The sequence below is a fragment of the Bufo bufo genome, chromosome 1 (assembly GCF_905171765.1).
Source record: "Bufo bufo chromosome 1, aBufBuf1.1, whole genome shotgun sequence".
NCBI lineage: Eukaryota > Metazoa > Chordata > Amphibia > Anura > Bufonidae > Bufo > Bufo bufo.
The window spans coordinates 773,024,285-773,086,405 of NC_053389.1; the positions used below are offsets into that span (position 1 = coordinate 773,024,285).

General features: G+C 48.8%; 2 protein-coding genes across 6 annotated transcripts; one reads left to right on the forward strand and one right to left on the reverse strand.

Annotated features, from left to right (window-relative positions):
- The first annotated feature begins 10,095 nt into the window (after positions 1–10,095).
- Positions 10,096–15,688, forward strand: NUDT18 (nudix hydrolase 18). Of its 5 annotated transcripts, XM_040414840.1 has the most exons (5): positions 10,496–10,613; positions 12,074–12,231; positions 13,135–13,348; positions 14,614–15,232; positions 15,270–15,688. In XM_040414840.1, the coding sequence occupies exons 1-4, from the start codon at positions 10,550–10,552 to the stop codon at positions 15,147–15,149; spliced, it is 972 nt and encodes a 323-aa protein (XP_040270774.1). In that variant the 5' UTR covers positions 10,496–10,549; the 3' UTR covers positions 15,150–15,232; positions 15,270–15,688. The 5 variants fall into 5 exon arrangements, with proteins under 5 accessions (XP_040270775.1, XP_040270774.1, XP_040270778.1 ...); XM_040414841.1 differs by lacking the exons at positions 10,496–10,613; positions 15,270–15,688 and adding an exon at positions 10,096–10,354 and having other exon boundaries at positions 14,614–15,149; XM_040414844.1 differs by lacking the exons at positions 10,496–10,613; positions 15,270–15,688 and adding an exon at positions 10,616–10,683 and having other exon boundaries at positions 14,614–15,149.
- A 1,872-nt stretch (positions 15,689–17,560) lies between these two features.
- On the reverse strand, positions 17,561–53,773 carry FHIP2B (FHF complex subunit HOOK interacting protein 2B). Its single transcript, XM_040414846.1, has 17 exons — positions 53,557–53,773; positions 45,948–46,026; positions 42,830–43,038; positions 42,301–42,405; positions 39,771–39,893; positions 39,567–39,686; positions 35,842–36,044; positions 35,650–35,761; positions 35,491–35,567; positions 35,182–35,371; positions 34,381–34,541; positions 34,107–34,223; positions 32,887–32,965; positions 32,559–32,705; positions 30,993–31,133; positions 18,774–18,874; positions 17,561–18,604 (listed from the first exon to the last, which is right to left on the reverse strand). Exons 1-17 carry the CDS (start codon positions 53,599–53,601, stop codon positions 18,502–18,504), a joined length of 2,112 nt encoding a protein of 703 aa, XP_040270780.1. The 5' UTR covers positions 53,602–53,773; the 3' UTR covers positions 17,561–18,501.
- Between the last annotated feature and the right edge of the window lie 8,348 nt (positions 53,774–62,121).

Sequence of the window (62,121 nt, forward strand, 5' to 3'; positions counted from 1 at the left end):
CCATGGGCCTAGGGGTAAACCCTTGGGTGGACCGTACTGGTCCCGGCATGATAATTGTGGGATGTAAGACAGTTGGTACCGCCGCCGCAAGCGGTCCGGTGGGCTCAGTGTAGCAACTCACAGGGATAACGGGTCTTCCTTGGGGCCTTGACGGAGCAACATTAGCAGACGGTGGTTTACGGGTGGTGACAGGCACCCTTACCTCGTCCTTCTTTGGCGGCGTCTGGATCCTGGCGGTCGCGATCTTGCGCAGCTCCCGCAACTTCTCCTCCAGCCGGACAATCTGTTCACCGATGCTCCCCGTGTCAGAGTCGCTGTCATCTGCTGGCGCCGCCGGCGCAGGTACAGTCAACGATGGCGCGGACTCGGCCTCTGCAGGTTCTGGTGATGCATCGGGTCTCCGACCCTTCCGGATGTTCTCAAAGGTATTGCGAAGTCCTTTTAAGTTTTCCATATCTTGTATGGTCTTCTCCCGACGAGGCAGCTCGGGGGAAGGATAGGGGCTCACCCATTTTTCCAACACGGTTGGCTGCCAGAAGACGTTAGGCCCAATGAAGGAGCTCCGCTCCTGGAAGGCGTGATGGGCCGGCTCTGGAGAGCGTTCCGGTTCCCGCTCGCAGCCAGAGTAGTCTTCTTCTTCTGCCTCCCAGTCCTCAGGTTCTCGCTTGGAACGGGTCACAGCAGTTGCATAAGGGCCTCTCAGGCTCTCGGCAGGGGTGAACTCCACTTCCTCTCCCTCGCGGAGGCTGTGCTGATAGGAAGGGAGGTAGTCTCTCTTGACAGATCTTCTGTTAACATATAGGTCTCTGCCAGTCAGGTAATCTTGTATGAACCCGTAGCCACGGGCTTTGTCAAAGGACACCACCAACCCCTTTCTCCTTTCCAGGCGGGGTTGGGTGTTGGTGTGTCGTTCATGGATAGTCTTGGTCAGTTCCTCATAATAGATTTTGGTCTTTGTATTCCGCTTTATAGCGGCCTCCCGGATCTCTGCCATTAGTGAAGACCACTTGAAAGAGGGCTGAAAGAAGTCTCTCCAGGAGCCATAGCAGGGCTCCGGTTCTTTCTCCCGTGGCGGGCAGGCGGGTTTCTCCGGTCCCGGAGAGTAGGCCGGTGGAGCCTCTTCTGGCTCTACACCAATATCATTCATTTTTGGTATTTCAGGCGCGGACGTTGCAGCAAAGCGGTGCTCACTCTCCAACATGCTCGATCCTTCTCCGGAGAGCGATAGGGTGGCGCCCACAAGTTTAGCCAGCTCCTCCCATTGCACTGGGAGGTCGCCCCCCAGGTATTCCAGTATATGTAAGGCGGAGTCCATGCTGGCAGACATGCAAATGTCCAGATAAGCGGTGGCGCCTGACCTTGAACCTTTTCCCGCTTTTTCAGTAAGAAGGCGCCAACTTTTCCCGCATTTTCGGGATGAAGATGACGCAGCAGTAAATTCAGCAAGCTCAGCGGCCATCTTTGGGTATAAACGCTGTCTATTCACTGACAGCAAGCAGGATGATGAAAAGTCCATAAAACCACACTACAATGTGGCGATTTTCTTCCTCTTGATAGCGCAACACTGCATAGCGCTTTTTAGAGGTTTTAGGCACACTTTGGGTAGGATTTTCAGTCCACAAAGTCCACTTTAAATAAACAGGCAATTTGTCACTTTGGTCACAGGGCAACTGTATAAGGCACAAAGTTCACGCTTCTTGCACTATAAAGCGTGCGTATCCTGTTCGTGACGCCAAAAGAGAGGTGCAGCGTACTCAAGTTAGGTTTAGAAATGTTCCTGGGTGTTGTAGTGCAATAGACACTAACCTGAGACGGCTGACTCTCTGCAAGGGCAGGTGATGATGAGAAATGTTCGTGACGCCAGTGCCAATTAAACGGTGGCACGCCGTTTGCTGATAGCAGGAATAACTGAGGAACCACGTGATGTTAAAGCAGAACTCAAACTTTAGTAGTCATCATATAGGGACATTAACGGAAACGCAGTTCCTTTGCAGACAGTTGATTTCAGTACATTTGATGCAGGCAATATATGTATAGCAAGGTGACTTCAGAGTGTTAAACACAGGACTTGCAGTACAGGCAGCTTGCACTCTATTCCTGACTGATCCTGGAACATAGAAAATCTTCTCCAAGGCCCAATACCCTAGCTCTGGCGTATATCCTTGGTTTTATCTTTATCAAGTACCTCCTCTGTTGTCTTGAGTACCTCTTGCTTTTCTGAGCTTTGCCTCTGTCTCTCTCTCAGCTTCCTCAGGCTCTAGAAACTTCTGAACACCGGTGTTCCTGCTTCTGCATAGATGAACTCAGGAGGGGAACCTTCTCTTTGAATCTGGAACCCGGTTACAGGGACTGCAATACCCTCTCCTGGTCTGCAGGCTTCCGGCCTGGACTGGACTCTGACATTGTCTAGTCTCCAACTACAACTCTAGACTCTAGACTCTAGACTGACCTTCCTTTCCCTGACTGGGCCTTATATAAACTAGGGCTCCCTAGCTCCCTCTAGTGACTAAGAGCTGGAATGACACCCCTAGCAGGCCTGTACATGCAAGTTTCACAGTAACAGGGAAATACATAGCATTACATTACATTACATTTTATAAAGATGACTTATACCAACTTCCCCATGAATAAGGGGGACGACAGCACACAAGTGACCCTTCTGTAGTGACGGGCATTACAGTCCCCGTACACTACACATGCCTTCAGTTCTATGAAGCAGTCCTCAAGGACCTGATCTTTTCTGACCGGGAAAGAGCAGGCCGGAGTACCTCGGGAACTGGAGATGCCCGGATCGTCCCTGGTCAACACTTTCCAGGTGTGGTCCCCCATACTGGAAAGAAGGGACGGACTCAAAAAAGGTGCAGAGTGTGTCACAGGAAGGGGATACGGAAGGACACCACTACTCAGTGTGACATGTGCCCCGATCATCCGGGCCTCTGCATTATTGGTTGCTTCAGGGAGTACCACACTTCCATGGAGTACAAAATGTATGTTCCCCTTCCCCAATTTAGCCACTGACAATCGGATAAAAAACTATGGTTCTCCTCAGCCGAGAACATCCGGCGGGCCATAGGGGAGTGTGTGTGTGCGTGATAAACTTTATTTGGTGTGTGTGTGTGTGTGTGGGGATGGGTGTTCGCGAACTTATCCTGAACCTAACACACAAAAAAAAATTCTAACTCGCTGATCAACCGTCCGAAATTGATCAGCGGTGGGGTGTGCGATGCGCTAACAGTGGCCGGATGCTAAGGCCTCTTTCACACGGGCGTTGCGGAAAAATGTGCGTGTGCGTTGCGGGAACACCCGCGATTTTTCCGCGCGAGTGCAAAACATTGTAATGTGTTTTGCACGCGCGTGAGAAAAATCGCGCATGTTTGGTACCCAAACCGGAACTTCTTCACAGAAGTTCGGGCTTGGGATCGGTGTTCTGTAAATAGTATTATTTTCCCTTATAACATGGTTATAAGGGAAAATAATAGCATTCTGAATACAGAATGCAAAGTAAAATAGCACTGGAGGGGTTAAAAAAAAAAAAAGAAAATCATTTAACTCACCTTAATCCACTTGCTCGCGTAGCCCGGCATCTCCTTGTGTCTGCTTTGTTGAAGGACCTGTGATGACGTCACTCCGGTCATCACATGGTACGTCACATGATCTTTTACCATGGTGAATCACCATGGTTATAACCATGTTATAAGGGAAAATAATACAGATCGGGTCTCCATCCCGATTGTCTCCTAGCAACCGTGCGTGAAAATCGCACCGCATCTGCACTTGCTTGCGGATGCTTGCGATTTTCACGCAACCCCATTCATTTCTATGGGGCCTGCGTTACGTGAAAAACGCACAAAGAGGAGCATGCTGCGATTTTCACGCAACGCACAAGTGATGCGTGAAAATCACCGCTCATGTGCACAGCCCCATAGAAATGAATGGGTCCGGATTCAGTGCGGGTGCAATGCGTTCACCTCCCGCATTGCACCCGCGCGGAAAACTCGCCCGTGTGAAAGGGGCCTAAGAGTCCCGGCCACAGTCAGCGTACGAAGAAAAAAATAAAATAATATGCTTGTGCCCCAAAAATAGTTGTGGAGGGGGAGGGGGGCAAGCCGCAGCACACCTGGGGGGTCTAGGGTCAGGGTTAAAAACATGGTGTGGAAAGTGGGCGGGGTTTCAGCAAATCAAGCGCGCAATATCTCGGAAACCAAAGCGGCGCAAACGTTAATTTTTGCGGCACAAACCAGCACAAACGCAGCACAAACGAATGGTGTATTTCTTTTTTAAATTTAAAAACATGGGGTGCCAACTTCACACAGGTCCCATAGTGCCGTTCTCCCCTATAGTTCCCCCCATAATGTGTAAAATAAAAAGCCCCTTTAGAGCTCCCAGATGCCCCCTTAGTGCTCCTCTCCCCCATGGTGCCCCCCCCCCCCATAAGATAATGTGCCAGTAAGAAGTGCCACCCCAAAAAAAATTGGGCTGTAAGAATTCTCAGATGCCCCTATAGTGCCAGCTCCCCACCTCCAAAAAAAAACACTTACCTCCATCAGCAGCGATGTGAAGCAGGCCTCTTCCGTCCTATGTCGCTGCTGTGTGCTGCCCGGCTCAGGCGGTGCGATGATGTATCTGAAGAACAGGGGAGGGACACACCTCTCCCTCCCCTGCCCGGCCGCAGCACAGTCATTTGTATCGCTGTCCTGAGGACGGCGATACAGATGGATATGGAGATGAGCGCTTCCACAGTGGAAGCGCTCATCTCCTACTGCCCCCCCACCGCTGCCGCAATTACATCCAGGGCCGCGCCGCCTGTGGTGAGCGGCGGTGCGGCCCTGAAGGATAAAAAAATATATATTGGCTGGTTGTTCTAGGGGGGGTCCAGACCCGCTGGACCCCCCCTGTAGGTGCGCCACTGTTCACAGTAGTAACATCCACATTGTGCCTCTCTTACAGCAGAAATGCCCACATTGTGCCGCCTCACTGCAGTTTTGTCCACATTATGTCACCTCACAGTATTTATGCCCACCTTTGTGCCCCCTCACAGTAGTTATCTCCTCTTTTGTGCCCCTTTACAGTATCACAGTAGTTATGTTCTTCTTGTGGCCCGTTCACAGTAGTTATGCCCACCTTTGTGCCCCTCAGAGTAGTTATGTGCTCCTTGTGGCCCCTTAATGTTACTAAAGCCCACCTTTGTGCCCCATCACTGTAGTTATGTCCTCATTGTGCACCCATTTGGCACCTAGTGCCCTCTCCAGCTCCATAAAAAAAAAAAACAACAACATTGCTACACCCCTACTAGACAGCTCTTTCGGGTCTCCAGCAGCTCCCCCGGCCAGCTCCATCATCCGAGTTAACCCCCATCAAAAATATCTGGGACTGGATGGTGTGACAGACCTCCCATGTACAGCAGTAAAGAACCACCCTGTCTGAACGGAGTTTGGAATGACTTCCCACAGGAGAAGATCCAGCATCTGTATGACAACTACCATACCTGAGGGGCCGACTGTATGGCAGCAAGGCGAGATGCCACCCAGTATTAAGGTGACCCTGCATCAACATATACCTGCTACAGAACCCAAAATAAAGGGGGCACCACCTTGGTTGTGTGATCATTGACCAAGCACCTCTAGCAGTTTATACTTTGCCAGTCTCGGCTCCATCGTGTTCAGTTTTTAAGGTGGTCTTTTTCCGCTAGTGTTACAGTGGGACCGGATCAGGATGTGCTGCGCGCACTGCTCTACTGAGGAGCAGCAAGTTCTGACAATGTTACTTGCACAAGGAACCGATTGGGAACTTAAAGTGGCCATGGAAAAAAAACTAAAAATGGTCCCAGGTTGTAGGTGGGTCCAAATTGACAGAAAACGGGACTAAACAAGTAGGTGGGGACAAATGAAGTAGGCGGGGCAAGCAATACCGTAGTGCAGCACAATATACTGCCCCAGCAGAACCAAATACCACAGGGCAGCACAAAATACTGCCCCAGCAGAACCAAATACCACAGTGCAGCACAAAATACTGCCCCAGCAGAACCAAATACCACAGTGCAGCACAAAATACTGCCCCAGCAGAACCAGATACCACAGTGCAGCACAAAATACTGCCCCAGCAGAACCAAATACCACAGTGCAGCACAAAATACTGCCTCAGCAGAACAAAATACCACAGGGCAGCAAAAAATACTGTGGCTGTTGAGCATCAGATCATTATGTACCTGGGCATTGGCCCACCGTTAAAATTCCCTGTAGGGTCTATGGCCAATCCACCATTGAACTGCACATCCCATTTGTCCAACTATAATGGAGGGGATTGCTACCACTGGGGGCATTCCAGGGGAGCATTACCAGGAATAGTGATTCCCTATACCCGGAGGCTGTCCCTTTAACAATCATGGCAGCCCTAGCTGCGGATGACGTTACAACGACATGTAGAGATGTTGTGCGTTGAACGCAGAGGCCAGTGGGAAGGCCGGTTCCGAGCGCGGAGCTGTGCACTCACCCGGTGGTTTGGCAGACGTCTGCTTTGTATGTCCTAAGGTCTGTGTGAATGTCAAGAGACAATGGGGGAGATTTCTCAAACTGGTGTAAAGTAGAACTGGCTCAGTTGCCCATAGCAACCAATCAGATCCCACCTTTCATTTTCCAAAGGAGCTGTCCAAAATGAAAGGTGCAATCTGATTGGTTACTAACGGCAATTAAGCCAGTTCTACTTTACACCAGTTTGAGAAATCTCCTCCAATGTTTTCCTTGCTTGTGTGGCTGGTCTACTGCTGTCAAATATCAAGGGGGTTTGGATGTGTATGTCCTTAATATGGAGAGCGGGCATGGTAATATGGCCTGCAGTTATATTTAGGATTTGTATACGTCTCCGATATACGTAGTGTCTTCTGATATTCATAGTAGTGACTAGTAGAAGTCTCTGAAGTCTACGTATACAGCATTTAAATGTATGGGCTATGCCGAGGTGAAATTCTCTATCTCCGAATAACTTCGGGATTCGATTAATCAACTTGAAAACCATTTTAAAACTGGGATCCAAAATCAGCTTCGGTACCCAGGTACCAGTAGGTACGTAAGCCGCCTTCCAATCACGCAGATATGTTTCGCCCTTCCCCCTGTGCTGAACCCCTAGCTACACCTCAGGCTAGTTTATATAGAAGTCAGTAAGAGCGTGCACCAATATTTCCTTAATGGTCAACTCAGCTTTCCTAGGGTCCTGAATGGCAGTATGAAAACATCTAGGGGGTCATTTACACACATCCCAACCTGCAAAAACTCATTTCAGGGAGGTTTTCTTTTTTTTTCTTTCACAAACTTTTTATTACATTTTCCAGACATATGCAGTATCTGCACACTTTGCTCTATGGTGTGGAGGACTGGGCTCAATACCCTGCCCCAAATTATCATATTTATGTATATGATTAAAGGGACTCTGTCACCACCTATAAGCCCCGTGAGCTAAACATATGCTCATGTCCAGGGTAGCATTCTGATTTCTAAGGTGGCCTTATAAAAGCTATTTGTGGCTTTATTCTGCGGAAAAACAGGTTTTACTAACCTGTCAATCATTGAATTAAGGTGCCCAAGCAGGGGAGGTCTGTGGATGCATGGTGCCCGGCCGTTCGTGCCCAGCGCCGCCTTCTACTCCTCGGTGCCGCCTCTCCCTCCCGCTTCGAGATCCCGCGCGTGCGCACAGGCTCAGCCTGATGCGCCGTTGCGAACTGCTGGCATCGGCTTCTTCTTGCACTGTGCGCACGCGCCGAGAAGGGGACACTGCTACAGGTTGCCGGAAAGGTTTACTGCGAGTAAACTAGAGATGGGAAGTTCGGATCTTTCACATGAATCGGTTCATTCTCTGAGCTGACAAGAAGCAAGTGAACCGAAGCTTAGGTTGCGCAATGCGCATGCGCGGATGCTTCAATTCACTTGCTGACTCGCTGAGTCGGCTCTTGGTCTGAGTCAGGAAATTTATTCTTTAAAACCCTTTGTGTAATTATCTACCCCACTGTAGGAAAAAAACAAGCATCCAGGGGGGTGAATTTAACACTGGGGTAAATAATATAATTAAAATGGAGGGTTAAAAGTGTAAATGTATTTAAAAAAAACACATCTCTCTCAATAGTTCTATAGCTACTGAATGAGACAGAAGAAGGGATGCCTTTACCATATAGATCTCCTTGAGAAGCCAATTTGACCCTAAAGGGTTAATTCAACCTGTAATCAAAACTCTGTGTCCTGTCACTTCTCTTATCTCTCTGCTCTGCTATCAGTAAACCTTTCCGGGAGATATTGTCTCACATGCGGGTGTCAGGGAGCTGCTATCTAATAGCGGGAGACTCCCTGAACCTCCGGGAGACTTGAGATCCCTGCATTTATCAAACTGGTGTAAAGTAGAAATGGCCTAGTTGCTCATAGTAACCAATCAAATTCCACCTTTCATTTTACAAAGGATCAGTCCAAAATAAAAGGAGGAATCTGATTGGTTGCTTTGGGCAACTAGGCCAGTTCTACTTTACACCAGTTTGATAAATGACCCCCATACTTACTAACTGTCCCGAATTTGCCAGGACTGTCTTTGATTTTTAGAGTCTTGGCAAATGGGCTGAAAATGGGTGTGGTTAACACAAACCGCACCCATACGTGGGCATTCCTGGGTTGGTCCAAGGCGTTCCTGGGACGGGGCTTATATGCCCCAATTTTACCAAAAGAGATGTTGGTAAGTATGAAAACAGGGAATGGATCAGGGTTCGCTACACCGCAACGTGTGTCACGTGACAAGAAAATTGCACGACATTTAGTGTAATGTATGTCAACAGTGTCGCAATGCAACGAGACACATCGGATTTTGTGTCGCACATCACAAGTAGGGTTGCCAACCGGCCGGTATTTTAGTGGCCCTGCCAGTGCCGGGAATTTTTTTCTACAAGGACTGCTACTAATGAAAGCGTCCATTGTGGAGCGCTCATTAGTGCAGCCTTTACCCCCCACCCCCACACTCACCTCCTCCATTTGCTCGCGCTGCTAACTGCAAGCTCAGGACAGGACCTGCGAGACGTCATCACGCTGGAGCGCGGGTCCTGTCCTGAGCTTCCAGTCAGCAGGGAGTGTTCACAGTGGCGCGAGCAAGGAGGAGGTGAGTGTTTTTTTAGGGGGCACTAATGGGGGGTATTATTCTTCCTGGGGGGCATTATTCTTCCTGGGGGCACTAATGGGGGCATTACTATTACTGAGGGGCACTAATGGTGGTAGTATTAATAAGGGGGCGCTAATAGGAGCATTACGATTACTGGGGGCACTAATGATGGCAATATTAATTCTGGGGGGCACTAATTGGGGGCATTATTAATTCTGGGAGACACTAATGGGGGCATTAAAATTACTGGGAAGCAATAATATTATTGGGAGCCACAGTATGACAGCGACTTAACACCCTGTGTTAAGCTACGCCCCACAACCACACCCCCTTTAGGGTGTGGCTTAACTTGACTGGTATTTTTTGTTCGGAAAATTGCAGGGGTGCAATTTCTGCTACCTGAGGCGAAAACTGAAACGGCGACCCCCCCCCCCCCCCACCTTCCCTCATGCCAATTTCATAATCCAACCCCTTTGCCACAATGAAAGCGCTCATTGCCCATGGCCCTTCCGCTGCCCCCCTTTTGCCCCTACCTGAAGCTGCCTGAGGCCTGGCCTCATTGGTGGTGCACCCCTGGAAAGGTGGCTACCCTAATCACAAGTTGTGCATGACTATTAGTGCTGAGCGAACTTGTGGTTTAAGTTCTGCGTCCAAAGTTCGGGTTCGGGTTATCGAAGAATCCCGTTATGGATTCCAAATTCCGTTATGATCCGTGGTAGCGGAATCTATAACGGGATTCTTCGATAACCTGAACCCGAACTTTGGACGCAGAACTTAAAACACGCTCAAAGTTCGCTCAACACTAATGACTATTCCTCCATTGATTTTAATGTAAGTCGTGCTGCGTTTTCACAGCCAAATCCCAGCTCTAAAATAGTCGTACGACAGCAAATAGCAGACAAGTCGCATGTATTTTGGTGCCGTGTAGCTGAACCCTGACTGCGTCCCCAGGAGTCTAAAAGCAGGATAATACACGCTGTAATGATGGCCTTTTAGTGATCACCCAGCTTTCCCAGAAACAGATGTTACTTTTTTTATGCTGTTTCTCCTGGTGTTTTTTTTTTTTCTATTGGGTCTTCTGAAGTAGAAAAGTTTCAAAATTTGCAGAAGCCGCTCCCAGCTGGCGTAGATTTCAGTTACTGATGCGTTAACCTCCGGAGATTCGCTAAAATTATGAAGAGGCGCAATGACACCACCGCAACATCAGCCTGGGCCTGTCATACCTCTTGTGGTTTGTTTGGGGTGTGTTCCCATAGGTTTTTCCTTAGTACTTAAAGACGACTACAAAGTTGTCTGAATGAAAAAAGTCTGCCTTTTTACAAACATTTTTTTCCCATTCAGTTATGCAGTTTCTAGACTAGGGTCATGTCTCTTTAAACTAAGCCACTCCCTAATCTCACATCAGCCAATCAGAAGAGAAGGCTAGATGAGCAGTGACCAATGTGTGCAGGGAGCAGCTTGCCCAGTGTTTCCGGGTTTGAAGAGACGAGGTGAGAGAGACAGCTGAGATGTGAATGAGACGGTCGGGATGTGACTGCTGCTGAGAGCCGTCTGCTACTGGTGAATCTCCTGCTGCTGGGAAACTACAACTCCCAGCATGGACACAGGTTGCACATATGTGCTTAAAGGGAACCTGTCACCAGGATTTTGTGTATAGAGCTGAGGACATGGGTTGCTAGATGGCCGCTAGCACATCCGCAATACCCAGTCCCCATAGCTCTGTGTGCTTTTATTGTGTAAAAAAACAGATTTGATACATATGCAAATTAACATAAAAGAGTCATATCTTACTTGTGTGACCAGAGAAGAGTCATATTTCAAGCTCTGACTCATCTCAGGTTAATTTGCATATGTATCAAATCGGTTTTTATACACAATAAAAGCACACAGAGCTATGGGGACTGGATATTGCGGATCTGCTAGCGGTGATCTAGCAACCCATGTCCTCATCTCTATACCCAAAATCCAGGTGACAGGTTCCCTTTAAAGGGGTTGTCCAGGCTACAGATGTAGGATAGGTCATCAATATCAGATCGGTGGATGTCTGTCTGACCCTTCCACCCCATAGTTTCCAGCACCGCGGCGTGCCAGTGTTCTGGCAGATTCCTATACCTGGAAGTGACGCGGCCGCACCGGAATCAGCTGGAGGAGGGGGGGTGTGGATCTGCGCAAGCGTAGATCCACTGGATTCATAAAAATAATTGCACCGCCGCAGTAGAAGCACATACTTCATTTGCATGCGCGAAACCGTACACCGCGCGTGCGCGCTCAGGGGTAGGTAGATTTTTCAGTGCAAAATATTCCATCAGATCTTCCTACCCCTGAGTGCGCACGCGCGGACACATCATCTGGAGCAGTTCAGCCTCACCACATAGCAGAGCTGAGTGAGGTCCCTGAGCGCGCACGCGCGGTGTACGGTTTGGCGCATGCAAATGAAGTAGGTGCTTCTCCCGCGGCGGTGCAATTATTATTATTACGAATCCAGTGGATCTGCGCTTGCAGTGCGGCCGCGTCACTTCCGGGTATAGCATTCTGCCAAGGTATAGTAATCTGGCAGAACACCGGGAGTCAGACCCCTCCGGTCTGACCCTGAGGATAGGTCATCAATTTCTGTGCCTAGACAACCCCTTTAAGTCTTAAGTGACAACCATTATAGTGCTGGGTGATAAAAAGCGTGATCGCCCTATCAGGCGCTACCCAGCTTTTCCGGACACGGATTAAGAATGACAGAAGACCATTCAAGAGCCAGAAAACTAAACCAATGTCTAAAAGCTGGCGATGTGTATGGGCTGTGTGCGTCCGATCAGTGCAGGGGCCTCGCGGTCAATGCTGATTCCAGCGGATTAACCCCCTATATGCTGACCACATGGGGAGGGGGCTCCCTCTTTCCCGCACTGTGATGACGGGGGCCCATGGTGTAAGTAATGAACGTGTTCTTTCCGTGTTTCAGACATGTCTTCCAGTCCGGAGGAGGAGCTGAGAACCGTCCTAGACGGAGGAGCTGTCCCGCTTACAGATAAATACGATGTGGCCCCCGAGAGCCCGCAACCAATGAAACTGAGGCACAACGTATGTTATATTGTCATGGGCATCTTAGTGAATGAACAGGTGAGGATAAGGCGCCTGGGGCGGTATAGCGCCCATTAGAGGGATAGTCCCATCTGGGAGAACCATATCTACTGATAAAACTGGGGCAGGTGCTGTGCCCATTGTATTCAATGGAATATGCTGCCAAAGGGGACGCCCAATCCTGTCTCACATTTAGGGTCCATTCACACGTTCGCAAAATGGGTCCGCATCTGTTCCGCAATTTTGGACCCATTCATTTTCAATGGGGCCGGAATGTGCTGTCCGCATTTGCGGATCCGCGCTTCCACATCCGTGCTTTCATTCCCGCAAAAAAATTGCGGACAAGATTAGGCATTTTCTATTATGGTGCCGGCGATGTGCGGTCTGCAAATTGCGGAATGCACGATGCCAGTGTCCATGTTTTGCGTATACGCAATTTGCGGATCCGCAGAACACTTACGGACGAGTGAATGGACCCTTAAGGTCCTTTCACATGTCCGCATTTTGCGGAACGGAATTGCGGACCCATTCATTTCTATGGGGCCGCACGATGGGCTGCCCGGATCCGGAATTGCGGATCCGCAATTCCGTTTCCGAAAAAAATAGAACATGTCCTATTCTTGTCCGCAATTGCGGACAAGAATAGGCATTTTCTATTAAGTGCCGGCGATGTGCGGTCCGCAAAATGCAGAAAGCACATCGCCAATGTCCGTGTTTTTCAGATCCGCAAAACACACACGGACGTGTGAATGGACCCTTAAGGATTGTCCTGTGGAAGTGGGAGATTTCCCTTAAAGGGATTTTTGCACCATATCAAATTATAACCCATCCACAGAATAATTGACCATTGGGACCCCCCGTCAATAACAATTGGGGGTCCCCTAAGCGAGTGTATGCTCTGCAGGACACGGACCCCCTTTGAACCTGTGATTTCGTCTCCAGAATGAGGTGCTGATGATGCAGGAGGCCAAGGCGGAGTGCTGGGGGAGCTGGTACCTCCCTGCTGGGCGGCTGAAGAGAGGGGAAAGCCTGGTGGAGGGTCTGTGCCGGGAGGTGACGGAGGAGACCGGGCTCCTGTGCCAGCCCCTCACCCTGCTGGTGGTAGAAGAGAGGGGCGGCTCCTGGGTTCGATTTGTATTCCTCGCTCAGGAAACAGGTATGGAGAATTACAGGAAATAATTGTTAAAGGGGTTTTCCAACTTTTTTTTATACTGATCGGTGGGGGTCTGACCCCCGGGACCCCTGCCAATAACCTGGGCTGAACTGTGCCTAGGCCTGATAAATGTGATGTCACCCGCCTAGGGTAAGCGCCTCCTACAGATGGATCAGTGGGGGTCCTGGAGTGTTTAAACCCCACCAATTAAAGTCTGAACCCCCCTTTAATAGGCACATACCTGGTCAATAATTGTGTCACATTTCATGCAGTCCGCGTGCCGGAACTGAAATCTGTGCCATCTAGGAGCTGGCATGGAGTTCGGGTATCATTTTCGCCCGTAGGTAATAAATGTGTCGGGGTGCCTCGCGTTTCCCACTCCCACCTTTTTTTAACCCCTTGAGTCCCAGCACCATACACGTACCGCAGGAAGGAGGGGCTCACGTCAGTATTCTGTAATGGAGCGATAGCCATTACAGAATACAAGAGGGTTGCAGGTTGTAGTCACCGAATTGAAAAAAAAGTTTAAAAGTAAGTTTTTAAAAATCTAAATAAAATAATTAAAATTACGCTCCTTTCCCTAGAATAAAAAAAATAAATAAAAATTAAACACCATAGTCATCACCGCGTCTGAAAACGCCCGCACTATTAAAATATAAAAATATTTATCCCATACGGTGAGTGGCGTAACAAAAAAAATATAAAAAATGGCCGGTTTGCTTTTGCAGCTCCCACAAAAAAATAGACTAAAAAGTGATGGAAAGTCATACACACCTCAAAATGGTATCAATGAAAAGTACAGATCGCATCGCTAAGAATCAAAACCAGTTCACTACTTGTGCAATTCTAGCTGCCTGCAGCTGCCACTAGGGGGAGCCTAGGAGCTTGTAGACAGATGGCTGCTTCTAATCCTACCCCTTTCCCTAAGGGCTCATGCACAAGACCGTATGTATTTTGACGTCCATGTGCATTCTGTATTTTGCGGAACGGAACAGCCGGCCCCTAATAGAACAGTCCTATCCTTGTCCTTAATGAGGACAATAATAGGACATGTTCTATTTTTTTTTTTGCGGCACGGAAATGCGGAAACGGAATGCACACGGAGTAACTTCCGTTTTTTTTTGGGTTTTTTTTGCGGACCCATCCAAATAAATGGTTCCGCATGCGGTCCGCAAAAAAACTGAACAGACACGGAAAGAAAATACGCTCATGTGCATGAGCCCTAAACGTGTGGACGATCCTGATGAATAACACTGCTTTCCCTGCAGGGGGCGTTCTAAAACCTTCTGCCGCAGCAGACAAGGAATCTCTCCAGGCGTCGTGGTGGGACACAGAGTCGCCCTTGCCCCTGCGCAGCAGAGACATTCTTCCTCTCATCAAGCTGGCCTTGGAGTATCGCCGCCTGCCCTCACATCCGTCTGTCCTACCACAGTTGTGCCCGTCTCCCTTTCTCGTCCTCCGGCTGCTTCTTGTGTGGACGAGTCCCGGAGGAATCCAGATCCTGCAGAGCTCCAGCGGCCATCTCCCCACCATTGTGTGCGCTGCGCGTTGCGGCAGCCTCCTCGCTCCGTTGCTCTACCTGCTGCAAGATCGTCCTGAGACATACGGCATCTTAGGCGTCCAGCACCAAGGTGGGGACAATGCAGATGGAGTGTGCTTTAATATCATGGGGTTGTTCCAGGGGCCTGAACCGCCCGTGGTCAGAACAGGGGGTCTCAGCTGGGCTACAGTTGAGGATGAAGGACTGAAAGAACGACTGGAGCAAGCGTTGCAGAAGAACACCCTGCTGCCTTTACATAGCTGAATCCTTGTTCCTCTGTAATTCCTCCTGGCACTGTATACCTAAATGGGAGTTCCCCTGGTAGATAGGGAGTGTCCATACAGTGTATAACACGGTCATCAACATGGTGTTATTCCCCACTGACAACCAGTAGTTGACTAAAAGGGGCCTTCCAATGAGAAGAAGTATCCGATCAATGGAGCGGTGGTCACACGTGCTCTATGGGACAGCGTGCATGCATGACCGTTGCTCTATTCACTCCGGCACCTCATTCTTGTGATTTGTGAGGGTCCCGATCTTATGGATAACATCTTGTGGTGGGACAACCCCCATTAGGGATACATTTCCAGGAGGAATAACAGGGGGGGGGATGGTCTGAAAACGTATTAAGGGCAATATAAGTCCAGAGAATGGAGAGCTCCTCTTTAATATCACTATAGCGTTTGGATTTGTTATCTTGCACCCCTCTCTTAGTAGGATTCTTAAAGGGCCGTCCCTAAATCCTGTCACAATCCGCTAGCATTCTGACATCAGTGCATGTGAATAGGATGTTTTATGCCCTGCGCAGCATGCCGACTGTGTGAATACGGCCTAGTGCTATCCTATGTTCTCTGCCGTGGAGCTGCTGGGAGTCGCAACATGCCGTATGTCGCTTCAATATACCGACATGTATGTCCATGTTATAAAACACGGTCACGAGCATGCGTGCAGACATGATGTCAGGCTTATATTCTTCTATAGACTTGTATGGGTGTGAGGTATATAACCAAGCATGTTCACGAGATCTGGGTAGATGTGTAAACTACATATATGACATGTGGACTCATCAGTTATGCAGCGTTCCCTCCGCACCTAGTTTAACTGGGTAAATTCAAGAGTCTGGGAAAGCTGGGTGACAACCAATATGGCCGCCGCCGCACCCAGCTTCCAGACATACGCTCGTGTGCCGGGCGATCAGGCCTTTGATGGTTTGTCGGCAGCACATCGCCCCGTGTGGGCTCATGAATAAACGGTGTCATGGTACAGATGGGCCTGTCCTTACCACCTCCACGCTGATCATCCTTTACAACGGGAACCCTCTCTAGAAGAGGACATTCACACACGGCAGCAGATTTATGGCAGAAATGCCTTAGACTGAAAACCACTTCCCTACATGTGAAAAGGGTTATTTCTGCAGAATGTGTATAACAATTATTATTACTTATGTGTGTGGATTTTCCGCAAGCCTCATTTAGAAAAGTCTGCATGAGGGCATACCAGGTGTGAACATGCACTAACCGTCCGCCAACTGTCTAATGCCTTGCGGAGGTCAGGATCAGGCATGTTGGATTTCGACTGCCCGATCCTTTTGTTCTCTGGGAGGTAAGTCGCCACTGGAGGAGTCCAGCAGCGACTTACCTTTCTGTTCCTACTGAGAAGACATGAATACTTGACTGGGGATTAATCTTAAAGGGGCTTGTCCAACAATGATGACCTTTCTGCCAACCCCGCTTCCCCCAGACCTGCATAGGGAAGCATACCTACGTTCTCCGCACCACTCCCTCGGTCCCTCGCTGTCACTGACATGCTCTGGTCACCGGCCGCTCATAAACCTGCGATTTGATGGGGGTCATGTTTGGTGCTGCAGCTGATGCCTGACCACATGCGTGGTCTCAAATACATTGTGTGATCACCGAAATCCCCGGCACTTGAACTTAGGCCGTGGTCACATCTGCAGCAGCAGATCCAGCATTTCTGGACTCTATAGTTCACCACTGGATCCCCATGGACTGTGATGATCCGGTCACTTTGCGGCAAAGACAGGTTTCGGTCGGACAAAAAAACGTTGTATGCAATGGTTTTTGGTCGGTCCAACAGTCGGCGTTTGTGGCGGATCAGCTTGCCGCAGATGTGACAGTGGCCTTACTCAGAGCAGAGCAACTCTCCCAACAGCCACGTTGGTGCATTACACAGATGGTCCATTCCTCTCAATGGGCTGATTGTGGGGGTCCTATGTTACTGTCCGGGGGGGATTTATCAATGCAAACAGTCTTTCTCTACAGTGATTTATGAATGGTTTCTATTCACTGCAGTTTTCGGTAGCCTTGGAAATCACCGGTGTCCATATTATGCCCCTCATATCAAAGGGGCATCTAAACAGCTCTTCAGTACGAGGACCACAAACCCACATCTCAGTCTCCTGCACTTCTGAGCGTCTCCCAGGACATCATGGGGTGATGGATCCATCGGACACCAATGGTGCTGACAGACCCCGCTGACATGTAATGATGGGGTCAGTCAGGTTCTATGGTGTCCGAAAAAAATATAGCTGCCCGTCTTCTCCCTGTGATGCCAGGCTCATAACCATCCACAGCTGCAGATGGCAAATACACACATAACAATTCATCATTAGAAAACGCTGATTTCTCCCAGGATTACAAACGGAAGAAAACAAGTCCACATAGAGGCATTTATTTACATGGGGAAGAGAGGTGCTCACTGGCAGGATGTTTGGGGGGTTAAAAGAGCACTCTACCTCTAGGCGAGACGGAGGGAGGACAGATCAGAAGCGGACCGCCTGAGTGTTAAAGAGGACCTTTCATCAGTTTTGACATAGGCTAATTATGGTATTACCTTGTAGGGCGCCCCCACTGATGCCATAGGTGTTTTTTTTTTTAAAAGTCGCCCCCCCCCCCAATGATTTGGCGCGCTGTATTATAATGAGCAGTAAATTCGCAACGGGGAGGAGACTCAGTCTTCTGCTGTGGGCATCTCCTTCTCCCTGGCTGTGAGTGGTCCGCTCTGATTGGATCGCGCTCACAGCCAGGGAGAAGGAGATGCCCACAGCAGAAGACTGAGTCTCCTCCCCGTTGCGAATTTACTGCTCATTATAATACAGCGCGCCAAATCATTGGGGGGGGGACGACTTTTAAAAAAAAAAACACCTATGGCATCAGTGGGGGCGCCCTACAAGGTAATACCATAATTTGCCTATTTCAAAACTGATGAAAGGTCCTCTTTAAGCAGCCCACTGATGGGTTAAAAAAAATAAAAAACCAATAAAATCCCCACATACACTGCATAAAACCAAAGCAACGAACAGGATGAAATTACGGATGAGGGAAAGATGTGGCAGCACGGTGTGCGAAACAAAGACCCTGCAGAACCTACCTAAACAGTCACTAAGGGGCTGCAAGAGCTGGTAGGAAGTGGACCCCACTATGGTGGAAGCCCCATTACAATAAAATTGGAAGAGGCCCAGCTCCTCCAAGCTCCAGGGATTTCGAAACAAGGCACGGTAAGGTCATAAGACAATATAGTCTTGGGTGTCTCCAAGGGGACATTAGAGCTATTGCACTTGAATTTATGGCTATTTCCATGTCCCATTACGTTGACATTAGATGCCGAGGGGATGGTGGGTGACACAGGCAGCTGCCGCCAGCTCCTTGCAGAACTCCTCCAGGACGACGACGCCTTTGCATAGTGTTTCATGCCCCAACCTGCAGAGAGAAACAGTGATAAACACAAGAGATTCATGACACAGACCAGGCCGTCGTCTGGTGTGGCCATATCTTATTTTAGGAAGAGCTTCACTACAGGTCATGGTGAACACTGGGATCTTCTCAAGGACACGTGGCGACTGTACGGTACAGAGGAAGATATACTCACGGATGAACAGCAGGTTCCCCCATCAATTGTCTTCTGACGAGGAGGAGCAACTCCCGGAAATCTGATACCCGCTGAGATCGCTGGGCGAGGTCTGCAACCACCTACAGGTAGTAATCCATACAAGAGATGAGAAAAGGGGCACGAGGGGGAATCAAGGGAGCAGAAATAGGCACATATCCTAATATAACTTAACATATATTTTAATATCTGTGCCTGTTAGGACCCCGGGTGCCAGCACTTAGCAGGGCACAGATGGCATGAGAGAGGATGCTCACTTCCTCCATCAATATCCTTAGATGGCCCTACTGCCATTGACCACAGCACCTAAGGGATCAAAAGGCTGGGACCAGACAGGGTGACGACAATCCCAGCAGTTGCAGCAAGATGCTTGCGGATGGTACTGGCGCTGCCCGCGATGTGCTGTACTATAACGTCCATTTGCAGTAAGAACAATGCAGGCTGAACTAAATAGTACATCCATTTGCGGGAAGGGGTTAAATAACATACTGGGGAGTATACCTGTATAGTAGGGTGATTAAACGAAGGGAATTTGGAAGGAAGTTGGAAATTCCCTATTTCCTGTGGCTTTCCCAGCAGCAGACTGAAGAACATTATGTTGTCTGCTGACTGGATCTCAAGGCTACTTTCACATCAGCGGTTTCCTTTCCGCTATTGAGATCCGTCATAGGATCTTAATAGTGGAGGAAAACGCTTCAGTTTTTTCCTCAATGACAATGAATGGGGACAAAACCAGAATGCATTGCGTTCCCATGACGCACACAAAAGCGATGCAAACTGTGTTTTTGTGTGCATCACGGGATACTGATCAAGACGGATCGGTCATGAAACACAATGTAAGGCAATAGTGACGGATCCGTTTTTTCGGACACAAATAAAAAAAAAAAAAGGATCTGGTGCCCATTGACTTACAATGGATTAAAGCGAACCTGTCACCGGGATTTTGCGCATAGAGCTGGGGACATGGGCTGCTAGATGGCCGCTAGCACATCTGCAATACCCAGTCCCCATAGCTATCTGCGCTTTTATTGTGTTAAAAAACAGTTTTGAGTGATATTACCTGATATGAGTCCCGTAGCAGGAGATGAGTCAAGCTGAAAGGAGCCCAGCACCGCCCCGCGTCCTCCGAATCTCCTCCTTGCCGGCTGACGTCACAGAGCTGGAGCGCCGAAATCTCGCGATGCGCGAGCTAGCGCATGCGTAGTTCGTTCCCTGTGCTGATGCCAGCACAGGGAATGAACATGATGCCGACACTGCGCATGCGCTAGCTCGCGCATCGCGAGATTTCGGCGCTCCAGCTCTGTGACGTCAGCCGGCAAGGAGGAGATTCGGAGGACGCGGGGCGGTGCTGGGCTCCTTTCAGCTTGACTCATCTCCGGACACAGGACTCATATCAGGTAATTTGCATATCACTCAAAACTGTTTTTTAACACAATAAAAGCACACAGAGCTATGGGGGCTGGGTATTGCAGATGTGCTAGCAGCCATCTAGCAGCCCATGTCCCCAGCTCTATACACAAAATCCTGGTGACAGGTTCGCTTTAAGTGACTGATCCATCTTGTTCATTTAGGATATAATATAACCATATCCGTTCCGAATGGATTGTATTATATACCGGTTGTGTTTTTGCTAAACCCATGACGGATACAGCAAAAACTTTTGTACTAACCATAAAATCTGTTTCTCTTCCGTTCATTGGGGGACACAGACTTGACCATGGGTATAACTGTTGCTGCTACCGTGTTTCCCCGAAAATAAGACATCCCCCGAAAATAAGACCTACCTCTAGTTTTGCCTATCGCTGTAATATAAGGCATCCCCCCGAAAATAAGGCCTCCCCGATAATAAAGCATCGGCCGAACATACCGTAATGCCTCCCCGATTATAAAGCATCGGCCGGACATAATGCCTCCCCGATTATAAAGCAAGCCACCCCAGAATGTAAGGAGCTCACTGATTGGCCGCAGCCGCCGCCAGGACAAGCTGCCGCCTTCTTCCGCCCGCTGCTCGCTCTGCCCTGATGGAGTCTCACAACTTGGCTGGCACAGATACACAGGGGACGGGGTGACAGGTAGGGGGGGGGGATATCTGATGGAAGGTGGCAGATGTCTGGTGAAGATGGGGGGGGGGGGGGGGAGACTAAAAACGGTAATTAAAATGACACAGGGTGATCAGAGGGGGGAATCAAAATGACTCAGGGTGGGGAGGGGGATCATTTAAAATGACACAGAGGGATCAGAGGGGGGAATCAAAATGACACAGGAGGATCAGAAGGGGGTACTAAAATGCTATAGTAATCCCCCCCCTCTGATTCACCTGTACCATTTTGATTCCCCCTTCTGATCCCCCTGTGTCATTTTAAGTGATCCCCCTCTCCACCCTGATACCCCTGTGTCATTTTGATTCCCTTCTCTGATCACCCTGTGCCATTTTAAGTGATCCCCCTCCCCACCCTGATTTCCTTTTTTTTTGTTCAACAATAAATGTGTACCGTATTTTTCTTCATGGAAAAATAAGACATCCCCTGAAAATAAGACCTAGCGCATCTTTTGGAGCAAAAATTAATATAAGACACTGTCTTATTTTCGGGGAAACAGGGTAAGCACAAAGGTGTGAGCTCCGCTATACCCTTCCTACAGGGACTAAGCTAAATCAGTTAGTGCAAAAGCAGTAGGAGAAGCAAGGAAAAAAAAAACAGGAAAACAAAAGGGGGACTGCAATTAGCCTGTATCTTATTACTACATTGTATTGTATTTTTTGCTTTTGTGGTGTAATCCCCATTTAGTATGTGTTGCACAATTGACAACGCAGTCCAGTGCACATCTTGCATGATGTATGCAGTCCTGGAACAGCCGTTCCAGGGTGAATTTCTTTGTTCAAGATGTGAGCAAATTACCCGTTTGGAATCGCTAATCGAGTCTCTAAATGGGCAAGTTGCAACACTGAGAGGCATTGACAATTTGCAAAAAAGTTTGCTTCTCACCGAGCAAGCACTCTTTGGGGTAGATGAGGGAGAGGGTGACATAGAGGAGGCTGAGGAAAGTGAGGTAGCTAGCTGGGTAACATTTAGAAAGCGGGGTAGAGGGAAGAGTGCCAGGGAGGCTAGCCCTGATCTGACACACCCCAACAAGTTTGCACGTTTGGCAGATGAGGGGGATATCAGTCCAGGGACGGCACTGCCGCAGCCGGACACTTCCTCTGCCAGTCAGGGGAATGTCAGCTCCGGTAAGCAGGGGACCAGGAGAGCAGGGCAGGCCAGACAGGTGCTGGTAGTGGGAGACTCAATTATTAGGGGAACAGATAGGGAAATCTGTCACAAAGACCGTGATCGCCGAACAGTGTGCTGTCTTCCTGGCGCTAGAGTTCGACATATCGCGGATCGGGTTGACAGATTACTGGGAGGGGCTGGAGAAGATCCAGCGGTCATGGTCCATATCGGAACCAATGACAAAGTTAGGGGTAGGTGGAGAGTCCTTAAAAATGATTTCAGGGATTTAGGGCAAAAGCTTAGGGCAAGGACCTCAAAGGTAGTATTTTCCGAAATACTACCGGTACCACGGGCCACACAAGAAAGGCAGCGGGAGATTAGGGAAATTAACAAGTGGCTCAAGAACTGGTGTAGGATGGAGGGGTTTGGGTTCCTGGAGAACTGGGCCGACTTCTCTGTCGGCTACAGCCTCTATCGTAGGGACGGGCTGCACCTCAATGGGGAAGGAGCAGCTGTGTTGGGGAAGAAGATGGCTAGAAGGTTGGAGGAGTGTTTAAACTAGGGACTGGGGGGGAGGGTAATTACACTATAGAAGGGGAAGATAGTGCAGATAGAGACCGGGGGCAAGGTAGTGGGACTGGGGGAGAAATGGAAGGAGGGACAAGAACAGTTCAGAAGGAAAGGTGTAGGGTAAAAAATATACATAAACCTCTCATATGTATGTATACTAATGCCAGAAGCCTGACTAATAAAACTGGTGAACTGGAATTAGTGATGTGTGAGGAGGACTATGACATAGTGGGAATAACTGAGACATGGCTGGATGATAGCTATGACTGGGCAGTTAATGTACAAGGTTACAGTCTGTTCAGAAAGGATCGTCAAAACCGGAGAGGTGGAGGGGTCTGCCTTTATGTAAAATCTTGTCTAAAGCCCACACTCCGTGAAGATATAAGTGAGGGACATGAACATGTGGAGTCACTATGGGTAGAGATACATGGAGCTAAAAACAACAATAAATTACTAATAGGAGTCTACTATAAACCACCTAATATACCAGAGTCCACAGAAAAACTACTACTAAACGAGATAGACAAGGCGGCAAATCATAATGAGGTGGTTATTATGGGGGACTTCAACTACCCAGATATAGACTGGGAAACTGAAACTTGTATATCTCATAAAGGAAACAGATTCTTGGCAATAACCAAAGACAATTATCTCTCCCAACTGGTTCAGGACCCGACTAGAGGGACGGCCATACTGGACTTAATATTAACCAATAGACCTGACAGAACAACAGACGTGCAGGTTGGGGGACACCTGGGAAATAGTGACCATACAGTAATAACCTTCCAATTATCATTCAAAAGAGCGTTTCTACAGGGAGAAACAAAAATACCAAACTTCAAAAAAGCTAAATTTAGCCAACTAAGAGAGGCCATAGGCCTAACTAACTGGGACAAATTCCTCAAAAATAAAAATACAGCCAAAAAATGGGATATCTTTAAAAACATCCTAAAATCTCATTGTGAGAGGTACATACAGTATGGGAATAAAAGGTTAAGGAACAAAAAGAAACCAATGTGGATAAACAGAACTGTAAAGAAAGCAATAAATGACAAAAAGAAAGCATATAAAACCCTAAAACAGGAGGGTAGCACGGAAGCACTGAAAAACTATAAGGAAAAAAACAGAACATGTAAAAAACAAATAAAAGCGGCCAAACTAGAGACCGAGAGATTAATTGCCAAAGAGAGTAAAACTAACCCTAAAATGTTCTTCAATTATATAAATGTTAAAAAGTATAAATCTGAAGGTGTCGGCCCTTTAAAGAGTAATGAGGGGGGAGTCGCAGAGAGCGACGAGGAGAAAGCAAAGCTGTTAAATATTTTTTTCTCCAATGTATTCACTGAGGAAAATAAACTGTCAGATGAAATGCTGAATGCTGAAATAAATTCGCCATTAAAAGTGTCCTGTCTGACCCAGGAAGAAGTACAACAGCGACTTAAAAAAATCAAAATAGACAAATCGCCAGGACCCGATGGCATACACCCCCGTATCCTAAGGGAATTAAGTAATGTCATAGCCAGACCCTTATTTCTGATATTTGCGGACTCTGTACTGACAGGGAATGTCCCACAGGATTGGCGCATGGCAAATGTGGTGCCAATATTCAAAAAGGGTCCAAAAACAGAGCCTGGAAACTATAGGCCGGTAAGTTTAACATCTGTTGTGGGTAAACTGTTTGAAGGTTTTCTGAGAGATGCTATCTTAGAGCATCTTATGGGAAATAAGCAAATAACGCCATATCAGCATGGCTTCGTGAGGGATCGGTCATGTCAAACTAATTTAATCAGTTTCTATGAGGAGGTAAGTACTAGACTTGACAGCGGCGAATCAATGGATGTCGTGTATCTGGACTTCTCCAAAGCATTTGACACTGTACCACATAAAAGGTTAGTATATAAAATGAGAATGCTCGGACTGGGAGAAAACATCTGTATGTGGGTAAGTAACTGGCTCAATGATAGAAAACAGAGGGTGGTTATTAACGGTACATACTCAGATTGGGTCACTGTCACTAGTGGAGTACCTCAGGGGTCAGTATTGGGCCCTATTCTCTTCAATATATTTATTAATGATCTTGTAGAAGGCTTGCATAGTAAAATATCAATTTTCGCAGATGACACTAAACTGTGTAAAGTAATTAACACTGAAGAGGACAGTATACTACTACAGAGGGATCTGGATAGATTGGAGGCTTGGGCAGATAAGTGGCAGATGAGGTTTAACACTGAGAAATGTAAAGTTATGCACATGGGAAGGAATAATGCAAGTCACCCATACATACTAAATGGTAAAACACTCGGTAACACTGACATGGAAAAGGATCTAGGAATTTTAATAAACAGCAAACTAAGCTGCAAAAAACAGTGTCAGGCAGCGGCTGCCAAGGCCAATAAGATAATGGGTTGCATCAAAAGAGGCATAGATGCCCGTGATGAGAACATATTCCTACTACTTTACAAATCACTGGTCAGACCACACATGGAGTACTGTGTACAGTTCTGGGCTCCTGTAAACAAGGCAGACATAGCAGAGCTGGAGAGGGTCCAGAGGAGGGCAACTAAAGTAATAACTGGAATGGGGCAACTACAGTACCCTGAAAGATTATCAAAATTAGGGTTATTCACGTTAGAAAAAAGACGACTGAGGGGAGATCTAATTACTATGTATAAATATATCAGGGGGCAGTACAGAGATCTATCCCATCATCTATTTATCCCCAGGACTGTGACTGTGACGAGGGGACATCCTCTGCGTTTGTAGGAAAGAAGGTTTGTACACAAACATAGAAAAGGGTTCTTTACGGTAAGAGCAGTGAGACTATGGAACTCTCTGCCTGAGGAGGTGGTGATGGTGAGTACAATAAAGGAATTCAAGAGGGGCCTGGATGTGTTTCTGGAGTGTAATAATATTACAGGCTATAGCTACTAGAGAGGGGTCGTTGATCCAGGGAGTTATTCTGATTGCCTGATTGGAGTCGGGAAGGAATTTTTTATTCCCCTAAAGTGAGGAAAATTGGCTTCTACCTCACAGGGTTTTTTTGCCTTCCTCTGGATCAACTTGTAGGATGACAGGCCGAACTGGATGGACAAATGTCTTTTTTCGGCCTTATGTACTATGTTACTATGTTACTTATGTACTATGTTACATACAAACCCAGAACCACACAGACCAGAAGAGGCCCGTAGAAGAGAGAATGGGTGGGAGCTGTGTCCCCCAATGAACGGAAGAGAAACAGATTTTACGGCAAGTACAAAAATCTAGTTTTCTCATCCGTATCATTGGGGGACACAGGCCTGACCATGGGACGTTACAGAGCAGTCCCAAGGGCGGGCATAACAAAAAACCCCTCTGCCAATCAGAGAACCGCCGTCTGCAAAACTCGACGCCACAGAGAAGCATCAGAAGAAGCAAAGAAAACCAGGTTAGTCGCTTGCATACCTGAAGGGCCGAAGCCCCATGATGCACCGCTCAAGAGGCCCCCACTGCCCGAACCAAATGAGCAGTCACCCGGAAGGGTGGGTTCCGGTCACTGATGTGGTACGCTTCCACAATGGCCAAACGAATGCATCGGGAAATAGAAGTTTTAGACGCAGCCAGCCCTCGTCTCGGCCCCTCTGGAATGACGAACAGGGAATCCGTCCGCCGGAAAGATGCTGTCTGGGACAAAGACTCGAACAGCTCGTACCAAATCCATAGTGTGGAGCGACTGCCCACGAGGATGAGACGGGTCAGGACAAAAAGAAGGGAGAATGATTTCTTCATTGAGATGGAATGCCGACACAACCTTCGGAAGGAAGGACTGAACAGGGCGAAGGACTACTTTGTCCTGATGGAGGATCATGAAAGGCGACCGACAGGAAAGAGCCGCGAGTTCCGACACCCTATGGATGGAAGTTATTGCCACCAAAAAGGCCACCTTGTAGGACAGGAAGCAAAGAGACACCTGCCGCAAAGGCTCAAATGGTGAAAACTGGAGAGCACTGAGCACTAGATCAAGATCTCAAGGAATCAACGGAGGACATAAAAGGGGCGCAGCGTGCGCAACCCCCTGCAGACAGGTCCATACCGCAGAAAGCAAAGCCAAGTTCCGCTGAAAAAGAATGGAAAGAGACGAAACTTGCCCTTTGAGGGAGCTGAGAGCCAGCCCCAAGTCCATGCGCGACTGCAGGAAAGATAAGAGTCGCGGCAACAAGAAACGAATGGGAGACAGCTGGCGACGCTCGCACCAACTAAAGTAGGACTTCCAGGTCAGGTGGTAGATTTGGGAAGACGACGACCTTCTGGCACGAATCATGGTCTGGACAACAGCATCTGAGAAACCCTGAGCCCCTAGTACGGCGGCTTCAACAGCCATGCTGTTATATGTACAGACCCTAAATGCGGGTGGAAGATCGGTCCCTGCGAAAAGAGGTCCTCCCGAAGGGGAAGACGCCAGGGTTTGTCGGAGAGGAGGGTGACTAGAGATGCGTGCCATACTCTGTGTGGCCAATCGTGGGCCATGAGAATGACAGGCAGACCTTTGGACCAGATCTTCCGGAGGAGACGCGGAATGAGGGGGAAGAGGAGGGAACACGTGAGGGAACACGTAAGGAAACGTGAACTGACTCCATGGAATCACTAGTTTTTGTGGTTGAAGTGGGAGGCCATGAGATCCACATCCGGCTGACCCCATCGCTCGCAGATGGCTAGAAAAACCTGCGGGTGAAGAGCTGAGGATATCGGCCATCCAGTTGTCGACATTGGGGATGTGAACTGCCGACAGCGCCGGAACATGGCCCTCTGCCCAGCTGAGAATCAGAGCTGTCTCCGCTGGCTGTCTTGCTGGCTGCCGGGCTCTGGTGCCTCCCTGGTGATTGGGGTACGCCACAGCCGTGGAGTTGTCGGACTGAACTCGAACCGGATGTCCCTAGAGATGGTTGGTCCAACGAAGCAGAGAGACTAATTACTCTCAATTCCAGAATGTTGATTGGGAGGGAGCGCTCCTCGCGTGACCACACGTCTTGAACGTATAGATTTCCCAACACTCCCCCCCAACCCCGGAGGTTTGCATCCGTTGTCAGCACTGTCCAATGGAGAGAAAGGAAAGAGCGTCCCGACGTCAGCATCGGGGAAACCAACCACCACCTGAGGGCCCGGCGGGTCGGGGCAGGGAGAAGTATGAGCTGATCCAGGGAGGCTGAGGATTAGTCCCAATTGGTTAGAATGGCTCGCTGAAGAGTCCTGGTCTGGAACTGAGCATAGGGAACTGCTTCCAAAGCAGAGACCATGTGACACAGAGCCCGCATGCAGTGACGAATGGGAAGAGGATGGCTTCTCCGGGGGCAAGAGTACCTTGGCATGAAAGGTGTCGAGTAACATGCCCATCAAGTTTAGCCGCTGAGATGGATAAAGACATGACTTTTGCTGGTTCAGAATCCATCCGAAGAGTTCCAGGACTATGCGCAGACTGTCCACCGTTGCCCGGAATGACGGACCCTTTATCAGGATATCGTCCAAGTATGGAATCGCCACTATACCCCTGGCATGGATCAGGGCCAAGACCACAACCATAACCTTCGCAAAGACTCTGGGAGCTATGGCCAGGCCGAACAGGAGGGCCACAAGCTGGTAGTGAAAGGGACCCACTGCGAACCGGAGAAATTTTTGGTGACTGATGCAGATAGGAACATGAAGATAAGCGTCCTTGATGTCTATCGAGGACATGTACTCCCCCAGTCCCATGGACGCAATGACCGATCTCAGGGACTCCGTCCGAAAGCGGCGGAGCAGAAGGAAGCGGGTGAGTGCTTTAAGACCCAGAATGGGACGGAACGTCCCCTCCTTTTTGGGGACCACAAAGAGATTGGCGTAAAACCCGCGAAAACGGACTTGCGCAAGAAGCGGGACCTGAATTCCAGCTTGTAACCCTTGAGATGACCTCTCTCACCCAGGCATCCGAGACGTGAGCCAGCCAAACATGACGAAACAGATGAAGATGGCAGCTCACCCAATCGGAGGGCGCTGAAAGCTGCACATCATGCAGAGGAGGACTTGAGCCCTGTTGACGGGGACGCCAGGAAGGGCGAGGTTTGAAGGAAGTCTTGCGCTTCTGATCAGGGGCAGACTTGTCGGTTGGCCGCTTGCGGCTGGAAAAACTCTGAAAGGGGCAAAAAAGAGGTTTACGCTTCTTTGACTTGTTAAAACAAACCCTGTTCTGTAGTAAATGAGTTCTCTTACCACCTGTAGCGTCAGAAATGATCTCGTCCAGGCGTTTGCCAAAAAGTCTGCTGCTGGTAAAGGGGAGGGTTGTCAGGGTCAGCTTTGAAGCATTATCTGCCGCCCAGCAGGAGAGCCATAGGGTACGGCAAATAGCCACCAAAAGGGTTGATGAGCGAGCCATAAGCCTGGCAGCGTCCAGAGAGGCTTCACAAATATATGCACTGGCATGGGAGAGCTGCAGGGCAATATCAGAAAGTTCCTGCGAGGGGTCCCCCAAGGAGAGACCCTGACGTAGATTGTTTGCCCACTCACCCATAGCTTTGCTCACCCATGTAGAAGCAAAAACCGTTCGAAGTGCTGTGCCCACTGCTTCAAAGGATGATTTTGCGAAAGATTCAAATTTTTTATCCCTGATATCAGAGAAAGAAGCCCCATCCGCCATCGGCAAAGTGGTATGTTTTGCCAAGCGGGATACTGGCGGGTCAACTATAGCTGAAGACGACCACTTCTTAGTCAAATTGTCCGGAAATGGATAAAGGACGTCTAAGGTAAGACAAAACATCTATCAGGAAAATTCCACTCCTTGGAAAGAGAGGAATCAAAATACTGGTGGTTGGGGAAACATTTGGGCGAGCGACGGGACCTCCTGAAGGAAAAACTCGAGCCGGCCGATGAGGGTGCGGGGTCCTCAACCTGTAAGGTCTCTATAACCGCTGTAATGAGATTGTCCACCATGAAGGACAGTTTTGAAGACTCAGGAGAGACAAAGTCCGCATCTGAAAACCTCTTCTTGGAACATGCCTCTTCCAAGGAGGACACATCGGAGTGAGACTCTCTGGCAGGTGATGGAGACTGAGAGGAAACAGGAGATGGGGGTTAAACCGTGTAGGAAGGGGAGACAGAGGTTACCCAACCTGTGTCCCTCAATGCAGTTTGTCCAGAGGTGCCTTGAGCCAGAGTCCCGCAGAGATCCACTTGAAACAGGAGGTGGGTGGAGGCAGAAAAAGGCACCAAGATTCACGCCAGGATACTGATGAGGGAGGGGGAGGGGGAGCGGGGAGAACTTCATGCCCCGCCCCCAACATGAAGTCAGTCCCCGGCGAAAACACAGGCCCGACCCTTCTGCTGTCCCTGCTGAAGAGGCCTCCAACCCCCCCCCCCCCCCGCTTGCGGGATAGCGGAGCTGCCGCTAGAGCCCCGGCCGAGCGGAGATGCCGGCCGGGAGCCAATGCGGGAGTAGGCCGCAGAGAAGCAATTAGCAGCGGCCCCGGCGGTGCACAGGACCGGGAACGCCGAGAAGGAGGAAGGGGGTCCCGAGGAGAGGGGGCATTGCACACCAGAGGTTTCTCCAGCCCAAACACACACCCCCGACAGGAGAAAAACGCATGGAGGAGACAAAGCCCCTGTGGGGAAATCACTAAAGGTAACCTGAGAAGGGGAGGAAGGAGGGGAGCACTCTGGGGTCCAGAAATACTCACGTGTCCGGCGTCTTCTGCACCCGCCACCCCGCCCCCCCCCCCCCAGCCGGATAACAGAGGGGACTTGTAGTGGGCGGCCGTGGTGATCTGAAGGCTGGCGGGATGCAGAGGCTTTAGGAACCTCTGGTCCTCCTTGACTTCTGGAGACCGGGAAGGAGCAGCGGACTAGGGGACCCCCTGGTCTCCCGTCTCCTGGGTGGGAGTGCAGGCAGCTAGGACTGCCTGAAATCCAGCTAGAAGAAAAGAAAAATCAAAAAAGGAAAAAATTAGCTTAGTCCCTGTAGGAAGGGTATAGCTGAAGTGAGGAGCTCACACCTTTGTGCCTAGTGTCCGCCACCTAGTGGCAACAGCTATACCCATGGTCAAGCCTGTGTCCCCCAATGATACGGATGAGAAAACACAGATGTGAAAGTAGCCTTAGTGGAGTTTCCCGTTGCCGCTGTGTGTAACTATCTGCAGTAGATGATACCAGCACTTAGCATGTGCCATATGGCGGTAATACCGGCGGCCCCTGATGAAGCACCACAGTCGGAGCAGAGAGTGCTTTTTACACACCCATCAGTCACATAAACGCCCACTGATTTCAATGGCTGAGGTGTAATGCAGCAATGTCGAGCAGTTCCCCACAGTAGTAACTGGGATTAGCCAGTCGCTGGAGACCTTGCTCCAGAACAAAGGGGATAATCTGATCCCTATGTATAGAGATCCTGACTCTGGACTGCAGCTTTCCCCTGGATACTCACCCGTACAAGCACAGAGAAGAGGGTCCGTGCACCCGGGGTCAGGCTGATGAAGGGGTTCAGAAGATATTCCTGGATGTGTGGGTGAGGGAAGAGGGCTATGCGGGTGAGCAGAGAGGTGACCTGCAGATTCACTTCATAGGGCTGGAAGACAGAATAGTGGATACAGGGTGATCGACATTAAAGCTTAAAGGAGATTTCCTGCAAACAACAGCTATTAGCTATATACAGCATAGCGATAAATGTTGGATCACTTGGGGTCCAAGTGCGAAAATCGGGGTGTGCCCTTTCACTCTCAGCCAGGGGAGCAAGCACGCACAGGAAAGCTGTGGGCGTTATTACAGCGCTGCCTGTGCCACCAATCAAGTGACGTGTGACCTCCCCCAGAATGATCCGAAAGTGCACAGCTAAAGATCCACGCTGTTTGGAAGGGGAGACAACCCCTTTAAAGGGTTTCTCTCACTTCAGCAAATAGCATTTATCATGTAGACAAAGTGAATACAAGCCGCTTACTAATGTATTGTGATTCTCCATATTGCCTCCTTTGCTGGCTAGACTCAATTTTCCATCACATTATACGCTGCTCGTTTCCATGGTTATGACCACCCTGCAGTCCATCAGCGGTGGTCGTGCTTACACGCTATAGGAAAAAGCGCCAGCCTACGAAAGATCCCATGATCCCGGCCACCAGAGAGGCTGGCGCTTTTTCCTATAGTGTGCAAGCACGACCACCACAGGGTGGTGGTAACCATGGAAGCAAGCAGTGTATAATGTGATAGAAAAATGAATCCAGCCAGTAAAGGAGACAATATGGACAATCACAATACATTAGTAAGTGCCTTGTATTAACTTTCTCTACATGATAAATGCCACTTGCTGAACCCCTTTAAGCCCCCGTTCCCCGGTCAAAATTGGAACAGAAGAGCAAGAGATTAGCCACTGTGTTTTCTGCAGGATTTCTACAAGATTTTTTGTTTCAGGACCATGCAGAAAATCCCACAGACAGACAGACAGCGGGGCAGGATTGTCACCTAGGCCACCAGTGGAATACTGTACTGTCATTTAGTGTGGAGCATGATGGTACGGGTCAAGAAAGACCAGACAATTGGTTAGAAATTTTGAAGATGTTTCACCAGTGATCTGAACAGTTTCCTCTATTAGGGCTCATGCACGCATCTTTTTTTTTCCATGTCCGTTCCGTTTTGCGGCCTGTATGCGGAACTATTCTCTTCAAAGGGTCCGCAAAAAAAAACGGAAATGACTCAGTGTGCATTTTTTATGTCTGTACGTCCGCATGTCCTATTATTTTAAACACTGCCGACAAGGATTGGACTGTTCTATTAGGGGCTGGACGTTCCTTTCGCAAAATAGGGAATGTACACAGCCGGTATCCGTGTTATGCGCATCCGCAATTTGCAGACCTCAAAACATCCAACGATCCTTGTCATGAGTCCTTAACCTGATGAGAGAAGAAAGACTTCACGATTCCTAAAAACAAGACCAAGTGATCTGACTTTACCTCTACTGGGTGACAATGGAAACTACACAGACACATAGGGGGGACATTACCTGGTCCAGGATGCTCCCCAAACGATCAAACAGAACCTGAAGGAAAAGACCCTCGTAGATTTCCTCTTGTCCGGGGTGACCCGTTTTTAGTGGTTGAGGTGACGGCGGCCATCCCCATGATGACGCACGCTGACAGCAGCTTCGGTACTGTGTAGAGAAAGAGGTCACTGCCATTCACAAACCACCAAATACGACCCCACCGTCAACGTTAAAGGGGCTGTATCGTTTGGGGCATATTGTAGGGTGGAGGGGCAGAGTTTATTAATTTCTGAATGTCCATGGATATGTGGGCAGCACAGGTAAATTACACCATATAAAGCCATCTCACCTGTACCAGGGCGTCCTGCAGGTAAGTGTCAAAACCTGAGTCTGAAGATTTCATCTCCTCTGGAACCAGTGACAGGAAGCTGTAAATCACAAGCGCCACTGTTAAAGCCTAGGGACACCTTTGCATTTTACTCCTTGTGATACACGCTGATAAGAATATGGCTTAAATATGTGTTTATGAGTTCAGGAGCTCAGAGAGAAGAGCTACACATAAGCCCTCAAAACAAAACACAAAGTGACCGCTTGCAAATACACAGATTTTTTTTTTTTAACCCTTGTATCTCAGAAATGGCTGAATATTTTAATAAAGACCAATTAAAAAAAAAAATTTGCCCAAAGTGAGTAAAATGCAATCATAAAAAAAATAATACTTAAGACCCCTTTACACGGGGCACATTTTGAGAAGGAGCCTTGTCTAAAGGTGCTGTAAAATCATTGTTTCTGAGGAGCGCAGCTCCCGTCCTGACCTTCCAGCACTGCCAGGGTCGCATAGAATTATAGTGATTTATGATGCTATGTAACCCTTAGACTACTTTTACACTTACAGTAGCCTTTTCCATCAGGCTGTTCCGGTGGGGGAACAGCCTGCCGGATCCGTGCTACCACAAGTCCACTGTGCCGCTGGAAGTCCACTTCGGCCCCATTCACTATAGTGGGGGAAGGCCGACCGCAGCACGGCAAGCATGCACAGAGGCAGCCGGACAAAAAAAGCAGCGTGCTGTATTGTTATTCCGGCCACCTCTCGGCATGCTTGCCGTGCTGCGGCCGGACCTCCGGCCCGCCCCCATTATAGTGAAGCGCACAGCACGGTGGACTTGCAGTAGCACGGATCCGGCAGGCTTTTCCCCCCGCCGGAACAGCCTGCCGGAAAAGGCTACCGCAAGTGTGAAAGTAGTCTTACAGTTCTGGAATGTATTGGATAACACTAACAGCATTATGTCAGTGTCATCTAATACATGCCAGACCTCCAAGGGTTACAGAGCATCATAAATCAATATAATGCTATGCGACCCCGGAAGTGCTGGAAGGTCAGGACAGGACACTCGCTCATGTGAAAGGGGCCTAACAGCAGCTCTCACCTCCTGCTATGAGCAGGCAAATACGGGGAATGAACAGATCACGATAATTGCCTGCACAGTCGGCCCATGTAAAGGATCCTTTAGTGATGCCCACCCATCTCCTGCATATTTTAGTTTATTTCCAACCATCCTATATCCTCACCTCCTGACACTCTGCTCTGTTCCTGCAGATTCTGTACCACGATGTTGGTTTCCATTATTAAGCCTCAGGCCTGTATCTGGAAACCCGTCTGTGAAGTAGGGGTCTTCTTCCAGCTCACTGCAGGGGACAACAATTCCGCTATCACAACTAGAGATAACTACATAGGAGACCATAGGATGACTGTCTGCACAAGTTCCAGAATAACTGTTTTCAGTAACGGGGGGGGGCGGCTCGTTACCAGACCACCTCCATTACCGGACATGCTGCCACTTACTCTGCGCCTTCAAAAGCCTCGCTGTCTTGTACTCTGCTCTCCTCATGGACTGCGGACAGGTAGCTCCTTGACTCCAGGTTACGCAGCACCAGGCTGTGCATACACATCTCCTCGGGTAGCTGTAGTATCTCCTCGAAGAGCCGCAATGTAGCAAGACTTATCTGAGCAAACATAAAATGGCTAAATGTCCCATTTATCCTCAGAACTAATCACATGCACCATAAGGGATCATTCAGATTCACATCCGGGTGCCGTCTGAAAGTAGAACGCACAGCACAAGAACTGGACGCTGACCCATTACAATCACCAGGCCAATTCAATTGAGGTTAAATGCCCTCTCATCTGAATTATTAGATTTCCTCGGGCGCTCAGCTTTAACGGTTGAACGGGTCCGGATCCGTCTGCGGAATTTGCACGGATATTGCCCATACATTGGGGAAGGCAATTTGCGGTTCCCAATGCACGGAACGGCCAATCAACGGCCGCGTGCATGAGGCCTAAATGAAATCATCATTTAAAAACTGCTTTTTGTATTTACTCAGGTTATCTTTGTCTGATATTCAAGTCCGTTTGATAATCTGACAAATGTGCAAAAACAAAAGAAATCGGTAAAGGGGCAAATACTTTTTTCACAGCACTGTATGTACAAACCTACGCAAGCAGCAAAAGATCCTGGGAGCAGAAACTCGAGACATGATTGCGTGGAGATCACGAGCAGCGAAGTGACAAGCTCTCTTAGATGTAGCAGAGCTGCGCTTGTCATCCGATATGCTATATTTGTATGTGACAGGGAGCTCTTACCTCATCAGACAAGTGGTTACACCTCTGGATGAGCTGTGTCCGCAGCTGTGGCACGTGGTCACTCCTCTTCTCCGGGGCTCTGTCATCTCCCAGCAGGTAACTCACCAGTCTATGGGTTAGTGGGGAAGGGCCCAGGCGCTGGAGCAGTGCAGAGAGCAGAGCCGTGCTTCGTAAGATACGGAGCTCAGATCTGGAGAAAATACACATGGGTCAATGTAAATCTGTAGGTGACTATCGGGGCAGTAGCAGACGTGCTCTCTCTGCAGGCTCTCCTGTGCTGCACCGACACCTCCATCCATAGATACTGACACATGGAGAAGTTCCTCTTGTAGAATCACTTTCAGGTAACCATCTGCTATGGAATCTGCTATGGTCACAGCGATCATCTATGGACAATAACAGAGGGCGACATTAAGGATACAGCAAGAATGCGTCCATCATGCACAGCAGGGCCGCACAGGGTCTCACCTCATGGGACTCCTTTAAGAGGCAATTACAGAATTCCACCCAGCACAGGAACCTCCTCACAGTTGCCACTTCAGGCGGCATGGCATTGTATTCCTCACTGCCGACCTCAGTCCTGAAATTCAAAGATGGTGTTAAGCTTGGGGCACATAGGACAATGTGACCTCCATTTTCTATATAGCACAGGGCCCTGACCTCCAGTCTGTGTCATCTGCGGCTGTAATGTCACACGGGTGAGTGCTCAGAGGAATCTCACTGTGCAGCTCGCACAGACGTTGCGCCACCTGCTGGCTCAGGTCACTCTGTGCAATGAGATGTGCTGGACCCTCCTGCTGAGCGGCACGCAGAACCCCGAGGAGCGCCTCCCTGGCACGCACCGCCAGTCGCCCGGTCTGTGACTGAGAGAAGCGAGGCAGATTACATTATATGGATGATACTTCTCTTCCTCATATTATGTCTGCGATACAGACGGCAAACCATAAAACGTCTCCTCACCACATAGCAAGTCGTCAGTATCATTTATGGTCCAACCAGTGGACCATTTAGTCTTCTCTGGTTTTACGGTCAGTGGGTGGTCATACAGCAGGTGGCACAATCTTCCAGCATCTCTTCAGGGGCATCCTACATCATTCCCTTCTAAGGTCAGGGGCAGACTGGCCGCCAAGGGGTCGCCTGAGCCCTCCTCACTGCCGCCAACCAGTCAAGCAATGATCTGACATTCACAGAGTTCACGGTGGGAGCGTCAAATAATTAAGCACCTGGTCACCAGACACAGGTGCCATCCTGACTCTTGAATTTAACAGTACTGCCATCCTGAGGTAGCTGGAGTAGGAGGGCAGAAGGCGGTAGCCGACCCCGGCCACCATAGAGGGACAGCTTCTGGGGAGGTATTTGGTTCTGATGGGGCAGTATACTGTGTTGCATTGTGGTATTTGGCTCTACTGGGATGGTATTTTGTGCCGCAATATAGTACTACTTGTGTTGTGCCGCCTTCTGTCAAATTGGATCTGTTTACAACATGGGGCCAATGTTATTTTTTTTCCAGGACCACTTTAAAGGGGATGTCTCACTTCAGCATGTATTGTGTAGAGGAAGTTAAAGGGGTTAATCCCACCTTCTAATTTCATCGCAGCGTCTCCTGTTCGCTCTGTACTAACGCCTGGGGCGTTGTCCTTTCTATTGATGGGCAGCTCGTCAGCGCTCTGCTGATCAGTTGACTCCGCCTCCCTTACTTGCGCGCGCTCCCGTTATAGCCGAACTTCATTCTGGGAGACGCCGCAGCGCTTTCTCTACCCTCTCACGTCCTGCATTCCGCGGCTCTGTTTCAGAAGCAGCACAAGGGAATGAAGAACCGCGCATGCGCGGCCGGCGGCGTGCGCGTTCATGGAAGAAATGCAGCCACACACTGGAAGGTGGCTTCGTTCGCCGCACACGCGCGGCCATTGCATTCGGCCGGCGGGAGGTGGCCGTAACTAAGGGAGGACACGGTACAACAATGAGGTAAAAGGGGGAGGTTTTTAGCGAGAAGGGTAGGAATTGGCTTAAACATTATATTTAGGAAAATGATCATTGTCGCAGCGTGGACAAATGAAACTATGATCCTTTTGATGGGATAACCCCTTTAATACAAGACACTTACTAATGTATTGCAATTGTCCATATTGTATCCTTTGCTGGCTGGATTCATTTTTTCATCACATTATACACTGTTCATTTCCATGGTTACGACCACCCTGTATTCCATCAGTGGTGGTCGTGCTTCCACACCATAGGAAAACGTGCCAGCCTCTCTGGTGTCCAGGATCGTGGGAGCTCAGATAGGCTGGTGCTTTTTTCTATAGTGTGCAAGCATAACCACTGCTGCTGCATTGCAGGGTGGTCGTAACCATGGAAACGAGCAGTGTATAATGTGATGGAAAAATTAATCCAGCCAGCAGAGGAAGCAATATGGACAATCACAATACATTAGTAAGTGCCTTGTATTAACTTCCTATGCATAATAAGTGCTATTTGCTGAAGTGAGACAACCCCTTTAAGTTCCCAGTCCGACCCTGGCTAAAGTATACACGGAGCGAGGTAAACTAGTGGCCTTTTGGTTAAGACTGAGTTTAGTATTCGCTCAAAGACCAAAAGGAAAATGTGCAGGATGGAGTTACACACCATAGCAGGTTGGTGTATGCTGCGGGTGACCACTGCATTGAAGCCAGAAGTGGGGTAGTTTGAAAGCCTGAGGTGCCGTAGTGTCCCAGGAGTGGTGACCCTGCGGTGCCTGAACTCACTGGGGATGGCACATTGGCATGCACTTCACTTCTGCTTGTTGCAGATAGTGAGGAATCTGGTTGAATGTTCGGGTGGTTATGACACTTGCACACCCTGATTTCATCTTTATGATTCACTGTGTGTGCACTGTCCACAAAAGAGTGCAATGGAGTCATAGGTGTCCCTCCTGGAGGTCTATGGGGGGGGGGGGGGGTGGCCATTAGGTTGTTTGCCACCTGTAACCTCTAGCTGTCTCTTCAGACCTTGGACTGAGGGTTCCTGGAGGATGCTGTGGTGGAAGCCCAAGTAGAAGCCAAGGCGCAAGACTGGCTCTCCCGATCGTTCACTCATCTCTCACATTTACAAGGGGGATCAGGGAAAGGTTTATGGTGGCCCTTTTCCTTTTGGTGCAGACAAACTGGCTAAATGGAGTGGTCTCAAACGGCAGAAAAATGCTCAAAACCCCAAATGCTGTTGCGCATTTATGGATGGGGGAGCAAATCGCGCACATGTGATCCGCTGCTAACAGTAATCCCCAGCAAAAATGCATACAATGGAGGATGCCAGCAACGGAGCACATGTACCACAAAGATTTCGACTAGATTGCATCCGAGTACATGTTTCTGTTTGGCCTTATCAATACAATATGTTAATCTTGAGAAGAGAGAAGCAGTAAAGAGTGTACCAACATGGACATTAAATGGAACCTGTCACCTGGATTTTGGGTATAGAGCTGAAGACATGGGCTGCTAGATGGCCGCTAGCACATCCGCAATATCCAGTCCCCATAGCTCTGTGTGCTTTTATGGTGTCAAAAAAAGATGTTATAGATATATATATATATATGTAAATGAGGCTACTAATGTTTCCGGAGCCCAGCCACGCTCACTGTGAAGGAGCCCAGCACCGCCCCGCATCCTCCGAATCTCCTCCTTGCTCCCCGACGTCACGAAGCTAGAGCACCGTAATCTCGCGATGCGCGAGCTAGCGTATGCGCAGTGTCGGCATAGTGTTCCTTCCCTGTGTTGGCATCAGCCTCAGGGAACGAACTGCGCATGCGCTAGCTCACGCATCGCGAGATTACGGCGCTCTAGCTTTGTGACGTCGGGGAGCAAGGAGGAGATTCGGAGGATGCGGGGCGGTGCTGGGCTCCTTCACAGTGGGCGTGGCTGGGCTCCGGAAACATTAGTAGCCTCATTTACATATATATATATAAAATCTTTTTTTGACACAATAAAAGCACAAAGAGCTATGGGGACTGGATATTGCGGATGTGCTAGCGGCCATCTAGCAGCCCATGTCCTCAGCTCTATACCCAAAATACAGGTGACAGGTTCCCTTTAATAGACAACTGGACCAGGGGCAATAAGACACGTGAGAGGAACCTCTACATAACAAAACCAAGCTGGAGAACTATAGGAGACAACTAACGTGAAATGAAGACCATGTTCATGTGGTGATGAGGAGCGAGCTCAGGGCTCAGCAATCTCTGGCACTCAAGCTTTTAAACCACAATTCCCAGCATGTTGCATTCACTTCTATAGGAGTCAATTATGTGTGCATGCTGGGAGTTGGAGTTCATCAACATCGGAGTGCCGGAGGTGGTTGACCCCTGGGCTAGATCCTTATATTAGCTCTGACTGTGGAGGGGACTATAATACCTGACAGAGGCAGAGTCTCAGCACAGCCTTGAACAAGGACTGCTTAGGTTTCTTCTTGCTAGGTCCTACGGCTTCTTCTTCCTCGCCTGCAGCAGACAGGGCGCCCCTTAAATTCTCACTCTGTAATACAAAGACCCCAGGGTCACCAATACATAATGCAGGGTCAGAGGTGGCTTGTACAGGTGTGCCTGGCCATGTCCATACCTCCAGGAGATGGCAGAGGAGTGATGGCTCCTTCTCCAGTTGGCTGCAGATAGAAAGCAGGAATTGCAACTCCTCCTTGTGTGCTGTGACCCCAACAGTATCTCCACCCAGGGCGATCAGCTTCTGTGAAAGAATACGGAAACCGCAGGAAATAATCTGGCCAAGTGACAAATCCAATGTCCCTCGTAGTGGCCGCTGCACAGCCGGATGTGGCCAAACCTCCCAAGTCTGCTCAATCTACAGCTGCGATTAGGCCTTTAACTAGCAACAGTAAGGCCTCGTCCACATTTCCGTGTCAGTGTCACATCCGTGAAAAAAACACGTACGTGTTTCATCCGTGAAGTATCCGTGGTTGATCCATGTGTCCGTTTTTACCATCCGTGTGTCATCCATAGTTCACTGACGTTGCTCATCTAAAAATTTAATTTCGAATCTCCTATCAGTCCTCCTATCAGTGAAAAACGGACACAACACGGATGTGTTTCAGTGATTTTCACGAACCCATACACTTCAGTGGGCGTGCTTAGTCCGCATCACGGATCAAAGTAGTGCATGCCCCGCATGTCCCACGGTCAGTAAAAAAAAAAATACTGAAATGTGAACAGACACATTTAAATCAATGGGTACGTATGCGGTCCGCAGAAAATGCCGACAGCACACGTCAGTGAAAAACGGAAATGTGGACGAGGCCTTAGGGTGCTGGCACACAGCGCAGTTTTGATGCAGTTCTAACACAGTTACTGCATCAAGTAACATGCATTCACAGTGCTGTTGCTGATTGCAGCCTGCTGAAATTAATTAATCCGTTCCCTGACGAGGCGATTTTCAGTTTTTGTGTTTTAGTTTTTCGCTCCCTGTCTTCCCAGAGCCCTAACTTTTTTATTTTTCCATTCACATCGCCGTATAAGGGTTTGATTTTTGCGGGACAAGTTGTACTTTCTAATGCCACCATTTAATGTTGCATAGGATCTAGTGGTAAAAATTTTTCCAAATGGGGTGGAATTGAAAAAATAAATAAAAACGCAATTCTGCCACAGTTTTACGTTTTTTCTTTTTTTACAGTATTCACTATGTGGTAAAATTTGTGCTCTTCATTCTCCAGGTCAATACGAATACAGTGATACCACATATGTATAGTTTTTCTTGCGCTTTGATACCGTCGCCATTTTCTGACCCCTATAAGTTTTTTGTAGTTATGTGTGAGGGCTCATTTTGTGCGGCGATCTGTACATTTCATTGATACCGTTCTGGGGGATGTACGACTTTTTGTAGCAACCGAAAAGCGGTGAATCCAGCAGGTATGGATTTCTTGAGACTGTCAGGTTGCAACTTGGCTCCACTGACTTTTACTAGTACTCAGTGCTACATACGACATGTATCTTAGGGTACCTGCACACGAGTCACTTGTGCTTTTTGGCCCAAATTTGATGCGGTTTTGCTGCAGATCTCATCCTCCCATTGAAAATGGACGAAATCCACACAAAAGAAACGTGCAAAGCACTGACATGCTGCAGATTTCAAAATCTTCTCTGTGGGAGTCTGAAAGAGGACCCGTCCCCTCTCCTAACATGTCTGCATAAGGCTACTTTCACACTCGCGTTTTGTGCGGATCCGTCATGGACGGACCCCTTCAGAAAATACAACCGTCTGCATCCGTTCAGAACGGATCCGTTTGTATTATCTTTAACATAGCCAAGACGGATCCGTCTTGAACACCATTGAAAGTCAATGGAGGACGAATCCGTTTTCTATTGTGCCAGATTGTGAAAACTGATCCGTCCCCATTGACTTACATTGTGTGCCAGGACGGATCCGTTTGCCTCCTCTGCAAGCAGTGTTTTGGTGTCCGCCTCCAGAGCGGAATGGAGGCGGAACGGAGACAAACTGATGCATTCTGAGCGGATCATTATCCATTCAGAAAGCATTAGGGCAAAACTGATCAGTTTTTGGACCGCTTGTGAGAGCCCTGAGTGGATCTCACAAATGGAAAGCCAAAACGGCAGTGTGAAAGTAGCCTTAGCCACTACTTGCATCCCCATGTAATAACTATTCTGGAGCTTCTATTCTTATGACTCTGTGCCGTTCCTCCATTATTCCTGCTGAAAGTAATGAATGAATTCTTTCATGCAAAAAAATAATAATTCAAAAAACACTTTTAAAAAGTTATAGCTGCTTAACCATTAAATGCAAAAATGCCACGCACCTATATCGAGAACGGAGCCCCGCAAGTGAAGGAGGGTGCACTGCGCATGCGCAGCTGCCCTCAATTCATTTTCTAAAGGGCAGGCGAAAATGGCAGTGGGGGCCGCCAGCCACCACCTTGCGGGGCTACATTCTCGATATAGGTGCGGGTTCCAGTGGTGGGACCCCCACCTATAAGACAATGGGGGCATATCCTAGCAATATGTCCCCATTGTCCATGTATTAAGGGGTTAATAGACTGAACCCGGAGGCCACACTCCAGCTGAAGAACCTTTTTCATACAGAACACACAGTTTCAGTAAATAAGACGAGGGGGAACACGTCGTACTTGTACGGGCCGGTGGACGTTGATGTAGTGCAGCAGGGGGCGCTGCACCTTGGTCAGGAGGCGACTGAAGAACACCAGGACTTGCTGTCTCATCCCAGGTGGGTACTGCGGGTAAGAAGAGGATAGCGTCACGAATGAGACAGGATGGTAAAATGCAGAAAACATCCTCATGTGCCCCAGATACGCCCGACTACAGCGTCCTCTCTTCTCACTGCCTTACCTGCCCTCTGAGGTGACAGGTGTGGCTGAACGGTGAATATTAGTTATAACTTTACCCACTCCTAGCCATATTTTTTTAAAATCCTGAGAAACCCCTTTAAATGTATCCCTAGGCCCCAGATGGAGGCCAAGAGGGGCCTCCTTTTGGCCTCCCCTGGACCAGTAAACGTTGGTATATCTTTTTTAAATCGACTACGAGGTATCCCCCTGTCTATTGTGTGGTTTATGTCTTTTAACAAGGAAGCCTATGGGCGACATATGGCTGCGCCGTGACCTCCTCAGAGCACCTGACACCGTTATGTCTACCTACCTCAGCTTTAGCCAGGGTGCAGAGTGTTTCTAGTATCTTGTGCTGCAGTAGGTACTCCATGCAGGGTCCAGTGTTGTCGGCAGGTCCGCTGATATTTCCATCCTCTGGGTCTCCTCTGGTCCCACATTCGTTTTCCTCGTACACAAGGATGTCCAGAAGCTGACGGAGCTGCCATGGGATGTCCGTGTTACGGGCCGGACAGGACTCGTCTGCAGAGAAAGAGAAGTGATGTGATGATGACTTCCATGAACATGTTCACCTTCAGACTGGATACTGTCTGAGGGCTAGTTGACTTTTTAATCACTTTTTATTCCATTTTTTGGGTGGGTGAAGTAACAAAAAAAAAAAAAATAGAACAGGCATGCTCAACCTGCGGCCCTCCAGCTGTTGCAAAACTACAACTCCCATCATTCCCTGACAGCCTACAGATATCATCCTACAGAAGGGCATGGTGGGAGTTGTAGTTTTACAACAGCCGGAGGGCCGCAGGTTGAGCATCCCTGGTCTAGAAAATCAGCCACTTTCCCCTGCTACTGCATCCACTGCACACAATAATTGTTGATTTCTAACGTTAATCTGTTTTCCTTTAGTCCTAACAGCAGCACAATAATTGGGTATGGACTAGTAGGACAGATGGAATTTTTTATTTAATCAAATTAATTACTAATTAGAGACCCCTGAGCCTATACAAGGATAGCTAGCCCCTCCTACCATGTGTTTATTATAAAGAAGTAACGTACTTCGGGAGGGAAGCTTGTGCTGCTGTCAGGACTAAGGGAAAACAGATTAATGTTACATAGTTAATACAGTTGAAAAAAGACATAAGTCCATCAGGTTCAACCAAGGGATAGGTGGGGAAGCGAATCCCAGAAAGAAAAGAGACTCAGATTTCTACACGTTTTCATAAGCATTAAAGGGAACCTGTCACCGGGATTTTGTGTATAGAGCTGAGGACATGGGTTGCTAGATAGCCGCTAGCACATCCGCAATACCCAGTCCCCATAGCTCTGTGTGCTTTTATGGTGTAAAAAAAATGATTTGATACCTATGCAAATTAACCTGAGATGAGTCCAGTCCGTGACTCATCTCAGGGACAGGACTCATCTCAGGTTCATTTGCATATGTATCAAATCGTTTTTTTTACATAATAAAAGCACACAGAGCTATGGGGACTGGGTATTGCGGATGTGCTAGCGGCCATCTAGCAACCCATGTCCTCAGCTCTATACACAAAATCCCGGTGACAGGTTCCCTTTAATGCTTAAGAAAACGTGTAGAAATCTGAGTCTCTTTTCTTTCTGGGATTCGCTTCCCCACCTATCCCTTGGTTGAACTTGATGGACTTATGTCTTTTTTCAACTGTATTAACTATGTAACATTAATCTGTTTTCCCTTAGTCCTGACATGTCTTCTTTTTTATTCCAGCATCTGCGAATCCCCGAGGAAAAACATAAAATCTAAGGCCCCTTTCACACGAGCAATTTTTCCGCGTGGGTGCAATGCGTGACGTGAACGCATAGCACCCGCACTGAATCCGGACCCATTCATTTCAAGGGGTCTGTGTACATGAGTGTTTTATTTAATGCATCAGTTCTGCGTTGCGTGAAAATCGCAGCATGTTCTATATTCTGCGTTTTTCATGCAACACAGGCCCAATAGAAGAACGGGGCTTCAGTGAAAATCGCATTGTATCCGGATGTAACCTGGATGCAGTCTGGGTGCGATGCGTTTTTCACTGATGATTGCTAGGAGATGTTGTTTGTAAACCTTCATTTTTTTATCACACGCGTGAAAAACGCATCAAAATGCATTGGACTCGCGCGGAAAAAAAATGAACAACTGAACGCAATCGCAGACAAAACTGACTGAACTTGCTTGCAAAATGGTGCGAGTTTCACTGAACGCATCCTGAGCCAACACACTATACCCCCTGTATATAATACTGCCACACACTATACCCCCTGTATATAATACTGCCACACACTATACCCCCTGTATATAATACTGCCACACACTATACCCCCTGTATATAATACTGCCACACACTATACCCCCTGTATATAATACTGCCACACACTATACCCCCTGTATATAATACTGCCACACACTATACCCCGTGTATATAATACTGCCACACACTATACCCCCTGTATATAATACTGCCACACACTGTACCCCCTGTATATAATACTGCCACACACTATACCCCCTGTATATAATACTGCCACACACTATACCCCCTGTATATAATACTGCCACACACTGTACCCCCTGTATATAATACTGCCACACACTGTACCCCTGTATATAATACTGCCACACACTGTACCCCTGTATATAATACTGCCACACACTGTACCCCTGTATATAATACTGCCACACACTGTACCCTGTATATAATACTGCCACACACTGTACCCCTGTATATAATACTGCCACACACTGTACCCCTGTATATAATACTGCCACACACTGTACCCCCTGTATATAATACTGCCACACACTGTACCCCCTGTATATAATACTGCCACACACTGTACCCCCTGTATATAATACTGCCACACACTATACCCCCTGTATATAATACTGCCACACACTGTACCCCCTGTATATAATACTGCCACACACTGTACCCCCTGTATATAATACTGCCACACACTGTACCCCCTGTATATAATACTGCCACACACTGGACCTCCTGTATATAATACTGCCACACAATATACCCCCTGTATATAATACTGCCACACAATATACCCCCTGTATATAATACTGCCACACACTATACCCCCTGTATATAATACTGCCACACACTGTACCCCTGTATATAATACTGCCACACACTATACCCCCTGTATATAATACTGCCACACACTATACCCCCTGTATATAATACTGCCACACACTGTACCCCTGTATATAATACTGCCACACAATATACCCCCTGTATATAATACTGCCACACAATATACCCCCTGTATATAATACTGCCACACACTATACCACCCGGTAAGAGTTCAGACATTTTTGGATGCGGCTGCCGTGCACGATTACCAGAACCCGATAATGCAGTGTGAAAAGGGTCTAAGGCGGGTGATTAGGGCGTCAGCTCACTTACCGGTTGTCTCCAGGTAGTACTGGGTCACCCCTCTCCAGTGCTGGATGAATGATTGCAGAAGGTCCTGAGTCGGCTCCCGCTGGAAGAAGACACATGCACATTCACTGCATGGGACTGACATATGTGATGCACCAGGATAACGGCATATGTGATGGTATGTGGGAGGGGGGGTCTGATACCAAAATGAAGAGCTGCCCCTCCATATGGACAGAGGCTGTGACCTCACATGGTGGGATCTATGGACCTTCAATCAGATGGACTCTCACTGCTAGGGATCCACACTCCACCTCTGATGCCTTTTTTGCATAGATATGCCATACCTGACCCCAGCGGAGCTGAACAGACTCCACCGCTATAGTGCGGAACGTTTGGCGTCCGTTCAGGGGGATGGAAAGGGGGGGCGCTTCCCTACCGGATTTTTGTCCAGTCTCTATGACTAAATCTATGACAGACTACAAACGCACATGTGAACAAGCCCTTACTGAGATATTCTAGACGAGGACACGCTCCCTGGCTGGCACTGTTTATCAGGACACGCTCCCTGGCTGGCACTGTTTATCAGGACACGCTCCCTGGCTGGCACTGTTTATCAGGACACGCTCCCTGGCTGGCACTGTTTATCAGGACACGCTCCCTGGCTGGCACTGTTTATCAGGACACGCTCCCTGGCTGGCACTGTTTATTAGGACACGCTCCCTGGCTGGCACTGTTTATCAGGGCACGCTCCCTGGCTGGCACTGTTTATGAGGGCACGCTCTCTGGCACTGTTTATCAGGACACGCTCCCTGGCTGGCACTGTTTGTCAGGACACGCTCCCTGGCTGGCACTGTTTGTCAGGACACGCTCCCTGGCTGGCACTGTTTATCAGGGCACGCTCCCTGGCTGGCACTGTTTATGAGGGCACGCTCCCTGGCACTGTTTATGAAAACACGTTTTCTGGCTGGCACTGTTTATGAGGACACACTCCCTGGCTGGCACTGTTTATCAGGACACACTCCCTGGCTAGCACTGTTTATCAGGACACGCTCCCTGGCTGACACTGTTTATCAGGACACGCTCCCTGGCTGACACTGTTTATCAGGACACGCTCCCTGGCTGACACTGTTTATCAGGACACGCTCCCTGGCTGACACTGTTTATCAGGACACGCTCCCTGGCTGACACTGTTTATCAGGACACGCTCCCTGGCACTGTTTATGAGGACACGCTCCCTGGCACTATTTATGAGGAGAAACTTCCTGGCTGGCACTGTTTATGAGGGCACGCTCCCTGGCTGGCACTGTTTATGAGGACACGCTCCCTGGCTGGCAGTGTTTATCAGGACACGCTCCCTGGCTGGCACTGTTTATCAGGGCACGCTCCCTGGCTGGCACTGTTTATCAGGGCACGCTCCCTGGCTGGCACTGTTTATCAGGGCACGCTCCCTGGCTGGCACTGTTTATGAGGACACGCTCCCTGGCTGGCACTGTTTATCAGGACACGCTCCCTGGCTGGCACTGTTTATCAGGACACGCTCCCTGGCTGGCACTGTTTATCAGGGCACGCTCCCTGGCTGGCACTGTTTATCAGGGCACGCTCCCTGGCTGGCACTGTTTATGAGGACACGCTCCCTGGCTGGCAGTGTTTATCAGGACACGCTCCCTGGCTGGCACTGTTTATCAGGGCACGCTCCCTGGCTGGCACTGTTTATCAGGGCACGCTCCCTGGCTGGCACTGTTTATCAGGGCACGCTCCCTGGCTGGCACTGTTTATCAGGGCACGCTCCCTGGCTGGCACTGTTTATCAGGGCACGCTCCCTGGCACTGTTTATGAGGGCACGCTTCCTGTCCGGCACTGTTTATGAGGGCACGCTCCCTGGCTGGCACTGTTTATCAGGGCACGCTCCCTGGCTGGCACTGTTTATCAGGGCACGCTCCCTGGCTGGCACTGTTTATCAGGGCACGCTCCCTGGCTGGCACTGTTTATCAGGGCACGCTCCCTGGCTGGCACTGTTTATCAGGGCACGCTCCCTGGCTGGCACTGTTTATCAGGGCACGCTCCCTGGCTGGCACTGTTTATCAGGGCACGCTCCCTGGCTGGCACTGTTTATCAGGGCACGCTCCCTGGCTGGCACTGTTTATCAGGACACGCTCCCTTACACTGTTTATCAGGACACGCTCCCTTGCACTGTTTATCAGGACACGCTCCTTGGCTGACACTGTTTATCAGGACACGCTCTCTGGCTGGCACTGTTTATCAGGACACGCTCCCTGGCACTGTTTATGAGGACACACTCTCTAGCTGGCACTGTTTATCAGGACACGCTCCCTGGCTGGCACTGTTTATCAGGACACGCTCCCTGGCTGGCACTGTTTATCAGGACACGCTCCCTGGCTGGCACTGTTTATCAGGGCACGCTCCCTGGCTGGCACTGTTTATGAGGGCACGCTCCCTGGCACTGTTTATGAAAACACGTTTTCTGGCTGGCACTGTTTATCAGGACACGCTCCCTTGCACTGTTTATCAGGACACGCTCCCTGGCTGGCACTGTTTATCAGGACACGCTCCCTGTCTGGCACTGTTTATCAGGACACGCTCCCTGGCTGGCACTGTTTATCAGGACACGCTCCCTGGCTGGCACTGTTTATCAGGACACGCTCCCTGGCTGGCACTGTTTATCAGGACACGCTCCCTGGCTGACACTGTTTATGAGGACGCTCTCCCTGGCTGACACTGTTTATCAGGACACGCTCCCTGGCTGACACTGTTTATCAGGACACGCTCCCTGGCTGACACTGTTTATCAGGACACGCTCCCTGGCTGACACTGTTTATCAGGACACGCTCTCTGGCTGGCACTGTTTATCAGGACACGCTCCTTGGCTGACACTGTTTATCAGGACACGCTCCCTGGCTGACACTGTTTATCAGGACACGCTCCCTGGCTGACACTGTTTATCAGGACACGCTCCCTGGCTGACACTGTTTATCAGGACACGCTCCCTGGCTGACACTGTTTATCAGGACACGCTCCCTGGCTGGCACTGTTTATCAGGACACGCTCCCTTCCACTGTTTATCAGGACACGCTCCCTTGCACTGTTTATCAGGACACGCTCCCTGGCTGACACTGTTTATCAGGACACGCTCTCTGGCTGGCACTGTTTATCAGGACACGCTCCCTGGCACTGTTTATGAGGACACACTCTCTAGCTGGCACTGTTTATCAGGACACGCTCCCTGGCTGGCACTGTTTATCAGGACACGCTCCCTGGCTGGCACTGTTTATCAGGACACGCTCCCTGGCTGGCACTGTTTATCAGGGCACGCTCCCTGGCTGGCACTGTTTATCAGGGCACGCTCCCTGGCACTGTTTATGAAAACACGTTTTCTGGCTGGCACTGTTTATCAGGACACGCTTCCTGGCTGGCACTGTTTATCAGGACACGCTCCCTGGCTGGCACTGTTTATCAGGACACGCTCCCTGGCTGGCACTGTTTATCAGGACACGCTTCCTGGCTGGCACTGTTTATCAGGACACGCTCCCTGGCTGTAACTGTTTATGAGGGCACGCTCTCTGGCACTGTTTATCAGGACACACTCCCTGGCTGACACTGTTTATCAGGACACGCTCCCTGGCTGGCACTGTTTATCAGGGCACGCTCCCTGGCTGGCACTGTTTATCAGGGCACGCTCCCTGGCTGGCACTGTTTATCAGGGCACGCTCCCTGGCTGGCACTGTTTATCAGGGCACGCTCCCTGGCTGGCACTGTTTATCAGGGCACGCTCCCTGGCTGGCACTGTTTATCAGGGCACGCTCCCTGGCTGGCACTGTTTATCAGGACACGCTCCCTGGCTGGCACTGTTTATCAGGACACGCTCCCTGGCTGGCACTGTTTATCAGGACACGCTCCCTGGCTGGCACTGTTTATGAGGACACGCTCCCTGGCTGGCACTGTTTATGAGGACACGCTCCCTGGCTGGCACTGTTTATGAGGACACGCTCCCTGGCTGGCACTGTTTATGAGGACACGCTCCCTGGCTGGCACTGTTTATGAGGACACGCTCCCTGGCTGGCACTGTTTATGAGGACACGCTCCCTGGCTGGCACTGTTTATGAGGACACGCTCCCTGGCTGGCACTGTTTATGAGGACACGCTCCCTGGCTGGCACTGTTTATGAGGACACGCTCCCTGGCTGGCACTGTTTATGAGGACACGCTCCCTGGCTGGCACTGTTTATGAGGACACCCTCCCTGGCTGGCACTGTTTATGAGGACACCCTCCCTGGCTGTAACTGTTTATGAGGGCACGCTCTCTGGCACTGTTTATCAGGACACGCTCCTTGGCTGACACTGTTTATCAGGACACACTCCCTGGCTGACACTGTTTATCAGGACACGCTCCCTGGCTGACACTGTTTATCAGGACACGCTCCCTGGCTGGCACTGTTTATCAGGACACGCTCTCTGGCTGGCACTGTTTATCAGGACACGCTCCCTGGCACTGTTGATGAGGACACACTCACTAGCTGGCACTGTTTATGAGGACACCCTCCCTGGCTGTAACTGTTTATGAGGGCACGCTCTCTGGCACTGTTTATCAGGACACGCTCCTTGGCTGACACTGTTTATCAGGACACGCTCCTTGGCTGACACTGTTTATCAGGACACGCTCCCTGGCTGACACTGTTTATGAGGACACGCTCCCTGGCTGGCACTGTTTATGAGGACACGCTCCCTGGCTGGCACTGTTTATGAGGACACGCTCCCTGGCTGGCACTGTTTATCAGGACACGCTCCCTGGCTGGCACTGTTTATCAGGACACGCTCTCTGGCTGGCACTGTTTATCAGGACACGCTCCCTGGCACTGTTGATGAGGACACACTCACTAGCTGGCACTGTTTATGAGGACACCCTCCCTGGCTGTAACTGTTTATGAGGGCACGCTCTCTGGCACTGTTTATCAGGACACGCTCCTTGGCTGACACTGTTTATCAGGACACGCTCCTTGGCTGACACTGTTTATCAGGACACGCTCCCTGGCTGACACTGTTTATGAGGACACGCTCCCTGGCTGGCACTGTTTATGAGGACACGCTCCCTGGCTGGCACTGTTTATGAGGACACGCTCCCTGGCTGGCACTGTTTATCAGGACACGCTCCCTGGCACTGTTGATGAGGACACACTCACTAGCTGGCACTGTTTATGAGGAGAAACTCCCTGGCTGGCACTGTTTATGAGGGCACGCTCCCTGGCTGGCACTGTTTATCAGGACACGCTCCCTGGCTGGCACTGTTTATGAGGACACGCTCCCTGGCTGGCACTGTTTATGAGGACACGCTCCCTGGCTGGCACTGTTTATGAGGACACGCTCCCTGGCTGACACTGTTTATCAGGACACACTCCCTGGCTGGCACTGTTTATGAGGACACGCTCCCTGGCTGGCACTGTTTATGAGGACACGCTCCCTGGCTGGCACTGTTTATGAGGACACGCTCCCTGGCTGGCACTGTTTATCAGGACACGCTCTCTGGCTGGCACTGTTTATCAGGACACGCTCCCTGGCACTGTTGATGAGGACACACTCACTAGCTGGCACTGTTTATGAGGACACCCTCCCTGGCTGTAACTGTTTATGAGGGCACGCTCTCTGGCACTGTTTATCAGGACACGCTCCTTGGCTGACACTGTTTATCAGGACACGCTCCTTGGCTGACACTGTTTATCAGGACACGCTCCCTGGCTGACACTGTTTATCAGGACACGCTCCCTGGCTGGCACTGTTTATGAGGACACGCTCCCTGGCTGGCACTGTTTATGAGGACACGCTCCCTGGCTGACACTGTTTATCAGGACACGCTCCCTGGCTGGCACTGTTTATGAGGACACGCTCCCTGGCTGGCACTGTTTATGAGGACACGCTCCCTGGCTGGCACTGTTTATGAGGACACGCTCCCTGGCTGGCACTGTTTATGAGGACACGTGTCGCTCCCTGGCTGGCACTGTTTATGAGGACACGCTCCCTGGCTGGCACTGTTTATGAGGACACGCTCCCTGGCTGGCACTGTTTATGAGGACACCCTCCCTGGCTGGCACTGTTTATGAGGACACCCTCCCTGGCTGTAACTGTTTATGAGGGCACGCTCTCTGGCACTGTTTATCAGGACACGCTCCTTGGCTGACACTGTTTATCAGGACACGCTCCCTGGCTGACACTGTTTATCAGGACACGCTCCCTGGCTGACACCGTTTATCAGGACACGCTCACTGGCTGGCACTGTTTATCAGGACACGCTCCCTGGCTGGCACTGTTTATCAGGGCACGCTCCCTGGCTGGCACTGTTTATGAGGGCACGCTCCCTGGCACTGTTTATGAAAACACGTTTTCTGGCTGGCACTGTTTATCAGGACACGCTTCCTGGCTGGCACTGTTTATCAGGACAAGCTCCCTGGCTGGCACTGTTTATGAGGACACGCTCCCTGGCTGACACTGTTTATCAGGACACGCTCCCTGGCTGGCACTGTTTATGAGGACACGCTCCCTGGCTGGCACTGTTTATGAGGACACGTGTCGCTCCCTGGCTGGCACTGTTTATGAGGACACGCTCCCTGGCTGGCACTGTTTATGAGGACACGCTCCCTGGCTGCCACTGTTTATGAGGACACGCTCCCTGGCTGGCACTGTTTATGAGGACACCCTCCCTGGCTGGCACTGTTTATGAGGACACCCTCCCTGGCTGTAACTGTTTATGAGGGCACGCTCTCTGGCACTGTTTATCAGGACACGCTCCTTGGCTGACACTGTTTATCAGGACACGCTCCCTGGCTGACACTGTTTATCAGGACACGCTCCCTGGCTGACACCGTTTATCAGGACACGCTCACTGGCTGGCACTGTTTATCAGGACACGCTCCCTGGCTGGCACTGTTTATCAGGGCACGCTCCCTGGCTGGCACTGTTTATGAGGGCACGCTCCCTGGCACTGTTTATGAAAACACGTTTTCTGGCTGGCACTGTTTATCAGGACACGCTTCCTGGCTGGCACTGTTTATCAGGACAAGCTCCCTGGCTGGCACTGTTTATGAGGACACGCTCCCTGGCTGACACTGTTTATCAGGACACGCTCCCTGGCTGGCACTGTTTATGAGGACACGCTCCCTGGCTGGCACTGTTTATGAGGACACGCTCCCTGGCTGGCACTGTTTATGAGGACACGCTCCCTGGCTGGCACTGTTTATCAGGACACGCTCCCTGGCTGGCACTGTTTATCAGGACACGCTCCCTGGCTGGCACTGTTTATCAGGACACGCTCCCTGGCTGGCACTGTTTATCAGGACACGCTCCCTGGCTGGCACTGTTTATCAGGACACGCTCTCTGACACTGGTTATGGGCACTTTCTACACCAGCAGTTCCCCAACCTGTGGGTCTTTACGACTTACAAAACTACAACTCCCACCATGCACTCAGCGCTGGGAGTTTTAGTTCGCCCCATGGCCCGCTTACGGCTGACACGTAGCAGAGCCGCGCGCTGGCTGACGTCACGTGACCCGCTGTTACCGGACGGCACCGGAGGTGTGACGTCACATGGCCTCGGTGTTCGGCCCTATGGCTACCGGCGGGCACTTACCGTCTCCACGGCCTGCTGCAGGAGGGCTCCGAGGCGGCTCCACATTGTCCCGTCTGCCTCACCTGTCGTCGTGTCATTCACGGCCTGTCCGCCATGTTTCCCACCTAACCCTCAGTGTAAGCACGGCGGGCCATGGAGTCATTGCTCCCGGTGTCAGGCCCAGTCTCCGGTATTTCCTGAATAGTGCCCCGTCCCACCCTCTCCCGCTCCGCCCACCGTGGCGCAGGGCCGTGCGCGAGCCTGTGAGGTCTCCTCTGTGCCCGGGAAAGCTGGGTGCCCGGAGGAGCCTGCAGTCACGTCGTACCGTATAAGAACCGCAAAGTTGCTGCAGCTAAAAAAAAAAATGTTTTTGCAAAATTTCGGAAAATCGTGTTGCAGCCGCACTGTGTGCACGCAGGTCTATGCTAATGGCCTCAGAATCCACCGTGCAAAGTGTTTTACATCTCATGCGTCTGTCCTCTGAGGGGACGGCGGAAATGTGTCAGATCTCTCAATCCGCAGCGTAAAATAACGGACCGGGGGGAAAAAAGCCGCGCCCCGGGATTCGCGTGAGATTCCTTAAAGGGGTTTGACCATCTGACAGATTTGCGCCACCAATCTATAGATCAGAGCCTGCAAAGTGAAGGAGAGCAGACGGCGCATGCGCGGCAGTGCCTCAGCCCCATAGAAGTCAATGGAGGGCAGCCGCGCGGTGGGCTCCCACCTGTAGGACCTGTCAGACGTGGGGGGCACACCCTAGCGATCTACCCCCAATGTATGAGATGACACAACACCTTTAACTCTTTCCTGATACAGCGATTCTTCGTTTTTCACTCCCCCACCTTCCTGGAGCCATAACTTTTTTATTTTTCCGTTCACATCGCCGTAGGAGAGCTTCTTTTTTATGGGACAAGTTGTACTTTCTAATGGCGCCATTTAATATGGCATACAGTGTAGACCAGGGATCACTGTGCTCTGGCACTCCAGCCTGATCTGAAACTACAACTCCCAGAATCCGGAGTTACAAGAACAAGCATGATGGGAGTTGTAGTTTCACAGCAGCTGGAGTGCCGGAGGTTGCTGATCCCTGATGTAGTGGGAAGCAAGACAAAAGTTCGAAATAGGGTGGGAATAAAAAAAAAAAAAAAACGCAATTCCACCACAGGCTTTATTTTTAAGGCGTTCACTCTCCATATCCGTACGATTACAGGGATACTACACTTATATAGTTTTTTTTTTTGCGTTTTAATACTGAAATAAAAAATAAATAATTTTTGTCATTGGCATATTCTTACCCCCATACCATGTACAGTATTTTAGAGTTGCCATATGTCTACGGAGATGTGTGAGGGCTCATTTTTAGCCGGACGATCTGTGTACGAGTTTTTGATCATTTTTTTTTATTACTTTTTTTGAGAACTAACGTGATGGAAAAACAAAATCAATTTGGCCATTTCTATTTTTTTCTGTGAAACCATTTACCGTATTTTTCGCTTGATAAGACGCACCTAGGTTTTTGAGGAGGAAAATAAGAAAAAAATATTTTGAACCAAAAGGTGTGCTTTTGGTAGGTTTTGAACTAATGGTGGTCTGTGGATGACGCACTGTTATGGGGGGATCTGTGGATGACGCACTGTTATGGGGGGATCTGTGGATGACGCACTGTTATGGGGGTTCTGTGGATGACGCACTGTTATGGGGGATCTGTGGATGACGCACTGTTATGGGGGATCTGTGGATGACGCACTGTTATGGGGGATCTGTGGATGACGCACTGTTATGGGGGATCTGTGGATGACGCACTGTTATGGGGGATCTGTGGATGACGCACTGTTATGGGGGGATCTGTGGATGACGCACTGTTATGGGGGATCTGTGGATGACACTGATGGGGGATCTATGGATGACACTGATGGGGGATCTATGGATTACACTGATGGGGGATCTGTGGATGACACTTATGTCATCCACAGATCCCCATAAGTGTCATCTACAGATCCCCCATCAGATGCATCAGTATGGAGGGAGGAGGCGGAGACACTCATGGCGGGGCCCGGTGCAGTGACTCTACTCTAATACACCGGGCCCCGCCGCAGCTGTTAAATACATTCAATCCGATCTATATCTAAATGTATACGCACTGTTCGGTACTTACTGTAGTACCGTAAGTATAGCATTAAGACGGCGCAGACCGGCAGCTCCCTCCGTCATGCGACATTTTTTTGTCTTTATATTCTGAAAGCCATAGTTTTTTTTATTTTTTGGGAGACTGTCTTAGGTAGGGTGTCATTTTCTGAGGGATGAGATGACGGCTTGATTTGTACTATTTTGGGGTGCATATGATTTTGATTGCTTGGTGTTGCACTTTTAGTGATGTAAGGTGACTCAAATTATTTTTTTTTTGTTAGCACAGTTTTTATTTTATTTTTTTGACAGTGTTCACCTGAGGGGTTAGGTCATGTGATATTTTTATAGAGCCGGTCGATACAGATGCAGCGATACCTAATATGTCTACTGTTCTTTTTTTACCTATTTTTTTTTTATTGTTTTACTTTATTTTGGATGTTTCAATTTTTTTTTACTTTACATTTTTTTGTAAAACTTTTTTTTTGTCCCACTCTGGGACTTCAACTTCTGGGGGTCTGATCCCCTTTACAATGCATGACAATACTTCTGTATTGTAATGGATTGGCTGTAAGGCCCCTTTCACACGAGTTTTCCGCGCAGATGCGATGCGGTAGGTGAACGAACAGCACCCGCACTGAATACCGACCCATTCATTTCTATGGGGCTGTGCACACGAGCAGTGATTTTCACGCATCACTTGTGCGTTGCGTGAAAATCGCAGCATGCTCCTCTTTGTGCGTTTTTCACGTAACGCAGGCCCCATAGAAATGAATGGGGTTGCGTAAAAATCGCAAGCATCCGCAAGCAAGTGCGGATGCGGTGCGATTTTTACGCGCGGTTGCTAGGAGACGATCGGGATGGAGACCCGATCATTATTATTTTCCCTTATAACATAGTGCATAGTAAAATAGGGCTGGAGGGGTCAAAAAATAATAATTAAACTCACCTTAATCCACTTGATCGCGCAGCCCGGCTTCTCTTCTGTCTTCTTTTTTGCTGTGTGCTGGAAAAGGACCTGTGGTGACGTCACTCCGGTCATAACATGCTCCGTCACATGATCTTCTACCATGGTGATGGATCATGTGATAACCATGTTATAAGGGAAAATAATACAACCTACAGAACACCGATCCCAAGCCCGAACTTCTGTGAAGAAGTTCGGGTTTGGGTACCAAACATGCGCGACTTTTCTCACGCGAGTGCAAAACGCATTACAATGTTTTGCACTCGCGCGGAAAAATCGCGCATGTTCCCGCAACGCACCCGCACCTTTTCCCGCAACGCCCGTGTGAAAGAGGCCTAAGTGTGTTACACAGTGTAATACACTTACAGCTTCCTGCCTGGATCTCGCAGGGGGCTGGATCTCGAAGGCTGTCATGGAAGGCATCACACTGCCTTCCCTGCCATCGGGTCCCCGTCACAGCAGCGCGGGGACCCAAATGGCTGCTCCCTCCCTCCCCTCCCCATACATCACACATGCCGCCGGTAGCGCGGACCGCAGCACATCAAAGGTTAATGCACGGCATCAGTGTTTTCACCGATGCAGGGGTCCGGCTATCAGTCACTGCTGGACCCCTGCCGCTGATCAGGCGGGTGCAGCTCCTGCCCGATCAGCCCGCCGTAATAGTACGGCGCTGGGCGGCAAGTCATGTCCTGCTGCGCTATACTATTACAGCGCTGGTCAGGAAGGGGTTAATTGTTCTTTTATTTTGATTTTGGGGAAAGGGGTGATTTGAATTTTTTTAAATATATTTTTCTAAACTTTTTAAACATATATAAAAAAAAAATGTTATCATCAGATTGCAACTTGAATAGAATAATGGAATATGCTCCTTTATTCTGCACATAACTCACTATATCCCAGTTCAGTGCTGCCACCTGTTAGGCAAGCAACTGCGGATGCAATGCGTTTTTCATTGATGGTTGCTAAGAGATGTTATTTGTAAACATTCCGTTTTTTATCACGCGCGTGAAAAACACCAATGCGCATTTCACCCGCACGAAAAAAAATTAACCACTGGACGCAATCGCAGACAAAACTGACTGCAATTGCTTGCGAAATGGTGCAAGTTTATCCTGAACGCATCCGGACCTCATCCGGATCGTTTGTGTGAAAGGGGCCTAAGGGGTCTAATACTTTTATTTTTATAACTTTAAAAAAAAAAAAATATCACCCCTTGCCCAATTTTACATTTAAAAATATATTAACAATAAAAATATAAACATGTTAGATATCGCCGCATCTGAAAAAGTCTGAACTATTAAAATATTTTTTTCAAATTCTTGTCCCGTGAATGTCGTAAGGGAAAAAAAAAAAAGAAAAACATGTGTTTCACCATTCTTTAGTCAACTCCCCCCCTCCCCAGAAAAATGTAGTAACAATTATCAAAAAGTCATATGTACCACAAAAACTACAGTTCGTTAAGCAAAAAACAAGCCCTTATACGACTCAATAAAGCGAAATCTAAAAAAGTTATGGCTGTCAGAAAATGGCTATGCAAAGAAAAGAGATTTTTGCAAAGGTTTTTTTTTTTTTTTTTTTAAAGTAGTAAAACAAAAAAAATAACTATACACGTGTGGTATCGCTGGATTTGTATTGAGCCGTAGAATAAAGAAGTCATATCATTTTTAGCGCACAGCTGTGATGTCAAAACCTTTGTAGAATTATGTTTTGTTTTTTTCAATTTAACCCAACAAAGATTTTTTTTTTCTCATTTTCCAACAAAACACATGCTAAAGTAAATGGTACCATTAAAAAAATACATCTTGTCCCACAAAAAATAAGCCCTCTTATGGCTTTTGTGAACGGAAAAATAAGTTATGGCTTTTGGAACGTGGGGAGGGGAAAAAAGAAAATTAACCCTTAGAGGACCCTGCGATTTTCCATTTTTGTTTTTTACTTTTTCACTGCCTTAGGCTACATGCACACGACCGTATGTGTTTTGCGGATCCGCAAAAAAACGGATGACGTTCCATATGGAATCAGTTTTTTGTTTTTTTTTGCAGATCCATTGTAATAATGCCTATCGTTGTCCGCAAACTAGAAAAAAATAGGACATGCACAATTTTTTTTGCGGGGGAACAAGACGGACATACTGATGCGGACAGCAGACGGTGCCGTAAATGGCGCCATTAGATTGAAATGAATGGGTCCGCATCCTATCCGCCAAAAAAACGGAACGGACACGGAAGCAAACAACGTTCGTGTGCATGTAGCCTTATGAGGGCTTTTTTGCGGGACAAGTTGTACTTTCTAATGGCGCCATTTACGGTTGCATACAATGTAGGGGAAGCAGAATTTTTTTTTTCTAAAAGGGGAGGGAATTGGGAAAAAACACAATTCTGACAAAGGTTTTTTTTGTTTTGTTTTTTATACCATTCACTATGTGTTTTCTTCATTCTCCAGGTCAGTACGGTTACATCGATACCACACTTTTTTCTTGAATTTTAATACTGAAAAATTAAAACCCTTGAGATGAAAAAAATAGTATCACCATATTCTGACACCTATAACTTTTTTTGTAGTTATGTGTACAGAGCTGTGTGCTCTGGGTTCATTTTTTGTGGGGCGATCTGTACTTTTCAGTGATACCAATTTGAAGTGTGTGCGATTTTTTGATCACTTTTTATAAAAAATTATTGTGGAGTTGAAGTGACAAAAAATGGCGAATTGGTTGTTTATATATTTTTTTCCCCGTTACGCCATTTGCCGCATGCCATTAATATTGTTATATTTTAATTGTATAGGCATTTTTGCACATGGCGATGCCCATGATGTTTTTTTATTGGTTAAGTATTTTTATTTTAAGGAAAGGCGGTGATTTGGATGTTTATATATATATATATTATTTTTTTTTTCTATTTGTAAAATCTTTTTAACTTTTTTTAAGTCACCCTAGGTGACTATAACTGGCAATCATTAGATTGCCCATTGTGTTCATTGATGGCTATAGTAATACAAATATAGTAATACAATGCTGCCACCTGGTGGCCTGTATTGTTATATTCCTCTAATAGACTCCGAATCCTGCTTGAGGCTTCCTTCTATTAGATCAATGTAACAGGTTCCCTGATCTCAGTCGCTGAACGCTGTTACCGGAGCAGAAGCGCGTGGTTTCTGCTTCCGGACTGCTCAGATGCCATAGGCACATTTGACCACGGCATCTGAAGGGGAAAATGTATGCGATCAGCCTTATTTTAAACAGCAGAAACCCGGCAGCTATGGCGCCCCGCTGCATGTGCTCTCCGGCGCCATATTTAACCACCTCCGGACCGCCTAACGCAGGATCGCGTTCCGGAGGTGGCAGCCCTGCGCAGAGTCACGCATATATGCGTCATCTCGCGATGGCCGAGATTTCCTGTGAACGCGCGCACACAGGCGCGCGCGCTCACAGGAACGGAAGGTAAGAGAGTTGATCTCCAGCCTGCCAGCGGCGATCGTTCGCTGGCAGGCTGGAGATGTGTTTTTTTTAACCCCTAACAGGTATATTAGACGCTGTTTTGATAACAGCGTCTAATATACCTGCTACCTGGTCCTCTGGTGGTCCCCTTTGTTTGGATCGACCACCAGAGGACACAGGTAGCTCAGTAAAGTCCCACCAAGCACCACTACACTACACTACACCCCCCCCCCCGTCACTTATTAACCCCTTATTAGCCCCTGATCACCCCATATAGACTCCCTGATCACCCCCCTGTCATTGATTACCCCCCTGTCATTGATCAACCCCCTGTAAAGCTCCATTCAGACGTCCGCATGATTTTTACGGATCCACTGATAGATGGATCGGATCCGCAAAACGCATCCGGACGTCTGAATGAAGCCTTACAGGGGCGTGATCAATGACTGTGGTTATCACCCCATATAGACTCCCTGATCACCCCCCTGTCATTGATTACCCCCCTGTAAAGCTCCATTCAGATGTCCGCATGATTTTTACGGATGCACTGATAGATGGATCCGATCCGCAAAACGCATCCGGACGTCTGAATGAAGCCTTACAGGGGCGTGATCAATGACTGTGGTTATCACCCCATATAGACTCCCTGATCACCCCCCTGTCATTGATCACCCCCCTGTCATTGATCACCCCCCTGTCATTGATCACCCTCTGTAAGGCTCCATTCATACATTTTCTTGGCCCAAGTTTGCGGAATTTTTTTTTTTTTTTCTTACAAAGTCTCATATTCCACTAACTTGTGTCAAAAAATAAAATCTCACATGAACTCACCATACCCCTCACGGAAACCAAATGCGTAAAATTTTTTAGACATTTATATTCCAGACTTCTTCTCACGCTTTAGGGCCCCTAGAATGCCAGGGCAGTATAAATACCCCACATGTGACCCCATTTCGGAAAGAAGACACCCCCAGGTATTCCGTGAGGGGCATATTGAGTCCATGAAAGATTGAAATTTTTGTCCCAAGTTAGCGGAACGGGAGACTTTGTGAGAAAAAAATTAAAAATATCAATTTCCGCTAACTTGTGCCAAAAAAAAAAAATTTCTATGAACTCACTATGCCCATCAGCGAATACCTTGGGGTCTCTTCTTTCCAAAATGGGGTCACTTGTGGGGTAGTTATACTGCCCTGGCATTCTAGGGGCCCAAATGTGTGGTAAGGAGTTTGAAATCAAATTCTGTAAAAAATGACCTGTGAAATCCGAAAGGTGCTCTTTGGAATATGGGCCCCTTTGCCCACCTAGGCTGCAAAAAAGTGTCACACATCTGGTATCTCCGTACTCAGGAGAAGGTGGGGAATGTGTTTTGGGGTGTCATTTTACATATACCCATGCTGGGTGAGAGAAATATCTTGGCAAAAGACAACTTTTCCCATTTTTTTATACAAAGTTGGCATTTGACCAAGATATTTATCTCACCCAGCATGGGTATATGTAAAATGACACCCCAAAACACATTCCTCAACTTCTCCTGAATACAGAGATACCAGATGTGTGACACTTTTTTGCAGCCTAGGTGGGCAAAGGGGCCCATATTCCAAAGAGCACCTTTCGGATTTCACAGGTCATTTTTTACAGAATTTGATTTCAAACTCCTTACCACACATTTGGGCCCCTAGAATGCCAGGGCAGTATAACTACCCCACAAGTGACCCCATTTTGGAAAGAAGAGACCCCAAGGTATTCGCTGATGGGCATAGTGAGTTCATGGAAATTTTTATTTTTTGTCACAAGTTAGTGGAATATGAGACTTTGTACGGAAAAAAAAATAAATAAAAAATCATCATTTTCCGCTAACTTGTGACAAAAAATAAAAAGTTCTATGAACTCACTATGCCCATCAGCGAATACCTTAGGGTGTGTACTTTCCGAAATGGGGTCATTTGTGGGGTGTTTGTACTGTCTGGCCATTGTAGAACCTCAGGAAACATGACAGGTGCTCAGAAAGTCAGAGCTGCTTCAAAAAGCGGAAATTCACATTTTTGTACCATAGTTTGTA

Bases quoted from the DNA above. Each gene is read 5' to 3' on its own strand.
- NUDT18 (XM_040414840.1), top strand. From the start codon at position 10,550: ATGAGCAGTGACCAATGTGTGCAGGGAGCAGCTTGCCCAGTGTTTCCG. The intron at 10,614-12,073 runs GTGAGAGAGACA...TCCGTGTTTCAG, and splicing joins TCCGGGTTTGAAGAGACGAG to ACATGTCTTCCAGTCCGGAG. The intron at 12,232-13,134 runs GTGAGGATAAGG...TTTCGTCTCCAG, and splicing joins GCATCTTAGTGAATGAACAG to AATGAGGTGCTGATGATGCA.
- FHIP2B (XM_040414846.1), bottom strand. From the start codon at position 53,601: ATGTGGAGCCGCCTCGGAGCCCTCCTGCAGCAGGCCGTGGAGACG. The intron at 36,045-39,566 runs GTATTATAGTCC...CGCTTCTCTCAG, and splicing joins TGAGACTCTGCCTCTGTCAG to TCACAGACCGGGCGACTGGC. The intron at 32,966-34,106 runs GTGAGGATATAG...TGTGATTTACAG, and splicing joins ACAGAGCAGAGTGTCAGGAG to CTTCCTGTCACTGGTTCCAG.